The following is a 72,089-nucleotide window of genomic DNA, read 5'->3' on the forward strand; positions in this document are numbered from 1 at the left end:
TTCCTCGAATAAACGTTGGTGGCAACTCCGCGTGTTTTCCTTCCTTGGAAGATGCACCCGTGAGTCTCGCGTCGCCCTCCCGCTGAAGGGTAGGTTGCGACATTGAGTCTCCCCCAGTGTAACCCCGTTCATCCAGTGCTGCATTGATGGTAGCCCGTGTAATGTTGAGGCTTGGGTACAAGCCCAGAAGGGGTTTAGGTCGGAACGACGACGACATGGCAAGCTTGGTGGAGTTCAAAGAGAATCGTAGAAGGTTCGGGCTAGGATATAAGCCTACACGCACCGACATGAAGAGAAACACCCTAGAAAGGAGAGGCAGAAGCGTGGGCCAGCAACAAGGATTGCAAGTAAAAGGAACTCCCTTATGTCACATCAACAAGAGTTTTGTCAGCGCAGGCTGGATGTGTGAGGGGCGGGTTGCCATGATCCATGATGAAGTCCCTCAAGAGCAATCAAACTGGGTGCGGCCATGCCCTCCTATGTTCGAGTTGGGAAATTGGCAAATTATCAAACAACCCAAAATTTCTGTGGCAAACATAATGTAATTTGTTAATCCAAACCCTATAGCTGAGCCTCGGCTTGTCTTTTGCTATTAGATATATATAAAATATAATCTGTCTTCATTTTTTCTTGCACTTTCATCCCTATTTGGGCTTGTCTTTTGCTATTAGATATATATAAAATATAATCTTTCTTCATTTTTTCTTGCACTTTCATCCATTCTCATTTGTCTGCATGTTTATTTTTGTTGTGATTAAACAGTACAGATCCGACAATGAGTCCTGTGAAGGTACTAATACCAAGGACCCAGACGTCAATTTTGAGTAGCTAGTAAACCAAACTGGAGATGTAGAAGATGAAGATTGGGGGCTTCCCCCAGAGCTAAAAATAATGGTCGAACAAGAAGACCCAAAAATGAAGCCTCACCAAGAAGAGACGGAAATCGTAAAGTTAGGCGTTGGTGAGGAAAAGAAAGAGGTAAAGGTTGGCACGAGCATGACCATACCTATCCGAGATGGATTGGTGGCTCTGCTACGAGACTACCAAGACATCTTCGCATGAATCCTCCTATGCTTGTGCCACTAGTTCTTGGAAGGCACCTCATTCTATATATGACTATGTTGGATGAGTCGATGGGGTGTATGCTGGGGCAGCACGATGAGTGTCCGGAAAGAAGGAACGAGCCATTTATTACTTAAGTAAGAAGTTCACGGCCTGTGAGATGAACTACTCTTTGCTTCAAAGGACATGCTGTACCTTGGTGTGGGTAGCCCATCATCTAAGGCAGTACATGCTGAGCTACACCACTTGGTTGGTATCCAAGATGGACCCAGTCAAGTACATATTTGAAAAGTCCGCTCTCACCGGACGGATCGCACGGTGGCATGTTCTACTATCAAAGTTCAACATTGTTTGTCACTCAAAAGGCGATAAAGGGAAGCGCCTTCACAAATTATCTAGCTTAGGAGCCCATCAATGATTACCAACCTATGCATCCAAAGTTCCCGAACGAGGACATCATGACCTTGTTCAAAGAGGAGGTGGAGGATGAAGATAAGGACAGATGGATAGTGTGGTTCGACGGCGCATCCAACACACTAGGCCATGGAGTAGGGGCGGTTTAGCTTACCCCCGATGATCAATGCATACTCTTCACAACTAGGTTGGGTTTTGACTGCATGAACAACATGGCCGAGTATGAGGCGTGCACCCTTAGGATCCAAGCAACAATCGACTTCAAAGTCAAATTGCTCAAAGTATATGGAGACTCAGCCTTGGTAATCTACCAGTTGAGAGGTGAATGGGAGACTAGGGATCATAAGCTGATACCCTACCAGGCCAGCATCAAGAAGCTGACAGAGTTCTTCGATGACATATCCTTCCACCACATTCCCAGAGAGGAGAATCAAATAGTCGATGCGCTTGCCACTCTGGCATCCATGTTTCAGCTGACCCCGCATGGGAACTTTCTGTACATTGAGTTCAAATGTCGCAGAAAGCCCGCATATTGCGGTGTGATAGAAGAAGAGCAAGATGGAAAACCTTGGTACTTCAACATCAAGCGATACATCGAAGACAAGGAGTACCCACAGGGGGCTTCTGACAATGACTAGAGAACATTGAGGAGGTTAGCAGCCGGTTTCTTCCTGAGTGGAAGCATTCTGTACAAGAGGAACCATGACATGGTTTTGCTCCGATGTGTGGATGCCAGGGAGGCTGAGTAGATGCTGATAGAAGTTCACGAGGGTTCCTTTGGAACACACGCCAATGGGCATGCTATAGCCCGAAAGATCCTGAGGGTATGGTATTATTGGCTCACCATGGAAAACGATTATTGTATCCATGTGAGAAAATGCCACAAGTTCAAGGCATTCGCGGATAATGTCAATGCTCCACCTGTGCCTTTGAACATCTTGGCAGCGCCTTGGCCATTCTCTATGTGGGGAATAAATGTGATTGGGGCTATTGAGCCCAAGGCTTCGAACAGACATCGCTTCATTTTGGTTACGATTGACTGCTTCACTAAATGGGTTAAAGCTACTTCATACACCTGTGTGACAAGGAGTGTGGTGGTCAGGTTCATCAAGAAAGAGATAATCTGCCGGTATAGGTTGCCTTGGAAGATTATCACGGATAATGCCACCAACTGAACAACAAAATGATGGAGGAAATGTGTGTGGATTTCAAGATCCAACACCATAATTCCACGCCTTACAGGCCCAAAATGAATGGGGCAGTTGAGGTTGCTAATAATAACATCAAGAAGATAGTTTAGAAAATGACCGTGTCATACAAGGATTGGCATGAGATGCTCCCTTCCGCACTACATGGTTATCGAACCTTGGTGCACACATCAACTGGGGCAACTCTGTTCTCCTTGGTATATGGGATGGAGGTTGTGTTGCCATTTGAAGTAGAGGTCCTCTCTTTGAGAATTCTAGTCGAGTCAGGGTTGAAAGAGTTGGAATGGGCCTAAGCACGCTTTGATCAACTGAATCTTATAAAGGGTAGGAGATTGGCCGCCATGAGCCATGGACAGTTATATCAAAGCCGAGTGAAGAATGCTTTCGACAAGAAGGTATGCCCACGCAAGTTCAAGGAAGGGGATCTCGTCTTGAATAAGGTATCCCAAGCCCAAAAGGACTATATGGGAAAATGGGCTCTGAATTACGAAGGACCTTTCATCGTGAAGAAAGCATTCTTAGGAGGAGCATTGGTTCTTGCCAGCATGGATGATGAAGAATTGCCTTCGCCCGTGAATTCCGACATCGTCAAACGATATTATGCTTAGTACTTGAGGCAGCTAAAGGAGTCAATACATGATTGTTCTCCAAAGGCTCGTTGGAATCTCCAAAGTCTTCCAATCCTTTGTAAACCATGATCGCAGCATTAATAAACATTGGATTGATGATTTGCATTTCAACTTCTTGTGTTGTGTCTTTTATTTCTTTAGAGTACACACTCTCAATCTTGAATCCGGAGCCATTTGGCTCAATCTATAGGGTTCCGTAAAGCGTTTAAGTAAAATTGAACATAATAAACACTTGTTTAATTGTTGCACTTAAACTGCCTAATCATGAGCATGCATGCATTTGCATCTTGTCATCCTGTGAGTCAGAGGATAAATGAAGATTCATTTTGAGTAGTGATCAATATCACACCAAAATCAAGACAAAGGTAAGCGAAAGGTGATATCGGTAGTTTGTGGTGTTGTTTCACATTTTACTGCGTGATGTCATTTCCTTTATTCAAAAGGCTTAGGGGCAGTTACGAGCAGGTGCTAGCCCCATGATCAGTCAACCATCATCCCACGTCCAGCTCAAGACGTTAAAGAAGCGCTACTAGGAGGCAGCCTAGTACCTTTTAAAATTCATGCTTTTATTTATTGGTCTATTATATTTGAATACACCTATTTTTTATTTGCGACCATAGGAGTTTAAAATATATAAACATGACGAAGGGGGGGGGGGGGTAATCAAATTTTTGCAAAGAAATTTTGCAAAAGAAAAAAGAAAAAAAAGGGGGGGTTAGCTCGCCTAGGCGAGCGTGTCTAGTGCAGAAATGTTAAAAGGGGGAGGGGTGAAGCTTTCTTCACCCCATTTTCTTCCCCCCACATTCTAAAAACACCAAGGCTCACAGGATTTACGAAACCAGCAGCCCTAGGCCTCCATTTTTGCATTTTTTGTTTCCATTTGTTGCGTTTTGTGCTTCCCTACAAGTAAGTATTGCTATTCTTCAAACTTTTGCTTCCCATTGTGGTACGTTAGTGCTTTAGTTGCTTGTTTTTGCAAAAATTTGTGAAGCAATTCATGTGTGGATTTATGCTTGTTTGTTTGAATTGGGGGGTTGTAGGGGATGGCCGTAGGCCTATTGTGAATTCTGAAATGGATGGGCATGCCACGTTGCCCCCGTTCCTTACTTTTTCATGCCTAAACATGCGCCCACCAAGTGTTCGGTGAAATGCCTCAATGGAATTTGCACATGATTGTGTGAAACTTAGCTTGTGGAATGAATTGTCCACATATGGCTGCCATTGTGAGTGTGTGGACAGTTTGTAGAAGCTAGAATAAAGTGCCAAAAATATGACTTGGGCCTAGGAATTCAATCTTTTTGGTCTTGAGTGTAAAAAAATGCATAAAAATGAGAACATGTTGGTAAGGTTTTCGTTAGACTAGCACTTGGTTTGGGCTGCATCATGGTGGATACTTCACACCTAGGTAGGAAAAATGCCTTTCAAGAATACATAATATATGTGAATGAAATGTGGACATTTACCATAAAAAAATGCCATTCAAAATGTGGTAGCATAGAAAAAACACCTTTCAAACAAAATATGTATATGTGTTGGGTAGGTAGCAAAAAGGCCTTGCAAAATGTATATATATGGAAATATGAAAATGCCTTGCAAAATATATACATATGGGGTCATGAAAACGCCTTGCAAAATGTATATATATGGAATCATGAAAATGCCTTGCAAAATGCATATATATGTGAATCATGAAAATGCCTTGCAAAATGTATATATATGGAATCATGAAAATGCCTTGCAAAATGCATATATATGTGAATCATGAAAATGCCTTGCAAGATGTATATGTATGTGAACATGTATCATGAACATGCCAAATAATGTGCGCTTATGTATGTGGATATGTAGCATAAAAATTCTTTTAAAAAATGTAGGTATATGTTGTAAAATACCTTTCACCAAGATATATGTATGTGCATGTATATAGATATGTATCATAAAATGACCCACGCATCGATGTGTAAGTTTTTTTCTAATTACACGTTGACGTTTGCGTTGCTAGAAAGAAGTGTGCAAGTGTGCATCATTTTAGTTTGATTGGCCTTTATTGTGATAAATTGATATTTCTTGTAAACTAACTTTACAAATGTGTCCTCGCAGGAAATGGCTCCAAAGAAGCTCCCAGCCAAGAGGTCCAGGAAGGAAGCCACTTGCAAGGGTTCTAGTGCGGCCCCACAGGCAAATATGGACTTTGATAGACACAGGTTCCGGAGTGTGGAACACCAACAACGATTTGAGGCCATTAAAGGATGGTCGTTCCTAAAAAAGAGGTGAGTCCAACTGAGGGACGAGGAGTATGTGGAGTTCCAAGAGGAAATAGCCCGGAGGCAATGGGCTCAGCTCGTATCACCCATGGCTAAGTTCGATCCGGAGATAGTCGTGGAGTTTTATGCTAACGCCTGGCTTATAGAAAAAGGAGTCAGAGATAAGCGCTCCTGGGTAAGGGGCCAGTGGATTCCCTTTGATGAGGATGCCATCAATCAATTTTTGGGGCATCCACTAGTCTTGGAAGAAGGCTAGCATTGCGAGTTTAGCCAGAGGAGGAGTCAGGCCTTCGGCTTCGATGAGGAGGTTATCAGCCATTTGTTGTGCGTTCCAGGGCAGGACTTTGCCCGGAGGGTAGTAGGGGGATGGGTGCAGATCATGTGCACCAGCATGACCACCCTCACGCAGATCTGGATGATGTTGCTGCTTAGCAACATTCTCCCCAGCGACCATAATTCAGACCTCCCCTTGCCGAAGTGTCAGTTGGTCTACCCCATTATGACTCAGGTGAGTGTCCACATCGCCCAGCTGATTTCAGATGCTATCTATCAGTTTGCAGGGATTATGCCTCCGAGACACCCAGTGGACCCGGAGAAGTCCAATAAGGCCCTAGGATTTCTTGCTTTGATCACAGGCCTTTTCCAGTTCTATGGAGTGTCGGTCACCCCCACCAAACTAATTTGGCCCCCCATCAGTAGAGCCTTCATTGAGAAGTACTGCATGCCCAGGTAGGTGCAGGGTCAGGCACCCCAGCAGCCAGATGAGGACCAGCAGCAGCCAGCTGCAGATGCGCCACCGCCGCCTGTAGAGGAGGTACCATCGCTGAGGTCCATCTCCGATCACCTGTGGAGGATAGAACTCCTGATGCAGAAGTACATGCAGCATGTGACTAGCCAGCAGGCGGTTAATCATAGGTCTCAGGTGCAGTTGAACAAGACATGCTACCATTACAACATGCACCAGCAGAGTCAGGACCCCAATCCTTTCCCTTGGACTACCCCCGAACAGTTCAAGGCCACGATGGCCTGGCCTGGAGACGAGACCGATTTTGAGACGCAGACAGGACCAGCAGGGTGATGTAAGCTCCATTGGAGCTTGTAGGCCTAGGATCTTCTTCATCAATGGATTCCTTTGCTTCTTGGAAGATGAATGGCAGCGGAATGGAGAAGGAAGAGAGAGAGGAAATGCCACTTCAAGGAGAAGATGAGTCTAGAAGAAGCTCACCACCATAGGAGGCCATGGATAAGAGCTTGGAGGAAGAAGGAGATGAATGAAGGGAGAGGAAGAGAAGAGCATGAAATTTTGTGCTCTAAAAGAGCTCTGAAATCTGAAGTTTAATATTCAAATGATCAAAGTTAAATAAAATGCACACACATGACCTCTATTTATAGCCTAAGTGTCACACAAAATTGGAGGGAAATTTGAATTTCAATTCAAATTTCACTTGAATTTCAAATTGAATTTGTGGAGCCAAACTATGGAGCCAAAATTTCACTAATTATGATTAGTGAATTTTAGTTATGGTTCAACCCACTAATCCAAGATCAATTTCAAGATTCTCCACTAAGTGTGCTTAGGTGTCATGAGGCATGTAAAGCATGAAGGACATGCACAAAGTGTAACTATATGATGTGGCAATGGGGTGTGGTAAGCGAATGCTCACCTTCCCCTCTAAAATTTAATTGGATTGGGCTTCTACCAATTGAATTAAATTTATTTCCAACCACACACATCAAATATTCACTTAGTGCATGTGAAATTACAAAACTACCCCTAATACAAAAACTAGTCTATGTGCCCTAAAATACAAGGGCTGAAAAATCCTATATTTCTTGGTACCCTACCTACATTATGGAGCCCTAAATATAAGAATCAAATATAATGACATCCTAGTCTAATATGTACAAAGATAATTGGACCCAACCTTGGCCCATGGGCTCAGAAATCTACCCTAAGGTTCATGAGAACCCTAGGGCCTTCTTCAGCAGCTTTAGCCCAATCCTCTTGGAGCCTCTTGCTCATGGCTCTAGTGACTGGTCCCTTCCTAGGGAGGATTGCATCATCCCCTTCCCCTTGAAGAGGATTTGACCTCAAATCTGTTAGTTCCTCCTCCTCAATATTAGCTCCACCTGCAAAAGGAATTAAATCAGAAATGTTAAAAGTGGTGCTGACTCCATACTCTTCTGGGAGGTCCAACCTATAGGCATTGTTATTGATCCTCTCCAAAACCTGAAAAGGTCCATCCCCTCTAGGGCTAAGCTTGGATTTCCTTTTACTAGGGAATCTATCCTTCCTAAGATGGATCCAAACCCAGTCACCGTCATTAAGAACTAGCTTTTTTCTTCCTCTATTGCCTTTAGTTGAATACACCTTTGTTTGGTTCTCTATTTGGTTCTTAACCCTCTCATGCAAATTCTTTACAACCTATGACCTAGATTCCCCTTCTTTATGTATAAAAGAAGGGTCCAGTGGGAGGGGAATGAGGTCTAACGGTGTTAGGGGATTGAACCCATAGACAACCTCAAAAGGGGATTGCTTGGTGGTTCTATGAACCCCCCTGTTGTAGGCAAATTCTACATGAGGAAGATACTCATCCCAAGACTTATGGTTACCTTTCAGAAGAGCCCTTAAAAGGGTGGATAAAGACCTATTCACTACCTCTGTTTGCCCATCAGTTTGTGGATGACAAGTGGTAGAGAAAAGAAGTTTAGTTACTAGCTTAGCCCATAAGGTTTTCCAGAAGTGGCTAAGGAACTTAGCATCTCTATCTGACACAATGGCCCTAGGCAAACCATGGAGTCTCACAACTTCCCTAAAAAAGAGTTTTGAGATGTGGGAAGCATTATCCACCTTGTGGCATGGTATAAAGTGTGTCATCTTGCTAAACCTATCCACCACCACAAAGATAGAGTCTACACCTCTTTGGGTTCTAGGAAGCCCAAGGACAAAGTCCATACTAATGTCTACCCAAGGTGCAGAGGGGATGGGTAAGGGTGTGTATAGCCCATAAGGCATCACCCTAGACTTGGCTTGTAAACAAGCCACACACCTAGTGCAATGCTTATGGACATCTTTTTTCATATGGAGCCAATAAAACTTTTCTTTGAGTAAGACAAGGGTCTTGTCTATCCCAAAGTGGCCCATGAGCCCACCCTCATGCCTCTCTTTCACAAGTAATTTCCTAATGGATCCTTGGGGTATGCAAAGCTTTCCCTCTTTGAACAAATACCCCTCAGCCAAATAGAATCCATCTTGGGCCTTTTTCCCACAACTCTCGTAAATGGGAGAGAAATGTTCATCTAAAGCATACAAGTCCCTAATATTATCAAATCCTAAAATTTGGGCTCCTAGGGAGCAAAACAATGTGTGCCTCCTAGAGAGGGCATTAACTACCACATTTGTTGTTCACAAATTACAAAGAAAAAAAAATAGGATAGGATAGGATAGAACCTGTATCAAGAGCCGAAGCTCTGATACCAGATGATGTCTAATGTACTTAAGGGATTGATGATCTGATGTGAACCTGAGTAGGAGCGGATCGTTTGATACAGGCTACGAAGGTTTTGGAAGACGCCACTTCCAGTGAAGGAAGATAAGTCTGGGTAGACGCCACTTCCGGTTAAGGAAGATAAGTCTGGGTAGACGCCACTTCCGGTTAAGGAAGATAAGTCTGGGTAGACGCCACTTCCAATGAAGGAAGATAAGTCTGGGTAGACGCCACAAGGATTACCTTGATAAGTCTGATAATTGGTTCAACAAGGAACCCGGAGAGAAACTCTCACCCAATTTTATGAAAATGCCAAAAGTTTTTTTATTCAAAACAAAAACCCATACTTATAGTGTAGCTGAACAAAAAGATAAAAATAGACATGGGCCTTTTAAACAGTTTGGGCCAAAATTACAATAAAAATAAATTATAACTAAAAACTTATTTAACTTGGGCCTTCAAATTAGTTTGGGCCTTCAGCAACAATTAATAGTCTTGATAGTGTCTCTGCCTCTGGGCCTTCATCCTTCTCCACTTGGGCCTTCATCCGTCTCCACTCGGGGGCTTTATCCTTCTCCACTTGGGCCTTTGCCCTTCTCCACTTGGGCCTTTAGCCTGTATTTGGCCAATTTCAGGCATAAAGCTCTTTATCATAGGTGGGGTAGTTGAGGGTGGCACTATGAAGTTTTTCACTAAAATAAGCAATAGGGTGCCCACCTTGTAACAATACAGCTCCAACTCCCACTCCAAAGGCGTCACATTCTAGCTCAAAAGTTTTAGAAAAGTCAGGAAGAGCTAGAACAGGTGCCTTAGTAAGCTTTTCTTTGAGCAAAGCAAAGGCTTGCTCTTGTTTTTCACCCCAGGTAAATGCCACATTCTTCTTCACTAGCTCATTGAGAGGTAATGCAATTGTAGAGAAATTAGGAACGAACCTTCTATAGAAGCTTGCTAACCCATGGAAGCTCCTAATATCTCCCACACTTTTTGGGGTGGGCCATTCTTGGATGGCCTTGATTTTCTCAGGGTCCATTTGGACCCCATTTCTACCAACTACAAACCCAAAGAAAACTATATTATCTACACAAAAAGTACACTTCTCTATATTTGCATAGAGGGTGTTTTTCCTAAGGACTGAAAGAACTTGTGTGAGATGTCCTAAGTGATCATCTAGGCTCCTACTATACACTAAAATATCATTAAAATAAACAACTACAAATCTACCTATGAAATCCCTTAAAACATGATGCATAAGCCTCATAAAGGTGCTTGGTGCATTAGTGAGCCCAAAAGGCATCACTAGCCTTTCATACAAACCAAACTTGGAATTGAAAGCGGTTTTCCACTCATCACCCTTTTTCATCCTGATTTGGTGATACCCACTTTTAAGATCAATTTTTGAAAAGATATTGGCACCATACAACTCATCAAGCAAATCATCAAGTCTAGGAATGGGGTGCTTATACTTTACAGTGATGTTGTTGATGGCCCTGCAATCTGTACACATTCTCCACGTACCATCCTTTTTGGGCACCAACAACAGTGGCACAACACATGGGCTTAGGCTCTCTTGGACCCAACCCTTCTCCAACAATTCTTTAACCTGAGACTCTATCTCCTTAGTCTCCTGAGGGTTAGTCCTATAGGCTGGCCTATTGGGAAGGCTTGCTCCTGGGACTAAATCTATTTGGTGTTCTATTCCCCTTAAAGGAGGTAGCCCAGGGGGTATCTCTTTGGGAAATATATCACTAAATTCATGTAAGAGTTCTTGGACCTTTGGGGGTAAGGTCTCAAATGTAGGAATTGTGGCAGTGCTAAGGGATGTTTCCCTTGATAGGAGAAGGTAGAAAGATTGTTTAAGAAGGAGTGCTATTTTAATATCACCTTTTGTTGCAAAATGATTTCCCTTCTTAACAATCTTCTTGGAGGAATCCTTTTCCTCTTTTTCCTTCCCCTTGGCCTTTGAAGACAAGGCCTTACTATCCTTCTTTTTCTTTTGTTTTTCTAGTTTTTCTTCCTCATCCCTTTTATCTTTTATAGTTAGTTGATCTTTGGCCACCTGTGAAGGTGTTTGAGGATGCAACACAAATTTAGTGCCAAGATGGGTGAGGGTAATCTCATTAGTTAGGCCATTGTAAATGATCTTCCTATCAAATTGTAACGGCCTTCCTAAAAGAATATGTCCTGCCTCCATGCAAACTATATCACAATTAACTTCATCCATATATGTCCCAATGGAGAAAGGTACCTTCACTTGTTGGTTAACTATCATTTCCCCTTGCTCATTGAGCAATTGAAGTTTATAAGGTTTTGGGTGGGGAATGATAGTGAGGTTCAACTTGGAAACTAATCTTGTGCTACAACAATTGCAACAAAATCCACTATCCACAATGAGAGAACAAGTTTTATCTAAAATTTTGCATCTTGTATGAAAGATGTTCTCTCTTTGGGATTGAGATAGATCACAAGATTGACCTCCAAGGAGCCTTCTAACCATTAAGAGGTCACCTTCTTCATGGGGTTAAACTTCCTCACTAGACTCTTCACCCCTTACTTCATCTTCACTTCCACTAGAGGAAGGGCAAGAAGTAGTCTCCTCTTGACTACTATAAATGTCTTGACCCATCATGATCATGGTTTTCTTTGTGGGGCATTGAGAGGCAATGTGACATCTCCCAAGACATTTAAAGCATTTAATGTTGCTAGTCCTTTCTTGGGAACTAGTCTTAGAGGTGTATTTCACTATGGTCTTACCCTTATCTTCCTTGGGTTTTGAAGGTGCAGCCCCTAAAATTCCATGGGCTTGGTCCTTCCTTGGATAAGAGTGAGAGCCATAAGATTTTGAAGAAGGCTTTCTTTTAAGTTGTTGCTCCACTCTTATACAAAGTTGGACTAGCTCATCTAGGTCCTTATATGGAAGGAGTTCAACCTTGTCGCTCACTTCCATATTAAGCCTACCAAGGAACCTAGCTATGCTTGTTCTTTCCTCCTCCCTAAGTCCAGCTCTTAAAAGGAGTAGTTCCATTTGTTGTCTATATTCTTCAACACTCATACTCCCTTGTCTAAGCCTTTGGAGCTTGTCCATAAGCTCCCTTTCATAGTAGGAGGGAATGTGCCTCTTCCTAAGGGCACTCTTAAGATCATTCCAATACTCTACTGGAGGATCCCCATGAATCCTTCGTTCCCTAACAAGGGAAGTCCACCAATAGAGGGCATACCCTTGAAAGCTAAGGGTAGCCAATGGAACTTTTCTCTCTTCGCTAATATGATGGCAAGCAAAGAGTTATTCAACCTTCATTTCCCAATCTAAGTAGGCCTCAACATTATCTTTTCCATGGAAATATGGGAGGCTAATGTTAACCTCTTGAGGCCTTCTATCCTTTTCTCTTCTTTGGGAGTGATGTTTAGTATGTGAACTATGGCGCCCTCTATAATAGTTGCTAAGTTCTTCACTTAAACTCTTGCAAGAGTCATGACTACTATAGGAGACATGTTTTTCTCTTTTCATTTATTTCATTATTTTTCTTCTTTCTTCCTCTCTTATTTTCTCTCTTTCATCTTGACTTATTTCTTCCACTCTTTTTTTACCTTTTTCTTTTCTCTCTTGTTTTTCTTTCCACAACTTAAGGGATCTCAACTCATCTAATATCTCATACAAGGGGTCCTTAGGAGTAGAACCCTCACCATTAACACTAGATGAAGAATGAAGACTCATGTTGGTTCCTAAGTTATGGTCCTTTCTTGTTGGGGGCTTGAAAAAAAGGTAAAAGAAACTATGGTTGAAACTAGCCAAAATAAGCACTAAAAGAGGTGTGAAAGATAAGGTAAAAACTAATTGGTAAAAGGCAAGCTATCTAGGCGGTTTGACAATGGAGGGTAAAGGAAATAAGCTATGGAAGTAAGCAAGAAATTAAAGTGCAAGAAATACAAACAAGGCGGATCCTAAGAGTGTTTGGATGACCTCATTTAAGGTTCCCAACAAAACACTCACTATCCTAAGGGAAAATTGCCTAAAATTATTACACACAAATGGAATTAGGGTGACCTATTGGAGGCTCCCAACTTACTTCCAATGAAAGGCCTTTTTGTTACAAAGTTTGAAAGCAAAGAAAATTGCCAATTACAAATTACAAAAAAAAAAAAAGTCCTCAATTTTGGTGGCTATTCTCTCTTTTGTGTTTCACTCAATTTGGAGTGCTTCTTATTCCAATAGCTCTTAAGGTGGTTGGCCCCTTGCTTCTTGACTGAAATTCATCAAGGGATGACACCAATCCTCCTTTACAATTCCCTATATGGCAACTCACAAACAAGGAAACAAAGAGACAAGCAATAACCAAAGACCAAAAAATGAGATGAAAGCTAAACCAAAAGATTTTTGACAAGACAAATTTCCAAGGATGATTCAACAATTAAAGCAACGAAAAGCACATAAAAGCAAGGTAGGACTCAAAGAGAAACTTAGAATGGCTCTAGAGTAGAGTAAAAAAAAAAAATAAAGAAAAGACTCAAGAAACCTCTAGTTTTGGCACTTGTTTTCACAATAATTTTCAATTTAAATTTCATAACTAGGATTGGTATAAAATAGGCACCAATTATAGAACAAATTTTGAGCCAAAACAACAAGCACACTTTCCTTTCACTTTTTTTTCCTGGACACTGACTCTTCTGCCAACTTGTGTTATTTTTCTTATTTTTTTCCTTTATTCCAAATCACTTGGTTCTTTTTTTATAATTTTGGTCCAGATGTCTAGAAACTTCAGTAAAAATTTCAGCTCAAAACACGTAGTGACCAATTCCCAATAATTTACACAAGTTCATATGTTCAAGCTGCTAGCACCAGCTATTTCAACCTAGAAATCAAGAGTAGTGTTTATGTTGCTTAAGGCTTGGATAGTTACAATTTGTGTTTGCTTATGCTCAATTATCTTGAATAACACAATTCAAGAGAGCTTAAGACTTATTTTGATTCACAAATCCAGCCACAACTCAGCACCACAACTCAACTTCATCATAGGCATCATGTAGGAAACTTAGAAAACAGAAAAGAGTTCAACAACAAGACTACTTCTAGGAATTGATTTAGAACATGTTATGAACTAAATAACATGCATGAGTTAGACTCAAAATTCAAAAGATAGGCTAATAATGACAAGAATACATGAACAAATGTATCTAGAATTCAATCAACAAAATAAAAATTCAACACAAACTTAGAACATAATGTGACAATTACTATGACTAAACAAGACAACATGGATTAAGTGATTTACACTTAGATTTTTGTTTTTTTTTTCCAATCAATATTTTGGAAGAAAATTTAGATCTAAGGTTCAGCACCAGAATATTATGAATGAAAAATGATAGAACCTAAAATCAACACAAAAACATGATTCAAGAGTAGATCTACAAAATTTGAACCATAGAAATGCAAGAACAAGTGTAGATCTAAGATTTAATCAGTTTCTTTTTTTGAATCTACTCTAAACAGAACCAACCACAAGACAATGGAGGATATACATGGAGAATAAGATGAAATACAAGGAATTAAAGAGAATTCACCGAACAAAAAGATAGAGGAAGCAAAAGAACATCACCTAGATGAAGATGCTCTTGATAACACATGATGTAAGCTCCACTGGAGCTTGTAGGCCTAGGATCTTTTCATCAATGGATTCCTTTGCTTCTTGGAAGATGAATGGCAGCGGAATGGAGAAGGAAGAGAGAGAGGAAATGCCACTTCAAGGAGAAGATGAGTCTAGAAGAAGCTCACCACCATAGGAGGCCATGGATAAGAGCTTGGAGGAAGAAGGAGATGAATGAAGGGAGAGGAAGAGAAGAGCACGAAATTTTGTGCTCTAAAAGAGCTCTGAAATCTGAAGTTTAATATTCAAATGATCAAAGTTAAAAAAAATGCACACACATGACCTCTATTTATAGCCTAAGTGTCACACAAAATTGGAGGGAAATTTGAATTTCAATTCAAATTTCACTTGAATTTGAAATTGAATTTGTGGAGCCAAACTATGGAGCCAAAATTTCACTAATTATGATTAGTGAATTTTAGTTATGGTTCAGCCCACTAATCCAAGATCAATTTCAAGATTCTCCACTAAGTGTGCTTAGGTGTCATGAGGCATGTAAAGCATGAAGGACATGCACAAAGTGTGACTATATGATGTGGCAATGGGGTGTGGTAAGCAAATGCTCACCTCCCCCTTTAAAATTTAATTGGATTGGGCTTCTACCAATTTGATCGAGGCCATACCCAAATCAAATAAACATTAAAATGCAGTAACTAGGAAGTGATCCTAGGTCATTTCCCAACGAGCAATGATACACCAAATGTTCATAACATATAGTAGGAAAATAGTAACGAATGGGGGGGGGGGGTTGTTTGCTTTTGTAAATTAAACAGCGAATAGATGTGAATTAGAAAATATCAGAATTAAAACCCGTTGCTTCCCCTTGATTCACAAGCAAGTCTCTTATCCTAGGTTACGAGAGTTTATCCTTATTCAGTTCAATCACTTAATCCAACCCTAAATTAAATTACTAAGCGAAATTTAACATAAGGCATTCATTATGTGATTAAGCAACACATACACCAATTACTCATAAACGATCATTAAGCATGAACGTAAATTAAGCACAGAGACAATTAATCAAGCACTAAGCATGCATGAATTAATAGCAACAAATTCAGAGTAATTAGTGAAGAGGAAAAACTGAACAGAATTTAACAGTAATAATAGAACCTCAAAGAGAACTGTGCTTGATCCTCAAGAGAAAACAACGCTGGGGACTTAGCCTTCCATTAATCAATAGAGTACGAAATTATAGATTGAAGAACAAAATTTTATTGCTAAAATGAAAAGTCAAAACTAGAATTGCAAAAGGAAAAAATGTCTAGAAGAAGAAGAGAAGCCTAACACTCCAAAAACAAAGAAAAGGAGAAAGAGAAGAGAGGGGCCTAAACTAGAACCTTGGTGCTGTTATATAGTTTTCCAGTCCCAAAGCTTACAAATCTGTTTTAAATCCAAGCCCATAAAATAAATAAAATCAAATCAAATCTATATAAGATAAGATATAGATGAAATAATATCTAGATAAGATCAAATCTAAATAATATCTAGATAAGATAAAGTCTAGATAAGATAAAATTTTGTATAATAAAATAGTTTGCCCTCTTCAAGCCCAATGCTTCATTAATAAATGCCCAATTCTGGATTCAAGCCCAATGCTTCATTAATTCCTGAAATTAGATTAAAAACATCAAATTAGCTGAATGGGCCCAAATAATAAAATTGCCTAATTAATTTGACAATTAAGATTAATCAGTACTTAAAATGGTGCCAAAAAGGGTTAAGAAATAGGAGAAAATGATGGCACATCAAAACCCCCCATACTTAGCCTTTTGCACTCCTGACAAAATGAAATAAAGAACAAAATCCAAGGATATCAAAGAGAGACAAACAAAAACATTTACATATTTCTCAATGAACATCAAGGAATGAAAGGAATGGGTAACATCTAATATGAAGAGATCCAAAGAGTCAAGACATTCATGAAAATCATCCAAGCAACCCAATCATGGCAAAATAGTTAATCAGCTCAAGAATGAAAAGTGATAAAGCCTCACAAGCTATACACTCTATCTCTCAAGTGTCTAGGCTACTGTTTACTCTCGAAGCACCCATGAAAACAAACACCACATAGACTTGGCAAAATTCTAAAATTGACAAACACATGCACATGAGGATCAAAAGGTCTTTAAAGGTTGTAATGGGTCCAAGGACAAGGTAGGGGAAAAAATATGGAATAAGTAGCTAAATCCCAAAGGAATAGAGGAGCAATGGGGAATAAGTAGAAATTAAGCACAAGTAGTAAACCCAAACCCTCTAATATCAACAAAATCAACCAAGGCTCTCGAATCAAGTCCTCATAACAAGACCTCATTTATTCAACTTCACTTCTTTTCTTCTTCTCTTTCTTTTTTTTTCATTTTTTTAAACAGTACGAATTTGAAGATTAAAGCAAGAACTAGGCAATATATAAATAGATCAAGCATGGCCAAAATAAAACATTAAGAATGGCCAAAAATCATATCTTCCAATGAAACATACCCCCCCACACTTATTCCCAAAACAATTCCAAAGCTCCAAAATTCCTTAAGGGTAAGGTGATATCATGGTTTTTCACTTAAGGCTTGTAATGAGCTTCAAAACAAAGAAAGGAGAACATAGGCTCAAAGGGGCTATCGAAGGAATTAATTCAAGGTAAGTCCATTTGGCTAGAAGCTTATAAGAACAAAATTGCCTAAATCATTTCCAAATATGCATGTGAATTAGGAAGCATCAACAAGAATCAAGCCAAGGCTATTGTGCAAGCAATCAATGGGGAAAAACACACCAAAAGATTATGATGATGGATGGCTCAAATTCTCACAAAGGTAAACTTATCACTTTCAAAATTATCATGACATGTAGAGGAAAAATTGGGATTTCAAATCACAAAATGTCAAGAGACTTTTATTTTCAGAACAATTACCCATTTCTTGAACATATCCTATAATTCAAAGAAAAATATGCGAAGTTGTACATGAAAACAGAATTGACCTAAAATATTAAACTAGAAACCCAATAAAACTAACAAAACTAGCAAAACCAAAACCAAAGAACACTCCCCCCCCCCCCCCCCCCATACTTAAACAACACATTGTCCTCAATGTAACACAATTAAATGAATAAATGCAATTAAACTATCAAATAGAATCGGACAAATGTAATAAAAGTAAAGAAGGAGATAGGAAAAGAAAAACTCCCTAAGTCATGGTGGAGGAAGAGTAGGGTGGAGTAAGGAAGTCTCTTCCACCACTACGTCCACTAAAGAAGGGTTTGTGAGGAATGGCTTAAGTCGGTGTCCATTGACCTTGAAGCTCTTGTTTGTGGAGTCACTTTTGATCTCAACTATACCATAAGGAAAAACATTAGTAACAACAAAAGGACCAATCCACTTAGAGCTCAACTTACCACTCATGAGTCCAAGCTTAGAATTATACAATAACACTTTTTGCCCAACCATGAAGTCCTTCTTAATTATCATGCTATCATGGAACTTCTTGGTCTTTTCTTTGTAGAACTTGGCATTCTCATACGCTTCTAGGCGGATCTCATCTAACTCACTCAGTTTCAAATTTCTTTCCTCACCAGCTTGATCCATAGAGAAGTTGCAGGTCTTCACTGCCCAGCATGCTTTGTGCTCAATCTCAACTGGAAGATGACATGCCTTTCCAAAGACAACTCGATAAGGAGACATTCCTATGGGTGCTTTGTAGGCAGTCCTATGTGCCCAAAGAGCATCATCTAGCCTGGTACTCCAATCTTTCCTGCTTGGCTGCACAATCTTCTCTAAAATTCTCTTGATCTCCCTGTTAGAAATTTCTGCCTATCCATTGGTTTGGGGGTGGTCTGGTGTGGATACTCTGTGTACAACCCCATACTTTTTAAGCAAGGCATGCATTGATTTGTTGCAAAAATGGGTTCCTTGATCACTAAGGATTGCTTTAGGTACTCCAAACCTGCAAAACATATTAGATCTGACAAAATCTACAACAACCTTAGCATCATTAGTTCTAGTGGGCTTGGCTTCCACCCATTTTGAAACATAATCAACTGCAAGGAGAATGTAAACATAACCAAAAGATACAGGAAAAGGGCCCATGAAATCTATACCCCAGACATCAAACACCTCACAAAATAGCATAGGTTGCTGAGGCATTTGTTGTTGCCTTGTAAGTGCACTTCCTGCTCTCTGACACTGCTCACAAGTGCTACAAATCTTCCACGCATCTTTAAAGATGGTGGGCCAATAAAAGCCACAGTCAAGCACTTTGCGGGCTGTCCTTTGAACACCTAGATGACCTCCCGGTGCAGAAGAATGACATAACTGCAGGACTGAGTCAGTCTCATGATCTGGAATGCACCGTCTAATGACCTAATCACTGCATAATTTCCACAAGTAGGGGTCATCCCAAATAAAATGCTTAGCATCACTTTTAATTTTATCTTTTTGAGCCTTAGATGCTAAGGGAGGAAAAACAGAAGCAACTAAATAATTGACAATGTTAGCAAACCGTGGAGTAGAAAGAGAATCAGAAATACTATACAATATATACAAATGATCATCCGGGAAACCATCCCGAATGGGTGAATCCTCATCAGACACACGCTCGATTCGACTCAAATGATCAACAACTAAATTTTGTGCTCCGCTCCTATCACGGATCTCCAAGTCAAACTCTTGGAGCCAGAGCATCCATTGGATCAACCTAGGCTTTGAATTAGCCTTCTTCAACAAGTACTTTAGAGCTGCATGGTCAGTATAAACAATAATGCGAGTGCCAAGCAAATAAGAACAAAATTTTTCAAGAGCAAAAACTATGGCTAGTAGCTCTTTCTCAGTAGTAGTATAATTTGCTTGGGCAACATCTAAAGTCCTAGAAGCATAATATATCCCCCTAGGCAATTTATCAATTTTCTGAACAAGGACAACCCCCAATGCATAATTTGATGCATCACACATAAGCTCAAAAGGGGTTGTCCAGTCGGGTGCCTGGATAATGGGGGTGGTAGTCAGTGCTCTTTTGAGGCAATCAAAAGCCTCTTTGCATTTATCATTGAAGTCAAACTCCACCTCCTTTTGCAACAAGTTGGATAGTGGAAGGGATACTTTGCTAAAATCTCTTATAAATCGCCTGTAGAATCCTGCATGACAAAGAAAAGATCGCACCTCTCTCACGCAAGAGGGGTAAGGCAATTGTGAAATAACAGAAATTTTTGCAGGATCTACTTCAATGCCCTTATTGGAAATAATGTGGCCTAAAACTATACCTTGCTCAACCATAAAATGACATTTTTAAAAATTTAGAATAAGGTTAGTTTCAGTGCATCTATTCAAAACCTTTTCCAAACTATCCAAACAAACATCAAAAGAGGATCCATATACAGTGAAATCATCCATAAACACCTCTATGCAATTTTCTAAAAAATCACTAAAAATACTAATCATGCACCACTGGAAGGTACCAGGGGCATCGCACAGGCCGAAAGGCATCCTCCTATAGGCAAAAGTGCCGAAGGGGCAGGTGAATGTGGTATTTTCCTGATCCTCAGGAGCAATAGTGATTTACATATAACCAGAAAAACCATCAAGGAAACAGTAGTGAGATTTACCTGCCAGGCGTTCAAGCATCTGGTCAATGAATGGCAGTGGAAAATGGTCCTTTTTGGTAACCTAGTTCAGCCTCCTATAGTCGATGCAGACTCTCCAACTGTTCTGCACCCGAGTAGGAATCAACTCCTCATTCTCATTTTTTATCACGGTGAGGCCGGTTTTCTTCAGGATTACCTGGACAGGACTCACTCATTGGCTATCGGAGATAGGATAAATGATTCCAGCTTGTAGAAGCTTGGTTATCTACTTCTTCACTACATCAAGAATCACCGGGTTGAGTCTTCTCTGTGGTTGTCTTATTGGTTTAGCTCCATCCTCTAAATTTATCCAATGCATACATGTGGATGGGCTAATACCAGGGTCCAGCCTATAGCCTTCTTATGCTTCTTGAGAATTGATAACAGCTTCTCCTCTTGCTCATCAGCAAGGGAGGCAGATATAATTACTGGAAAACTTTTGTTATCATCCAAGTAAGCATATTTTAAATTTGATGGCAGAGGCTTCAATTCTGGTGTGGGCGGTTGGATAATGGTTGAAAGAGATGGTTTCTCAGCCTGAACCTCATAAAGAAAGTCAGAGGAATGTGTACTTCCTGAAACATGGTTAGTTCTATCTGACTCTAGAAAATCAATAGCAAGAGGTAAAACATCACCAGACATGTAATCAATATCAATTTCAGATTCACTCTCAGCATCAAATTCAGACGTATGATCAAGTACAAATTCAGATTCAATGCATGAAGAGTGACAGGCATGTAGATTAGAATGAAGATCAGTCATGTATTCATCAACAATATGGTCAATTATTTCAGCACGAAATACAGAAAGATCTTTAGATGGGTGTTTCATAGCATCAAGAATATTAAAATGAACAGTTATATCACCAAACTCCATAGATAGTGTGCCTGCATATACATCTATCTTAGTTCTAGCAGTTTTCATAAAAGGTTTGCCTAGGATGATGGGAATTGATCCTTTAGTAAATCCCTCCTCCATATTCAAAATAGAAAAATCAACAGGGAAAATTAGTTCACCAACTCTAACTAAGACATCCTCTATGAAACCAGTAGGATAGGCAACACTTTTATTAGCTAAATGAATTACCACATCAGTTGACTGCAAAAGACCAAGAGATAGAGAATTAAAAATAGACAGAGGCATCACACTAACAGAAGCTCCTAATTCTAGCATGGCATTGTCAAACTTACTGTTCCCTATAATACAAGGTATGCTAAATGTACCTGGATCTTTACATTTTTTAGGGATTTGGGGAACAGATTTACCAATCAATGCGGAGACATTTCTACCCATGCTAATTCGTTCACTTCCTTTAAGCTTCCGCTTATTAGTGCACAGCTCTTTCAAGAATTTAGCATATCTTGGAATTTGCTTTATTGCATCCAGCTGAGGTATGTTTACCTCTACTTTTCTAAATGTTTCCAAGATCTCTTTCTCTGCCTCTTCCATTTTTTTTGTTGGAAATTGCTCTTGGAGGGAATGGAAGAGGGATATGCTGCTTTTGTAAATCAGAATTACCAGTGGAAGATTCACCTGCATAGAAATTGTTAGGTAACTTACTCTTTAAATTTTTCTCATCATCTTTTTCTGGAGTAGAGTGAAGTTGGGCAGGTTCATTCACGGATACTGGTATAGGTCCTTAACACTGCTTTCCCGACCTCAATGCAATGGCACTCACATTTTTAGGATTCTAGATAGAATGAGAAGGTAATCTGTCAGAATTCTGGGACTGTTGTTGATTTAATTGTGTAGCCAATTGTCCCATCTGATTAGTTAAGCTCTGAATTGAGGCTCTGGTCTCTTGTAGAAACTGCATGTTTTGCATATCTATTGTCATACCCTAATTTCGTGCGGGGATTATTATTTGATGATATACAACCTTTGATTGGCCGCTTCGAGATACTTGGCACCCTTTGTTGCACAATATGTGAAGTCCCGAGACGTGCCGAAAATCAAAAGGAAGCAGGCTTACGCGATCCGTGAAAATTCCGTAATGTGACGGAAATCGAAAGGAGGTGTTTTTTGCAATCCGTGAGTTTTCGTAACTTCTTCGAAAGCTAAAAAAAAAAAGAGTAAATACATAATTCGTAAGGATTCGTAACCTTGCGGAAGGAAAATAAGTATCGTTATGAAATTCGTAAAGTTTCGTAACGTTACGGAAAAAGAATTACCAAAAAAGGTAAAGGGGGTGCATTCAGTAAAAAGGGGGTACAAATAGCAATCAGGCCCACTTGGGCCTTCCAGATTCTTCCTCCAGAAGGCTGTTGCTTGTGGAGGAAGCAACCTTGCTCGCCTGGGCGAGCTGGGTGGCAAGCTCCACCCCTATTTTGCTATAAATAGGGGGAGGAGTGAAGAGGGAAGGGGTTCAGCCTTCTTGGCACTTCTTATTCTCTCGAAATTGCTGAGGAAAATTGTTTCCGTGAAGAAAATCCAAGCCGAGGCGCTTCCGTAACGTTTTCGTAACATTTCCGTGAGTAATTATGCGAAGATTTTCAGCCGTTCTTCGACATTCATCGTTCGTTCTTCGTTTTCTTCAGTCTTCAACTGGTAAGTACCCCAAACCGAGCTTTTCAATTCATTCTATGTACCCATGGTGGTCCATATTTTGTTTCATGTATTTTTATTCTCGTTTTCATTCGCTTTCTATACCCCCTTTTGACGTGCTTCAATCATTTATTTAAGTCATTTCTCGCCTAATAAAAAAATAAAATAAATTTCCACCGATCATTTGAATTGTATCATCCGTTAATTTCGGTTAAAATGAATTCCGACCGTTCGATCGTGCCGTAACCACGTTGGAAATCAAAAAAGAGGTAAAATAATAATATAATAATAAAAAATATCTTTTAGTAAAATGAAGCGAAAAAATCAATCGGACGTTTTCTCTTTGGGATTTCTCATTCTTAATTGGATTGACTAATAACTAAAGTGAAACTAAGGCTAAAACCAACTCGCCTAGTCAAGCTCGTCCACAAAAAGGTCTCTAAAAAGAGTTTGAAAGTTTATCATTTCAGTTTTTCCTTACCACGTAAATGGATCATTTTTAAGGTCCAACGCCTTAAAATGATCACCTTTCAAGTCAAAAGAATCGCTTGATTCACTCTTAAGAAAGAACTACGTAGGTCTGATTTCCTCTTTGACAGAGGGTACGTAGGAGCAAAAGCCCCGCTTTTGTCGACCTCAAAAAATAAAAAGAAATAAAAGTTAAGGTAATACAATTTCCACAATTCTAAAAAATAGGTTGTTGTCCTTCGAGACAAACGTAAGAGGTGCTAATACCTTCCTCAAACGTAAATACAACTCCCGAACTTAGAATTTTCATTTTGACTGGTTTCCTTCGGTTTTTCTGACGTTTTCCACAAATAAACGTTGGTGGCGACTCCGCGCTCTTTCCTCCTTTGGAAAGCGCACCCGTGAGCCTCGCCTCGCACGCCCGCAAAAGGGCACGTTGCAACAGTTGGAGACTCCACTGGGGACTATTTTTGTGAGTTAGGCCTATTTTAAGGAATTGTGGATTTGTGAAACTTCGTGTGTGCATTTGTTGAACTGTGTAAAATGTAAATAATTGTTGTCTATTTCGCATTCTTTACACTGCATTCTAAGCACCCACGGGTTTGAGTAAAAAAGGGGGCCCTACACCCGGGTTCATGGAATTTAAGGAGTGGAGGTGAATCTATAATCATGCTAGGTCTCCGACTTGCTTGATAATAGTGAAACCTCGTCTAGAGCTTTCTCTCTTTATAATGTGTTGTCGCTGGTATTCCATACCGCAACAATATTATTATCTTGAGTGATGATACCTCTAGAAAACAGTCGTGTGAGTTATGAATTGTTGGGGAGTAGTTATTAGGGACCCCTAGATATTGTCCTATAGGTTCCCAAAATAGGGGCAAAGAGCAAACACGCTCCGTGCCATTTGTTCTCATGCATCTTTTGATAAATAGCACTAGTTTATAGTTTTGCTAGTGATGTTTGGTTTCTTCAGAGTAATGCGTAACCTTTTTAATACTACGTTGAGGCGCCATCATGCCCTAAACGTAGCATTAAAATTGGATCTCTGCGGTCTCGTATGTGTGAATTACCCATTTGTGTTGTTTTCTTTCCGTTTCATGCATACGCATTGCATCATTCATGTCGGAGTCTTGATCCACCCCTTTTTTAGGTAAAAGATGGGGACAAATCAAAACGGCAAAAGGTTTTATCAAGTCAAGGTTAAAAGTCTAGATGTCACTAGCCTCAAGGAATTGGGACGATTGATGGGACCTCTCCAAAGGCAAGCCTTCCGCAAAGTGTACGGGAAGATTCTAGATTTGACCGCAGCGGAGGTATTTACGGAAGCTGTCATATCCCTCGCCCAATACTATGACCAGCCGTTGAGGTGTTTCACGTTTGGGGACTTCCAAATGGTACCGACTATTGAAGAGTTTGAGGAAATATTAGGATGCCCTCTTGGGGGGAGAAAACCGTATCTTTTCTCCGGGTTTCTTCCCTCCTTGAGCAAGATTGCGACTGTGGTTGGAGATTCGGCAAAAGAGATGGATCGCATGAAGCAAACTCGGAACGGCGTAGTGGGCCTGCCTCGGAAATACTTGGAAGGCAAGGCAAGGGATATGGCGAGCCAAGAGAAGTGGGGCCCGTTTGCGGATATATTAGCTTTGTTGATTTTTGGGGTTGTCCTCTTTCCGAACGTTGACGGTTTGGTGGACTTAGATGCCATTGATGCTTTCCTCGCATATCACCATAGCAAGGAGAGTCCAGTGGTGGCTATCTTGGCAGATTTGTTTGACACCTTTGATCGGAGGTGTGAGAAAAACAGTGCACAAATTGTCTGTTGTTTACCCGCTCTCTGTGTGTGGTTGGTTTCACACCTATTCCAATAAGACACAAGACACCCGTGTCCGCTTCAAAGTTATCGCTCATGCGCCGAAAAAGGAAGAGTCGATTGGGACCAACATTTGGCTGGGATAGGAGGCAACGCAATCAATTGGTTTCCTCGTTGGAAGGAAGGCAAGGAAGGAGTTCTTTTCTCATGTGGGGACTACCCTAATGTTCCATTGATAGGGACTAGGGGTTGTATTAATTATAATCCCGCACTCGCCATAAGACAGCTAGGGTACCCCATGAGGGGAGCGCCAACAGAAGAAAGTCTCTCGCCTTTCCTTGTGAGGGATCTAGGCGCGCAAAGTCTCAAGGTGATACAAAGAGTCCACAAGGTGTGGAGAAGTCCGTTGAGGAAAGACAAGGAGCTTAGAGGCATCCAAAATGGCGTCATCAATGGTTATCAGGGATGGCTAAGAGTTCACACGTGAGGGTTAGATTGGCTCTCCAAATTGAAAGTTATCAATGAAGAGAACTTCGAAGCTCCGGAGGAAGATGAAGAAGTCCAAGCTCTAAAATTAGAGCTAGGGAAGGCAAGACTCGCCAAGGAGAAGTTCAAATCAGCCGCTACACACATCCGAAAAGAGTATACCGAGTTACAAGAGGAAAACACGGCCACTGCAAGAGCCCTTGAACAAGAAACCAAAAGGGCCCGCAAGAAGGAATATGGCCGAGAGAAATTCTGAGGAGCATTGTGGGGTAGCAACAATGAGCTCAAGCTCCAAAGAGAGGAAAGAGACCGGTCACGGGTGCATGGCATGATTTTAAAATAAGAGTTAGCTGCTTGCGCAAGGTCCAAAAGGAGTTTGGCCCAACACTTGGAAGCCACGGAACAAAGCATGCTAGCTATCATAGGGCAGTACAAGGAAGAATTGAACCAGTCTGTGACCCATGAACAAAAGCTAGCGGAGGATTTTGCACAAGTGTACGCCGAAAAAGAAGCAAGAGGGAGGGTGATTGATGCATTGCATCAAGAAGCGACTATGTGGATGGATAGGTTCGCCTTGACCTTGAATGGAAGTCAAGACCTCCCGCGTCTATTAGCCAAAGCAAAAGCCATGGCCGAAGTGCGTACGGCCCCCGAGGAGATTCATGGGCTAATCAATTACTGTCAACACATGATAGATTTGATGGCCCATATAATTAGAAACCGTTAGGTTCTCTTGTAACACCTTTGTATAATCTTGGCTAGATGAAAGCTTTGTTCTTTTTATAAAATGAGAAGTTCTGAACTTATCACGTTATCTAAAAAACCTTGGGGTGGATCCAAATGCTCCGATCATTCATTTGCATATTCATGTTTTGGTGGCATACTCACCGTTGTTTATTTCTTTAGGAATTTCATCATAACTAAGAAAGCACCAAGGCACCCCTATAACACTCGATCCAGAAAAATGGATAATGAAGAGGGCGTGAAGGAACAGATGAAGGTCGATCTATCGGCCTTAAAAGATCAAATGGCTTCCATCTCGGAGGTCATGTTAAAACTCCAGAAAACTATAGAGGATAAAGCCACGGCAACCGCCTCCAGTACAGTTAGGGAAGCGGAGCCGGTGCTGCAGCCCGCCTTAAATCCGGGCCGAGACAGAAACACGGCAGTATTTGGTCGGAGGTATAGTCCGCAAGCTTACCCCTATGGCTTGCCTCCGGACTTCACTCCCCGTGCCACCCCGGAAGATTTAAGCCAAGCCCCTACTTTCGAGGGGCAACTCCCACCTTATGACGACTATCCCGAGCAAGACGATGAGGAAGGAGATACCCATCTCAGTCCCCTGCTCCACCTCAAAGATCCGTCCCCCCATGAACTACCCCAACCAAACATAGTCTGCCATATCCTGGCTTCACCCACACCCGTAAAAGAATCTGTTCCCTTCGTGGAAGATAAGGGAAAGATTGAGGCGCTTGAAGAGAGGTTGAGAGCAGTCGAGGGCCTCGGCAATTACCCATTCTCGGATCTAGCGGACTTATGTCTCGTACCCAATATCGTCATTCCTCCCAAGTTCAAAGTACCGGACTTTGATAAGTACAAAGGGACAACATGTCCGAAAGGGCATCTTCGGATGTATTGCCGAAAAATGGGGGCGTATTCTGCGGAAGAAAAGTTGTTGGTCCATTTCTTTCAAGACAGCTTGGCTGGAGCAGCTGTAGCATGGTATACCAATCTGTAAGCTTCCCAGATCCGATCATGGAAGGACTTGGCAACTGCCTTCATTAGGCAGTACCAGTACAATACGGATATGGCTCCCGATCGGAACCAGCTTCAGAGTATGACTAAGCGAGAGCATGAGTACATTAAGGAATATGCCCAAAGATGGAGAGATCTCGCAGCCCAAGTCGTACCGCCCATGATGGAGAGGGAGATGATCACAATTATGGTAGATACGTTACCCACGTTCTACTATGAAAAGCTGATAGGCTACATGCCAGCTAACTTTGCGGATCTCGTCTTCGCCGGAGAAAGGATTAAATCCGGACTATGAAAGGGCAAGTTCGAATATGCTTCCAATGTGGCCCCCAACAACAACAGAAGAGCCCCAGTAGTAGGCGCGAGGAAAAAGGAAGGAGACGCCCACGCGGTCACCACCGCCCCGATGTGGATGAAAGCACCACAAAATATCCAAAGCTCATACCAGCCCAATCCCCCAAATTTTTCAATCCGAGCCGGGAGTTCCCCCCCGACTCAAGTAAAAGGACCGCCCGCGGCAGAGAGAACGCCGGCCCAACACACAGCTCCAGCCACGCCCCGGCCAGTCAACAATACGGCCCCTGGCACGAGCTATAATAATGCACAGAGCCCACTCCCGAAAGATAACTTCTCTCCTATTCACATGGCATACTCCGAATTATGGCCTTCATTATTGGAGAATCATTTGGTGGTAGCCATACCCGAAAGGGTCTTCTAGCCACCCTACCCCAAGTGGCATGACTCGGGTGCCAAATGTGAGTACCATAGTGGAGCTCCCGGACACAACATTGACTCCTGCCGCCCGTTCAAGTATAAAGTGCAGCACCTAATCAGTGTCAGCTGGCTATCGTTTCAAGAGGAAGGCCCAAATGTTAAAACTAACTCGCTAGCTAGTCATGGAAAGGCTAGCGTAAACGCCATCCAAGAGGGTGGGCCATCGCGGGCAAGGAGATTAGGAGAGGTGGCTACTTCCAGACGTTTTATCTACCAATCGCTGCAAGCGGCATGAATGGTCTCCCGTGGCGGAGGCGAAAGTGACGAATGTTTGTTTCACCTCGGGGAGTCGCACGACATGGAAACCTGTCTCGCGGTAGAAGAATTGCTTCAGCGGCTCATGGATTGCGGGCAGCTTCAAGTGTCCATAGGAGGGAGGGAAGAACCACAAATTTGCATGCAGTCGGAAGAGAAGAAGGTTCCTCTAACCCCCAAGGCCCTAGTGATATGTTTTACTAGGAAAGGGACCGGCTCCACACCCATATACCCCCACACAGCGCCCAAGCCAACGCCATTTGCATATCAAAGTAATAAGGCCGTTCTGTGGAAGTATACCCCTCCCGCGTTCAGCGAAAGAGTTGCAACCGAAGTTGACTCCCTGTCAGCTAAGGTGACCAACATCATCGGCCTCAGTGGCGTAACCCGCAGTGGTCAAGTGTTCGCTTCCCCTCACCCGGCGGAGTTTCCCTCCAAGGGGAAAGCGCCCATGGTCCAAGAGCCCACAGACGTAGCCACCCCCTCGAAAGAAGTAGATCCTCCAGTGGTAAGAGGGGCTGAAAAGAAAGAAGGTCTTCAAGGAAAGACAGTGACTTTGGAAGAGGCCCATGAGTTCCTTCGCCTCATCCAACAAAGCGAGTTTAAGGTAGTCGAGCAACTGAATAAAACTCCAGCAAGGATCCTGTTGCTTGAACTACTCATAAACTCCGAGCCTCATCGTACGCTGTTGATAAAAGTCCTCAATGATGCCCATGTAGCCCACGATATCTCAGTGGAGGGTTTTGAAGGCATCGTTAATCATATAACCACCAACAATTATATCGCGTTCGCAGAAGAAGAGATTCCCATAGAGGGGAGAGGACACAACAAGGCTCTTCATGTGTCGGTAAAGTGTATGGACCATGTTGTCGCAAAGGTGGTTATCGACAATGGATCGAGTTTAAATGTAATGCCGAAGACCACTTTGGAAAAGCTTCCTTTTAGTGCTTCACGTTTAAAACCGAGCTCGATGGTTGTGCGAGCCTTTGATGGTACTTGGCGGGAAGTGATGGGGAAATCGACATTCCCATTCAGATAGGCCCCCACACTTGCAATGTGGTGTTTCAAGTAATGGATATAAATCCCGCCTATAGCTGCCTCTTGGGAAGACCTTGGATTCATGCCTTGGGAGTGGTCCCTTCAACGCTTCACCAGAAATTGAAGTTCGCAGTGGGTGGACTTTTAGTGATAGTGTCGGGTGAAGAGGATATGTTAGTGAGCTGCCCCTCCTCCGCCCCATACGTAGAAGCGGCGGAAGAATCATTGGAAACAACTTTCCAATCCTTCGAGGTGGTGAGCTGCGCCTCTGTGGAACCAAGTCCATTGCTACCTTCTCTCTCCAATGCGGCCATAATGGTGGCGTGTGTTATGCTCAGGAACGGATTTGAGCCCGGAATGGGTCTAGGCAAGGATGGCCTCGAAAATGCCAACGTGGTCGATATCAAGGGAAATCCATACAAATATGGTTTAGAGTATGAACCCGGGATGCCGGGGAGGAGGAATGTGCCGTCAAGACTTCGGGCGGATAGGGTATGGCCCGGCCGTATTAGCCAGTGTTTCACCAGTGCCGGAACGGTGTCCGAGGAGGAGGTGGCCGCAGTAGAAGAGGAGTTCCCTCAAGACCCGCCAAGTTTTGTGCAACCATGCCATCCCGATTCTCAAGTGGGGAACTGGCGCGTGATAAGCCAGTCGGAAGTCTATACCGCTGATTCAATGTAATTAGAGCCTATAGATTTCCTTTCTCTTTTGTTTTGTGAAACCTACCTTATTAAATAAAACAAAGAGATCTTGTTTCATCTGTTCTTGCAATTCCACCTTTTCTCATATCATTTTGCATGTTTTGTCTTGTTTGGTATAGATATGAGGGTCGATTCTTTGAGGATCCTAACAACGAGGGTTTGACAATCGATTTCGATCGAGATATAAGCCAAACGATAAACGAGGAAGAGGAAGAGGACGTCCTTTCACCAGAGTTGGGGAGGTTGGTCGCTCAGGAAGAACGTGAAATGAAGCCTCACCAAGAAGAAACCGAATTGGTAAACTTGGGGACCACGGAGGAAAAGAAAGAAGTAAAGGTAGGAACCGGTATGACCGCGCCTATCCGCCAAGGCTTGATAACCCTTCTTGAAGAGTATCAAGATGTCTTTGCGTGGTCATATCAAGACATGCCCGGTCTGGATTCTGACATTGTGCAGCATAAGTTGCCTTTGAATCCTGGGTCTTCCCCGGTTAAGCAAAAGTTACGAAGAATGAGACCCGAGATGTCTTTAAAAATTAAAGAAGAAGTAAGGAAGCAATTTGATGCAGGGTTCTTAGCTGTAGCTCGGTACCCAGAGTGGGTGGCCAACATTGTCCCAGTCCCGAAAAAGGACGGCAAGGTTCGAATGTGTGTAGACTACCGGGACTTGAACCGAGCCAGTCCTAAAGACAATTTTCCCCTGCCACACATTGATATATTGGTAGATAATACAGTCAAGTTCGCCCTTTTCTCATTTATGGATGGTTTCTCGGGGTATAATCAAATAAAGATGGCACCCGAAGATGTAGAGAAGACCACTTTCGTCACCCTATGGGGGACGTTCTGCTATAAAGTGATGGCCTTCGGGCTGAAAAATGCTGGGGCAACCTATCAGCATGCCATGGTGGCGTTGTTCCATGATATGATGCATAAGGAAATAGAGGTCTACGTAGATGACATGATTGCCAAGTCTCGAACTGAGGACGAATACCTTGTCAATCTGCGTAAGCTGTTTGGAAGGTTACAGAAATACCAACTAAAACTGAACCCAACCAAATGCACCTTCGGGGTAAAGTCGGGGAAGTTGCTAGGATTTATCGTAAGTCAGAAAGGGATAGAGATAGATCCTGAGAAAGTGAAGGCCATCCTTGAAATGCCGGAACCACGCATGGAGAAGCAGGTTCGGGGGTTCTTGGGCAGGTTGAATTATATCGCGAGATTTATCTCGCAACTCACCCCTACCTGTGAGCCCATTTTCAAGCTATTACGTAAGAACCAGGCGGTCCTGTGGAACAGTGACTGCCAAGAGGCCTTCGAGAAGATCAAACAGAGTCTCGCGAACCCCCCGGTGCTCATGCCACCTGTAACAGGAAGACCTCTTTTCCTGTACAAGACCGTGTTGGACGAGTCTATGGGGTGCGTGTTGGGTCAGCACGATGATTCTGGGAAAAAGGAGCAAGCCATCTACTATCTAAGCAAGAAGTTTACCGCATGTGAGATGAATTACTCAATGCTGGAAAGGACGTGTTGTGCTCTAGTATGGGCATCACATCGGCTTAGGCAGTACATGCTCAGCCATACCACGTGGCTTATCTCCAAAATGGATCCCGTGAAATACGCTTTGAGAAACTGGCCCTCACAGGATGAATCGCTAGGTGGCAGGTACTATTATCTGAATTCGATATCGTTTACGTCACCCAAAAGGCGGTAAAGGGAAGTGCCTTAGCGGATTGTTTGGCCCAGCAACCCCTCCAGGATTATCGGCCGATGCACCTCGAGTTCCCAAATGAAGATATCATGGCCCTGTTTGAAGAGAAGCGGACGCACGAGGACATAGACAAGTGGATTCTTTGCTTCGATGGGGCATCTAACACTTTGGGCCACGGAGTAGGGGCAGTCCTTGTATCCTCGGATGATCAGTGTATTCCTTTCACGGCTAGGCTAGGTTTTGATTGTACCAACAATATGGCCGAGTATGAAGCATGCGCCCTCGGGGTTCAGGCGACCATTGATTTTGATGTAAAACTACTCAAGGTGTATGGAGACTCAGCTTTGGTGATACGCCAGTTGAAAGGAGAATGGGAAACTAAGGATCCGAAGTTGATACCCAATCAAACTCACATCTTGAGGTTAGCCAAGTACTTTGACGACATTTCTTTCCACCACATACCTCGGGAAGAGAATCAAATGGCTGATGCATTAGCCACCCTGGCATCCATGTTTCAACTTGCCCCACACGGGGATCTGCCGTACATCGAATTCAAATCTCAGGGCAGGCCGGCATATTGTTATGCAATAGAGGAAGAGCGGGATGGGAAACCGTGGTATTTCAACATCAAACAATATGTCGAGAACAAAGAATACCCACCAGGGATTTCTGACAATGACAAAAGGACGTTGAGGAGATTGGCTACTGGTTTCTTTGTAAGTGGTACCATCCTGTACAAACGGAACCACGACATGACCCTCCTACGATGCGTAGATGCCAAAGAGGTGAACTTCATGATTGAGGAGATCCACGAGGGTTCCTTTGGGACACATGCCAATGGGCATGCTATGGCCAGAAAAATCCTTAGGGCCGGTTATTACTGGCTCACTATGGAAAGCGATTGCTGCGCTCATGTAAGGAAGTGTCATAAATGTCAAGTATACGTGGACAATGTCAATGTTCCGCCACATCCTCTGAATGTTATGTCCGCTCCTTGGCCTTTTTCCATGTGGGGAATAAATGTCATTGGGGCCATCGAACCCAAAGCGTCGAATGGTCACTGCTTCATTCTTGTGGCGATAGATTACTTCACCAAATGGGTCGAAGCGGCTTCTTATACTAATGTCACGAGGAGTGTGGTAGTCAGATTCATCAAGAGGGAGCTGATTTGTCGATATGGACTCCCTAGGAAAATCATTACTAACAATGGCACCAATTTGAACAACAAGATGATGCAGGAAATGTGCGAGGATTTCAAGATCCAGCATCATAACTCCACCCCTTATCGGCCGAAGATGAATAGGGCTGTAGAGGCTGCGAATAAAAATATTAAGAAGATTGTTCAGAAGATGACAGTGTCATACAAAGATTGGCATGAGATGTTGCCTTTCGCCCTGCACGGATATAGAACCTCGGTACGAACTTCTACTGGGGCAACGCCGTATTCTTTGGTTTATGGGATGGAAGCAGTACTCCCATTTGAGGTGGAGGTTCCTTCTCAGAGGATAATAGCGGAATCAGGCCTAGAAGAGTCAGAATGGGCTCAAGCACGCTACGACCAACTTAACCTTATTGAAGGTAAGCGTTTGGCAGCCATGAGCCATGGGCGTCTGTATCAATGAAGGATAAAGAACGCATTCGACAAGAAGGTACGCCCGCGCAAGTTCAACGAGGGGGACCTCGTGCTGAAGAAGATGTCCCACGCTGTTAAGGATAATCGAGGCAAGTGGGCCCCGAATTATGAAGGACCTTTCGTGGTGAAAAGAGCTTTTTCTGGGGGTGCTCTGATACTCACCCACATGGATGGCGAGGAGCTGCCCTCGCCCGTGAACTCCGATGTAGTTAAACGATATTACGCTTGAAGTCTGGGGTAATCGAGAGGACCGTTGCATGTTTTTATTTCTGAGTTTTTCTCGTTCTTCTTGGGTTCCTCTAGGGATTCCCATTCACTGTATTTGTCTCATTTCTTTGAAAAGAAAAGATGGGCGAGGTTTCAGTCCTCCCTTTGGTTTCAAACCTTGTGTTTTAGTTTGTTATAACCTGAGCCCTCTTCGCTCGGTTCATGGGGTGCCCCAAACGTTTATTTAAAATTGAATTTAACTAGCCTTCACTAAGAAAATCATCGCATTAGAAACATTCATACATGCACATGCACATGCATATCTTGTGGTAGCATGGAGTAGAATTGTCTCAGGCCACGGTCAGAAGTCAAGACAAGTCAATGGCAGAAATCAACCAAGGTAAGACGATGGCCGGTCACGATTGGCCGCGTATTGTTTGTCTCCTACTTGCAGGTACTTAGGGATGGAGGCAAATGGAGGATAGGGTCACGGCCGATCGTTGTCCCTTCCCGGCGCTAGACAAGCAGAGAACGTCGCTGCATGGCAGCCCAGTATCCTTTGAATTCACAGTATTTTATTACTATTGTTTGTTTTAAATAAAGTAATCGACGCCTGATTCTAACTTAAGTAGGTTCGAGTAGGCAAATGCTAACCCGTAAGGGGGGGAGGCATGGTTAATGTTTCGCAAAAAAAAAAAGTACAGGTTAGCTCGCCTGGGCGAGCAACCCCTGTACGAAAATATAAAAGGGGTGGAGGGGGAACATTTTCTTCACCCAAAACTCTTCCCCCTCACTTCAAAAACCCCCAAGCTCACGGGAACTACGAGAACAACAGCCCCCAAGCTTCCATTGTCGAGTTTTTGCTTCCCTTTTCACGCTTTAATTCACTCCTCACAAGTAAGTGCAATTTCCCTTGGTTATTTGGCTCTCCATTGATGTGTTTTGGTGCTTTAGTTGCTCATTTTTTACAAAATTCGTGAAGCAATTCGCATCTGAATCCATGCTTGTTTTGTTGAGTTGAGGGTTTGTGTGAGAAGGCATTAGGCCTATGTTGTATTCTGAAGCAATGGGGCATGCCACATTGTCCCCATTCTCTTGCAATTTGTGTCCAAACGTGCGCCCCCCAAGTGCTCGGTGAAATGCCCCAATGATATATGAATATGATTTTGCGAAATTGGGATGGTAGGACTGTTTTATATATGTAGAGACAGCATAGGAGATTCAAAATAGGTGCCCGAATGCAATTTCAAGCTTAGGAACCCAAACTTTTTAGCTTCAATGCAAGAAGACATACTCATGGCTAGGAATCCAAATTTTGGTTTTAGAATTAGAAAAACATGAAAATTAGGACTTGCTTGTGAGAGTTTTTGCTCGAATTTGGGCTGCCCCATGTTTGATACTTTGCACCTAAGTAATATGAAAAACACCTTGCAATAGTATGTATATATAGGTAAATAAAAGGGGCATGAAATTCTTTGCAAAGGGTGAATGAATATTGAGGTTGCTTCCTAAATGAATGTATGATAGCACGAAATTCCCTTTTGAATGCAAGTGTGTGCATAATGTAAATAGCTTGCCAATATGAATAAATGTGAGTGAAACAATAAAAATTTGTATGATATATATTTCAAATATATGTAGGTAGTTTGTAATAGCAAATGTTTAGGATATAAATTAGGTGCGAATTTTGACGCAATGCCTTGAGCGTAAGAATGTATGTTCTTTTCAAATGCATATATGTGTGTGACAATTAGAATGTGTTGGATGGCCTCTATGTTGATATAAATGGTAGGATATTCCACACGTACGCGTGTGCATAAATAGATTACATGAGTTCGTTCTAAAATCAGAGGGATTAGCATGACATTTTTTGCGTTAAGATAAGCATTATCTTGTAAAACTAACTTCCAAATGTTGGCTTTCGCAGGAAATGGCCCCAAGGAAGCTTGCCTCAAAGAGATCCAGGAAGGATAAAGCGGCTAAAGGAACCAGTTCCGCTCCCGAATATGACAGCCGCCGTTTTAGGAGCGCTGAGCACCAGCAGCGCTTCGAGGCCATCAAGGGATGGTCATTTCTCCGGGAGCGACGCGTCCAGCTTAGGGACGACGAGTATACTGACTTCCATGATGAGATAGTTCACCGGTGGTGGGCATCACTGGTTACCCCCATGGCCAAGTTCGACCCAGACATAGTTGTCGAATTTTATGCCAATGCTTGGCCTACAGAGGAGGGCGTGCGAGATATGCGATCCTGGGTGAGGGGTCAATGGATCCCGTTCGATGCGGATGCTCTCAGCCAGCTCCTGGGATACCCTTTAGTGCTGGAGGAGGGCCAGGAATGCGAGTATGGCCAGAGGAGGAATCGGTCCGACGGGTTTGATGAGGAGGCCATCGCCCAGTTGCTATGTATACCGGGGCAGGATTTTGCCCGGACTGCTGCTGGAAGACGGGTGCGGATCATGCGCACAACATGACCACCCTGACTCAGATCTGGATGACTTTGTTGCTCAGCATCATCCAGCCCAGCGATCATAATTCCGACCTCCCCTTGCCGAAGTGTCAGCTGGTGTACACCATCTTGACATGGATGAGCATTCACGTGGCTCAGTTAATCGCTGATGCCATCTATCTATTTGCAGGTATGGCGCCTACCATGCACCCTCTGGACCCGGATAAGTCCAACAGGGCCCTGGGATTTCCTGCTTTGATCACAGGACTCTACCAGTCGTTCGGAGTCCCCGTCGCACCTAGCAAGGTGATTCGGCCGCCCATCACCCGAGCTTTTATTGAGAAGTATTGCACGCAGAGACAGGCCCAGGGGGATGCTCCGCAGGCCGCAGACGCGCCGCCACCTCATCAGGCTAGCCCAACTGGATCATTTGATATGGAGCAGTATTTACGGCATTTGGTTCGCCAGTAGGCGGCCAACCACCGGGCGCATGTACAGACCCATGATTGTCTTTACCATTTGAGCCTCAGCCTGCAGAGCCAGGGTTTTACTTCTTTTCCGTGCCCTACTCTGGATCAGTTCAGGGCAGAGGTCGCATGGCCCGGAGATTGGCCTGAGGCCCTGGCAGGAGAGGCACCAGCAGAGGCACTAGCAGAGGCTCCCGACGAGGCAGATGAGGTCCACGAGGACGAGGAGATGACCGATTTACTTGATTTCTTAGGAGGGAGCGGAGCCACGTGATTGGGAGATCCCTTGATCTGTATTTCTTTGTTGTTTCCATTTTTTCCTGCTACATATCATCTTATTTTTGTTTGACTAAGGGACTAATGTTTGTTTCATGTTGATTGACTTTTGTTTTGTACATACATATCGTTTGAGTTGTTACGTCAATACTTGTTTCGTTGTTGTCAATAGTGTTTGTAGAAATTCTGGAATCGTGTAGAATTTTTTCATTTAGGAACGTCGTCCTAAAAATAAAATGAACCAAAATTATGATAAAAAAGGAGAGAAGTGTAGTGAATAAAATGTCTATGTATATAAAGAAAAAGGAAAATGTGCATAGAAGGGTTTTTATAAAAAATACGTGTAGAGGGATTCTTGTGTGTGTGAACGAGTATATATAAAGAAACTTTTGTATGAACCATAAGTGTGCGTTGGAGAAAAACGAAAAGGATCTTTAAATGTAAATAGGGTTTGACCATGTGACGTGAAGAGAGAGAGTTCCAATGCATATACAGAAAGAGTTTGTTATGTACAAGTGTGTAGATATACAAAGAAAATTTCTTCATAGAGGACCATAGGTGTATAATTTTGTGAATATATAAAAATGAAACAAAAAGGAAAAAGAAAGAAAGACCGCGAAGGTCGACATGTTATAGTTAAGAAGTATAAATCATTCGTAAAGAGCAAACGTATCTTCTGGGAACAAGGGACTGATGCTAAGAGTTTAGTTTCTGGAATAACCGAGATAAGAATGGATGAATTCATTGAACTGACGGGAGAACATAATTTGGAAACATTGGGTCTATTTGTGTAAATTCCCAACCATAGTATCACAATGCCATAAATAGGATGCTTGAGTGCCCACCTGGCTGTAGCCATGACTAATTTTGCACGTTGTTTTCAAATCATCATTGTCACGCGTGCCTTATGGAATAATATGGAAGTTTGACCCGAAATCGACACCTTGACACCCAAATTTGTTTCGCCCCAGATATATAGATTGGGTTCCCACGATAAAAGACCCCATTGAAACACAACCTTAGACCTTTTTGAACCTTGGCCTATAAAAAAGAATCCTCATTCCTTCCCCGAAGCAAAGGACAGCGGAATCTCCTCAAGGGAGAGCGAATAGAATGCTAAAACCCGATTTCCCAAAGAAAGGGATGGGGAAGGAGAAGTGAAAAGAAAGAAAAGGAAGAAATGGAAAGAAAGAAAAAGAAAAAGATGAAAATAAAGAAAAGAACAAAAGAAAGAAAAGGAAGGATTCCCGATCAAAGATCGAAAGGAAGTGAAAATGGAAAAGATCGAAGGAAAACAGAGTAATTCTCGATCAATGAAAGAAAGGGAATGGAAAATCTTCAGACCAGATAAATTCTCGGCAAGATAAGTGACTGTCGGCAAAGGAAAACCCATTTTTGGTGTCTCTTCCTTTCGAATTGCCATTCAAATTCATTCTCGACTGGCGATATCCCACCCCACATGTACAAAGAGGAAAAGACCGAAACACCCAGCGTCCTCTCCAAAAACACTACCCTCGAGAAAATCCTATTGATCCGTGATCGTACGTGTGATCTCTGATTCGATAGGAAATCGTGCGCAAAAAAGTCATGGTGCAGTTATGGTTTGGGAATAGGGTGAAACACTTGCCTGTGTGAGTTTTATACACTATGAGTGATTTATTTTCAGCTTAACCTGATGTTTCCCCTGCATGTTCATTTAAAAGCTAAATGTTGACATCCTGCCCTTCATTCTCGGTTACAAGGAAGATTATCCTTGGCACAAGTATATTGTTTCTCTAAGATATGGTGCTCTCGCGAATGATTTATTTTTCTTTGCAAAAAGCATGTTTGCCTTTTAGGTGGAAAAAACCGGTGGACCGTTTGGTCCTGCCAACAAACTTTTTTCGGAGCCCCATGAATTTATTGCCTAGCGCTGTTCATGTCTCCTCCACCATCGAGTCTGGAGCCCCGCAAAGTTATTGCGTAGCACTGTTCGCCAATTCTCCATTCTCCACTTGTTTTAGAGCCCCATGAATTTATTGCCTAGCGCTGTTCATTCATCCTCCACCAACGAGTCTGGAGCCCCACGAAGTTATTGCGTAGCGCTGTTCGCCAATTCTCCATTCTCCACTTTTTTCGGAGCCCCATGAATTTATTGCCTAGCGCTGTTCATGTGTTCTCCACCTTGGAGTCTGGAGCCCCGCGAAGTTATTGCGTAGCGCTGTTCGCCAATTCTCCATTCTCCACTTTTTTACGGAGCCCCATGAATTCATTGCCTAGCACTGTTCATGCATCCTCCACCATCGAGTCTGGAGCCTCGCGAAGTTATTGCATAGCGCTGTTCGCCAATTCTCCATTCTCCATCTTATTCGGAGGCCCATGAATTCATTGCCTAGCGTTGTTCATGTGTCCTCCGTTATCAAGCGCGGAGCCTCTGGTGACTGGGAAATATGTTTTTCTGTTATTTTCCGGATCGGTTCCTTCGCCAAACATGTGTATATGTGTATATGTATATTATATTCGTTGTGCATAAAAAAAAGAAGGAGTAGAGACGATAGTCGTCATCACGGAAAGGGCAGGACGGGCGAAATCAGTGTCTTATCTTTGCTTTCCTCTTATCTCCGATGAGAGGTAAGTAAAGAGGAGCAACTGTCATACCCTAATTTCGTCCGGGGATTATTATTAGATGATATACAACCTTTGATTGGCCACTTCGAGATACTTGGCACCCTTTGTTGCACAATATGTGAAGTCCCGAGACGTGCCGAAAATAAAAAGGAAGCAGGCTTACGCAATCCGTGAAAATTCCGTAATGTGACGGAAATCGAAAGGAGGTGTTTTTCGCAATCTGTGAGTTTTCGTAACTTCTTCGAAAGCTAAAAAAGAGTAAATACATAATCCGTAAGGATTCGTAACCTTGCGGAAGGAAAATAAGTATCGTTACGAAATTCATAAAGTTTCGTAACGTTACGGAAAAAGAATTACCAAAAAAGGTAAAGGGAGTGCATTTAGTAAAAAGGGGGGTACAGCAAATAGCAATCAGGCCCACTTGGGCCTTCCAGATTCTTCCTCCAGAAGGCTGTTGCTTCTGGAGGAAGCAACCTTGCTCGCCTGGGTGAGCTGGGTGGCAAGCTTCTCCCCTATTTTGCTATAAATAGGGGGAGGAGTGAAGAGGGAAGGGGTTTAGCCTTCTTTGCACTTCTTATTCTCTCGAAATTGCTGAGGAAAATTGTTTCCGTGAAGAAAATCTAAGCCGAGGCGCTTCCGTAACGTTTCCGTGAGTAATTACGCGAAGATTTTCAACCGTTCTTCAACATTCATCGTTCGTTCTTCGTTTTCTTTAGTCTTCAACTGGTAAGTACCCCAAACCGAGCTTTTCAATTCATTCTATGTACCCGTGGTGGTCCACATTTTGTTTCATGTATTTTTATTCTCGTTTTCATTCGCTTTCTATACCTCCTTTTGACGTGCTTCAGTCATTTATTTAAGTCATTTCTCGCCTAATCAAAACATAAAATAAATTTCCACCGATCATTTGAATTGTATCATCCGTTAATTTCGGTTAAAATGAATTCCGACCGTTCGGTCGTTCCGTAACCACGTTGGAAATCAAAAAAGAGGTAAAATAATAATATAATAATAAAAAATATCTTTTAGTAAAATGAAGCGAAAAAATCAATCAGACGTTTTCTCTTTGGGATTTCTCATTCTTAATTGGATTGACTAATAACTAAAGTGAAACTAAGGCTAAAACCAACTCGCCTAGTCAAGCTCGTCCACAAAAAGGTCACTAAAAAGAGTTTGAAAGTTTATCATTTCAGTTTTTCCTTACCACGTAAATGGATCATTTTTAAGGTCCAACGCCTTAAAATGATCACCTTTCAAGTCAAAAGAATCGCTTGATTCACTCTTAAGAAAGAACTACGTAGTTCTGATTTCCTCTTCGACGGAGGGTACGTAGGAGCAAAAGCCCCGCTTTTGTCGACCTCAAAAAATAAAAAGAAATAAAAGTTAAGGTAATACAATTTCCACAATTCTAAAAAATAGGCTGTTGTCCTTCGAGACAAACGTAAGAGGTGCTAATACCTCCCTCAAACGTAAATACAACTCCCGAACTTAGAATTTTCATTTTGACCGGTTTCCTTTGGTTTTTCTGACGTTTTCTACAAATAAACGTTGGTGGCGACTCCGCGCATCTTTCCTCCTTTGGAAAGTGCACCCGTGAGCCTCGCCTCGCACGCCCGCAAAAGGGCACATTGCAACATCTATTTGCCTAACATGTTCTTCAAGGGAAGGTTGCGGAGGAGCCTCAACTGTTTGCTATTTCTGGGGCTGTTGCTGTTGTTGTTGCTGAATTGGTGGAGGAATGTATGGTCTTCTTGGGCTAGCAGCATTTTGAAAATAGGGTTGTTGTTGCTGCTGTTGTGAAGGATTCGACCATCTAAGGTTGGGATGATTCCTCCACCCGGGATTGTACCTATTGCTGGAGTAATTGTTCTATTGTGGCTGATTTTGCTGCTGAGGTTGAGGAGGTCTGTTGTAGATGTTTGCAGCATAAGCTTCAGACTGTTCCATTGCTTCAGATTGTTGCACAAAAGGGCAAAGGTCTGTGTGGTGGTCGGTAGAGGAGCATAAACCACAGAGTCTGGCGACAGGTGCAGATTTTTTATTCATGGCCAGTTGGGTTACCAGGTTAAGTAAGGCATCTAGTTTACCTTCAAGCTTCTTAGTCTTGGCTGATGAAGATGAATTCGTGGCTACTTCATGTACTCCTCTAATGACAATAGCATCACTTCTGGCACTAAATTGCTAGGAGTTTGAAGCCATCTTCTCAATTAAATTTCTGGCTTCAGCAGGGGTCATGTCTCCAAGGGCTCCACCACTGGCAGCATCTATCACACTTCTCTCCATGTTACTGAGTCCTTCATAAAAATATTGGAGAAGAAGCTGCTCAAAAATCTGGTGGTGAGGGCAACTGGCACATAGTTTCTTAAATCTCTCCCAGTATTCATATAAGCTCTCTCCACCAAGTTGCCTGATGCCTGAAATGTCTTTTCTGATGGCAGTGGTCCTAGATGCAGGGAAGAATTTCTCCAAGAACACCCTCTTAAGATCATCCCAGCTGAAAATAGACCTGGGAGCAAGGTAGTATAGCCAATCTTTTGCCACTCCCTCCAGAGAATGAGGAAAAGCCTTTAGAAAGATATGATCTTCTTGGACATCAGGGGGCTTCATGGTGAAACAAACAATATGGAACTCCTTAAGATGCTTATAAGGATCTTCACTTGCAAGACCATGAAACTTGGGCAGCAAATGTATTAGTCCAATCTTGAGAACATATGGAACACCCTCATCAGGATATTGAATGCACAAGCTTTCATAAGTGAAATCAGGTGCAGCTATCTCCCTAAGAGTCCTCTCACGAGGTGGAGGTTGAGCCATGTTCTCAGTATAAAAATTAGTAGTGGAATGCTCAAAATCAGAATATTCAGAATCACTAGCAACCGAATACTCAGAATGCTCAAAATGCACAGAATGATCAGGATGCACACTATGCCTAACTAATCTATGAAAGGTTCTATCTATTTCAGGATCAAAGGGTTATAAATCGCCTGGATTGCCCCTAGTCATGCATTATATGCAGCAAATAATGTGTTTCTCAACAAGCACCTAACAAGGGGGTAAAACTACAACTATACTCAAATGATATCAAAATGAGCTGAGATTTTGTGAGGAACACCCTAAAATCATGAAAAGATGGCACAAAAATTTTCAGACAAAAATTCAAAGTCTAACTATGAAAACTACCTAAGCAAAGTTTAGAAAAATACGACAATAATACTTAAAAAATAAAATAAAAACTTAGTAAACGGCTGATTTTTGGAGTTTGGGAGTCCCCAAAAAGCTTTAGCAGGTTTCCACAATACAGGAAATTTTTTTCTACCATAATTGCATATATAATAATAGTTATTCTGATACCTGGAGCAAAAGTTATGGCTACACAAGTTCTCAATTTTTTTTTTGAATCTCTCAAATCCAACCACACCAAGTGTTCCTGGTATTTTTCACACAAAATAGGAATCAAAAGAACCTACCACACAAAAATTCAGCCAAAAATAACAACCCTAACCATCAAAACAAAAATCGTGAATTAAATTGTAAACAATCGTCGCTAATTCAGTCGCTAATGTAATGTTGCAAGAACAGTAACACAGAATCAGTCTCTAATTTCGTCGATAAGCACTATTCACAGCAAAACATAAAATTGAAATAGGGGAAACATTGAACAAGGGGTACTACTAAATTGTAAAACAGGACATCAAATAAAACAGAACAACACACTAACACAACATACTAATACCACACTAACACGACACAAACACACTAAACAAAGGAAGTAAATGTAAAACAACTAAACATAAAACATGAATCACTAGCGATTATGAACCTTTGGACCACTGCTCCCCAGCAACGGCGCCAAATTTGATCGAGGCCATACCTGAATCAAATAAACATTAAAATTCAGTAACTAGGAAGTGATCCTAGGTCGTTTCTCAACGAGCAATGATACACCAAATGTTCATAACAGATAGTAGGAAAATAGTAACGAATGGGGGGGGGGGGGTTGTTTGCTTTTGTAAATTAAACAGCGAATAGATGTGAATTAGAAAATATCAGAATTAAAACATGTTGCTTCCCCTTGATTCACAAGCAAGTCTCTTATCCTAGGTTACGAGAGTTTATCCTTATTCAGTTCAACCACTTAATCCAACCCTAAATTAAATTACTAAGCAAAATTTAACATAAGGCATTCATTATGTGATTAAGCAACACATACACCAATTACTCATAAATGATCATTAAGTATGAACGTAAATTAAGCATAGAGACAATTAATCAAGCACTAAGCATGCATGAATTAATAGCAACAAATTTAGAGTAATTAGTGAAGAGAAAAAACTAAACAAAATTTAACAGTAATAATAGAACCTCAAAGAGAACTGTGCTTGATCCTCAAGAGAAAACAATGCTGGGGACATAGCCTTCCATTAATCAATAGAGTACGAAATTGTAGATTGAAGAACAAAATTTTATTGCTAAAACGGTGTCATACCCTAATTTCGTCCGGGGACCTTTGCTTGATGACATGCGACTTTTCTTTGGTCCTTGTGAGGTGCTTGGCACCCATCATTATGCAATTTGTGAAATTCCGGGACATGCCAAAAAAGAAAAGAAAATATTGATGCACAATCCGTAAGGTTCCGTGACACACCGGAAATCAAATGGAAGCATCGTTGCGTAGTTAGTGAGGTTCCGTAACATTCCGTAAGTCAAAAAGGGGATGATTATGTAATCCGCAAGGTTCCGTAACATTACGGAAAGAAAACAAGTATCGTTACGAAATTCGTAAGTTTCCGTAACTTTACGAAAAAAGAATCACAAAAAAAGCCAAAGGGGGGTGTATTTAGTAAAATTGGGGGGTGCAAACAGTAATTTTCGAATCTGGGCCCTTCTAGAGGTTTCTGGGCAGTTTCTTGCTTAAAGTTGAAGTAACCTAGCTCGCCTGGGCGAGCTGAGCTCGCCTGGGCGAGCTAGATGGCCACCACACCCCCCGTTTTGTTGAAAAATGGGATTCCGGGGCTTCCGGGACACCCGTAATGCTTCCGTAAAATTCCCATAACTCTAAATAAGCATAATTAACTTAATACGGGTGAGACGGAAGAGAAAAAAAGAAGAAAATCAAGTCCTATATGCTTCCGTAAGGCTTCCGTAACTTTTCCGTAAATTATGAAAGAAGGGGGGTGAACTTATCAAAATTGGGGGGGTGCAAATAGCAATTTCGAAATTTTGAATTGGGCCTTCCAGAACGTTTTTTGGAGCTGGGTTGCTTCTGGGCGAGCTAACGTCGCCTGGGCGAGCTGGGCGGCAACCTCCTCCCCCTTTTTCCTATAAAAAGGCTGAAGGGGGCTGTTCTAAGGACCCCTCAGCCCCCTGGCTATGTATTTCAGCTGTTTTGGGTGAAAAAAATTGTTTCCGTGAAGAAAATCCAAGCCGAGGTGCTTCCGTAACGCTTCTGAGATGTTTCCGTAAGCAAATCCGTGAAGGTTTTCGTCCGTTCTTCATCCGTTCTTCATTCTTCAACGGGTAAGTTTTCGAATCCGAGACTTTCAATTCATTTCTTGTTTTTTTAAGCTTTCATCTTTATTTTCGATTTCTTTTCTTCCGTCTTTAACGCGCTTTTACCGTTTATTTAAGCCGTTTTCTCATCTAATAAAATGATAAAATGAATTTGAACCGATCATTTGTGTTGTAATCTCATTTAATCACTTTTAAAATGAAATCTAACCGATCGTTCACGCTATAACCTCGGTTAAACCAAAAAAAGTAAAATAATAATAAAATAATCAAAATATCTTGAAAAATAATAATAAAATAATCAAAATATCTTTGAATAAAATAAATTAAAAAAATCAATCGGACGTTTTTCTTTGGAAGTTTCCTTGAATGAATTGATTAATAACCAAAGTGAAACTAAGACTAAAATAGACTCACAAATCAAGTTTTGTCCGAAAATCACTAAAAACTGTTTTAAGGTCCAACGCCTTAAACGGCCCTCTTTGCTTTTATCGGTTAACATGGACCGTTCAAAAGCATAAAATCAACATGTAACTTTACCGCTTTTGCAAGAACTACGTAGGTCTGATTTCCTCCTCGCAATTGAGGATACGTAGGAGCAAAAGCCCCGCTTTTGTCAACCACCCCAAGAGATCGTTAATGGTCCAATGCCTTAACGTTTCTCTCCTTTCAAAAATAAGAGATCGTTAATGGTCCAACGCCTTAACGTTTCTCTCCTTTCAAAATCAAAAGACCGTTTAATGGTCCAACACCTTAAATGACCTTTTGTTCAATAAAAACATATTTTGCAAAAAAGACAAAAACAACTTAACCAAACACTTTGTTCCGAAAGAACTACGTAGGTCTGATTTCCTCATCGCAAATTGAGGAATACGTAGGAGCAAAGGGAAACACCCTTGTCGACCACAAAAAGAGAAAAATATAAAAAGGATATAAGGACATAAAAGGGAACATAAAAATCAAAGTCATGTTTGCACATTCGATTAAAGGCTGCCGTCCCTTGGGACGGACGTGTGGGGTGCTAATACCTTCCCCGTGCGTAAATACAACTCCCGAACCTTTCAACTTAAAAGTTCGTAGATCGCGCCTTTTCCGGTTTTTCCGACGTTTTCCTCAAATAAACGTTGGTGGCGACTCCGCGCGTATTCCTTTCGTGGAACACGCATCCCGCGAGTCTCGCGTCGCCCTGCCGCCGAAGGGTAGGTTGCGACAGTTGGCGACTCCACTGGGGAACTATTTTTAGAGAGTTAGGCCATTTAATCTTGTGCAAATTTTGCCATGACTTACTCCTTTGTTGGCTTCCCCTTATTATGTTCTTGTATATATAACTCTTTGATGCTTTTAGTGCATTTTTTTTTTGTATGCATGAGGTAAATATTTATTCATTTGATGCACACAAACACTAACACTATTTGCACACACGGTGAGTTGAAAAAGGGCCCTATACCCGGGTTCGTGGGAACATAAGGAGTGGAGGTGAATCCGTGATCATGCTAGGTCTCCGACTTGCTTGATTACAAGTGAACCCTCATCTAGAGTTTTTCTCTTTGAAAACATATTGTTGCTAGTAGTCCCTACTGCTGCAGTATGTTCTTCGAAGGGGATGATACCTCTAGAAACCATCAAGAGAGATATGACTACCTTGGGGGTTATCACTAAAAGCCTAGTTAGCTCTCTCCCTTATAGGTCCCTTAAATAGGGGCACAGAGCAAACACGCTGCGTGCCATTTTTCACACTGCCATGCATAAGTATCATATACCCTTTTGCTTATATTTGTTTGTGAATATTGTCGTACTATGTACATCCCCGTGTTGTGCCTTTCGCATATGCATCATGCGTGGGTTTCGTCTTTGATCCCCTCACTTTAGCAAACCGACGGAGGGTCCGTATCGCCTTCTTAAAAAACATATGTTGGGTGCCATGCTGCCCAAACATTGTATCCAAGAAGGAAACAATTTCTCGGGCTCCCGTATTCGTAAATTGCATCTGTGTCATATGCATTTCTTCATGCATTCATCCATTCCACCCATGATAGATGTCGGAGTTTTGATTCGCACTGGATTTTATTTCACTTTAGTAAAACATGGGATCGAGTCAAAAGCCTTCGCTTAAAAAGAGGTTCTATCAAGTCAAAATCAAGAGCTTAGAGGTCACTAGTTTACGAGAGTTGGGGCAATTAATGGGTCAACTTCAACAACAAGCCTTCCGCAAAGCCTATGGTAAGCATTTGGGACCTAGCTAGGGTAGAAGTCTCCATGGAACCAATTGCATCCCTTTCCCAGTATTATGACCAGCCCCTAAGGTGCTTCACATTCGAGGACTTCCAGCTAGTGCCGACTGTGAAAGAGTTTGAAGAAATCCTGGGATGCCCACTGGGAGGAAGGAAGCCATATCTTTTCTCTGGGTTCTATCCCTCCACGACAAGAGTTGCCAAGGTAGTGAAAATCTCAACACAAGAGTTGGACCGTGTAAAGCAAAACAAAAATGGAGTAGTCGGAGTACCAAGAAAGTGTTTGGAGGAAAGGGCAAAGGCCTTGGCAAAATCAAGGCGAATGGGCTTCTTTTATTGACATCTTGGCGCTTTTGATCTTTGGAGGTGTCCTCTTTCCAAATATGTAAGGGTTAGTGGACCTAGCAGCGATTGACGCTTTCCTCGCCTTTCATCATGGCAAGGAAAGCCCGGTCGTCGCCATTTTGGCCATGCATGACACGTTCGACCAGAGATGTGAAAAGAGCGGCGCAAGAATTGTTTGTTGTACACTGGCTCTCTATGTGTGGCTGGTTTCGCACCTTTTTCTCCAAGAAAGTAGGCCCGTCTATCCGCTACAAGGTCACCGCTCGTGCGTCGAAAAAGGGAAAGGGTAATTGATTCATTGCACCAAGAGGCAACAATGAGGATGGGCCGATTCGCTCTTACTTTGAACAGGAGTCAAGAACTTCCCCGATTGCTAGCCAAGGCCAAAGCAATGGCGGACACCTACTCCGCCCCCAAGGAGATCCACGGACTTCTCAGCTATTGTCAGCATATGATAGACTTAATGGACCATATGATTAGAAACCGCTAGGAAGTTTGTATTGTCGCTCAGATCTTGACTAGTTATAACTTTTTGAAAAAAATGAGTTTATCCCACGTTTTTACTCCAAAAATCAGTGCGAATCAAGTCACTCCCACATTTTATCTCTAGCATGCATTGTATGTTGGTCTTGTCCTTTGTCACGGGAAGCCGGAAGGTCCATATCACCTTCTTAATTGTACACATGGGGCATTGCGCCTCCAAATGCGCAAGTAAGAAGAGATAATTTTCCGGGCTCTCGTGTCCGTAAAATGCGTTCATATCATGCATCACATAAGCATCTCTTCATAACATCATAATGAACATATCGTTCCTGCATTTGTCCGTTATCATATTCCAGCCTCACGTTTTGCATGAGTCATGGCATCATCATGCATATGCGTTCAACAAACTTTTTGATCTGCAAAATTGCATACCATTTGTTTTCATGTTTGCTCATCCTTGCGTTTTCCTCTACAAAACAAAAACAAAAAAAGGGAAGCGTGAAACTTCACACTACCTTCTTAGTTGCATGTGTTAGGCACCATGAGCCAACCATGTTGGGATCATAAACCCATTTCTAAAAAAAAAAAAAAAAAACACACACACAACAACAAAACAAAATAATTGAACATGGTACCTAATGCATGGTTAACTAGGAAATGGTGTTTCTTCGGGCATCTCAATTTCATAATTACATTTTCCGTGCATAAGCTTAAAGTATGCCCGAGTCATTCATCCCTATGAGATGTTGTTGAAGTATTGGCGACCAGAATTGCCATTCCTTGGATTATAGGGTTGAACCAAGCTCATGCTTTTACAAAAAGGTTCATCAAGTCAAGTTGAAATATGGAAGTAACCGTCCTGCAAAATTGGGGCAAAAGATGAATTGAGTCACATCACTGCTTCGTCTACTGCCAAACATATTTAGGATTGTTGATGTCCTTATTACTTCCAGTTTCACCTTGACAAAGATGTCATGGACCATGTTGAAAATCTAAATTGATTCAACCCCATATCCTGCGTAAAAATTCGCAATACTTCGACTGTACATCATTCGCATGCATCCATGCTTTTCATTGGTTGCATTGCTCATTGCATTCTTTCCTTGAAAAATAAAATAAAATAAAATAAAATGAACTTATCAAAAAGAAAAGGACACGCTTTACGGCGCCCTTACCGAACTCGTGCTAGAGCTAGAGTAATGGGTGAAGCAAAGGAGGTGCAAGAGAAGATGAAGGCCGAAAATGGAGGCCATAAAAGAGCAAATGGCCACAATGATGAAGGCCATGATGAGCATGAAGAAGATAATGGAAGCCAATGCGGTTATAGTTGCCGCTATTAGCGCTGTCGCTAAGGTGAACCCGATGCTCCCATCTGGCCTCAAGCAAATGAATCATCCAACCTCAAATATGGTAGGCAAAGATTTGGGAAGTACGGATGACCCCATGATGTGCAAATTCAAAACGAGTACGCCTTCCCATCATATGGCTTGCCTCCCAACTATACACCACCCAATGTGGCATACACTCTCAATGAAAATCTCAATAACTCCACTCCGATACTCATTGAGAACCAATAACCTCATCAGGCACATATCTCTCAAACCATGGGGGAGACACATGAAATTCCCCACCACAATCTAGCTGACTTCGAGCCTTGGCTCGGATATGCCACTGAAGGGCAAGCAGTTGGTGGTATACCCTTTGAAAACACTTTGGAGGGCCCTCAGTTTCGCCCACAACCACAACCATTGCATTTTGCGGTGGGAAGAGCCCCTCCTGCTATGGCCGAAAAGGGAAAGGCGGATCATCTAAAGGAAAGGCTCAGGGCCATTGAAGGAGGTGAAGATTATGCCTTTGCTAACCTAGAAAAGTTGTTCCTAATACCCAAACATGGTCATTCCCAAGTTCAAGGTGCTGGACTTTGACAAGTACAAGGGGACTACTTGTCTCAAGAACCATCTAAAGATGTATTGTCAGAAGATGGGGGAATACGCAAAAGATGAGGAATTGCTGATACATTCCTTCCAAGAAAGTCTTACTGGGGTAGTTGTTACCTGGTACACTAACTTGGAACCTTCCCGAGTCCATTCTTGGAAGGACCTAATGGTTGCCTTTGTTAGGCAGTATCGGTACAATTTTGATATGGTTCCGGATAGGATGCAACTACAGAACATGTGCAAAAAGGGGGACGGATCATTCAAAGAACACGCCCAAAAGGTGGAGGGATCTGGCGGCCCAGGTGGTACCCCCAATAATGGAAAGGGAGACGATAATCGTGATGGTAGACACATTATCGGTACTCTACTATGAAAAGATGGTGGGCTGCGCACCCTCAAAGCTTTGCAGATTTGGTCTTCGCCAGTGAAAGGATCAATGTGGGTCCAAAAAGAGGCAAATTTGATCATCCTACTAGGACGACTGAGAAAACTGGGGCAAATAAAGAGGGTGAGGATGAGGGAGAAACCCATGCTGTAACTGCCATTCCTGTGCGGCCAAGTTTCCCACCAACCCAACAATATCTTTACTCAGCCAATAACAAACTTCCTCCTTACCCACCGCCCAGTTATCCACAAAGGCCATCCCTAAATCAACCACAAAGTCTGTCTACCGCACTTCCAATGACGAACACCACCTTTAGCACAAACCAAAAACACCAACCAAGAAGTGAATTTTGCAGCGAGAAAGCCTGTAGAATTCACCCCAATTCCAGTGTCCTATGCTGACTTGCTCCCATATCTACTTGATAATTCAATGGTAGCCATAACCCCAACCAAGGTTCCTCAACCTCCATTTTTCTGAGGATACGACTCGAACACAACGTGTGCTTATCATGGAGGAGCCCCGGGGCATTCCATTGAGCATTGTATGACCCCGAAGCATAAAGTGTGAAGTCTAATTGATACGGGCTGGCTGAAATTTGAGGAGAATCGCTTGTTGAATCCTAACATTGACAAGCAACACCATACATGGGGAAATTCTGGAAGCTGTTGTTATGACTCATCAGGATTTTCAAGTTTATGCCATAAACCACAGTTACAATGCTAAATGATATGGATAAAATGGACATCCTCTCACGAACACATCTTTGCTTATTCAACTTCCACCGGAATGTGAGTGTAAGCCATTGGTCTGTTTGCTCAAGCAACCTGCGCTCCTGAGTGTTGACTTCCAAGACCGTTCAATCAGAGATTACTCATCTTGCACGTTGGTGGGGGTGTCGTAAAACGACGAGTAAAGTAAAAGTAAAACAAAAAAAAACAAAAAAACAAGAGAGGGCATTTGATTGACTGTGTTTTCAAGTAAAAATATAGACGTTCATGTGACCTCATTTTATCATGCCGGAAAGTTTGTCTTCTTAGAGAAGCGAGTGGTCAAGAATAGGATGTTGGACAAATGGCCTCAGTTATCTTAAGAAAGGGGGGGTTGAATTAAGATGCAAAGACTATTCCCCAATTGAACTATCACTCTTTCTTTTTGGATTAACAATGCACCCTTAACATGAATTACTCAAAAGACAAATCAAAATAAACTTCTTTAAAGCAAAAGATAAATAGCAATAAAAGAAATTTAAAGGAAGAGAGGAATGCAAACTTGATTTATACTGGTTCGACCACTTCCCGCGCCTACGTCCAGTCCTCAAGAAACCCACTTGAGATTTTCCACTCTCTTTGTAAAACTCCTTTTACAAAGTCTGAACCACACAGGGACAACCCTTCCCTTGTGTTCAAGAATCCTCTACAATAAGAGACTCTCAGTCTCTTAATCCCTTTTCAGAAGTAAGAAGAAGAGAAGAAGAAATCTCTCTTAAAAGGGATAGATTGTACAATGAAGACCAATCAAAATTCCTTATTGAATATGCAAGTGGTTGACCAAGGAATCTTTCTGAGAGGATAAGACAGTTCAGTTCAGAAAGACTCTTAATCTTTTGAGAGGATAAACTTTGTGGGCAATGAAAACTCTCTTTAAAACATTTGAATGGCCGTTCATAAAACATTTGAATAGATGTCTCTTGGAAATTATTTTCTGAAAATCCCCTCTGGTAATCAATTACAAGACTTACGTAATCGATTACAGGTTTTAAAAATTTGAATAAAAACATTTTTAACTACTGGTAATCGATTACCAGAGAGCAAATCTCAAATTGAAATGATAGAATTCTTTGGTCAAACCTTTGTTTGTTTCAATTTGGAAACTTCTTCCTAAAGATTCTAAAGAGATCAAACTTGATAATATATCTTGATTTTCATGGATAAAACTTAGAAGCACTTGATCCTTTAGCATCATCAAGACATCAAAACATCTTGCTTCTACATAGGAGTCATTTGACTTAATCCATCAACTGAAAAAAATCCTTCAACTATTTCTCGTCCTTGGAAAATTCTTTTTTGCAAGAATCAACTGCTTCTTTCATTCTTCCTCACTACGAGGTCGTGAAAACAAGACAACAATTGGTATGTCTAAGCCCTACACTGGGGCAACGAAAGGCACCATGCAAAAACTTCAAGCGAACCTAGGGGAAGATTAGAAGTTCTCACCCAATAGGTTCCCTCCTACAAGGTCATGACGAAAGGCAACGATTGATACCTCAAAGCCTTACACTGGGGCAATGAGGGGCACCGTGCATGAGCCTCAAGTGAACATAGGGGCCGATCAAAAGTTCTCACCCATCGATGTTTTTAACAAAAAAAAAGGGGGACAAACCCTAGGATTTCAATGGATTGATCAAACATCAAACGACTCCATTGCCGTCACTCCAAAATGGTCAAGTGACTAAATCAAACAGAACACACACTCTGAGGGAGTTCCCGGAGAGATTTGCAAAAAAGATAGGATGAGGTTGCATGAATTATCACCTCTTTCAAAAGGACAGTCAATCTGTGTTTTCCAAAAAAAATTAAATCAAAATCAAAATCACAAAATAGGGAAAGAATGTCATGAACATTGTACAACTTTCCATTACATTGCATTGTTTCAAATGAAGTCCGCATTTACCAAATTTCACGACAAAGGTTGCATGCATCTGCATCCCTAAAAATCATGTTAACTGCATAGATTTCCTACATCTAATGTCCAAATCTTGTGGATTTGGGATGACCGACCCTCTCGATGAGTCGATCTCTTGCTTTCTCATAAGGGTGGACCTTGGGTACTAGTTACCCTCACCGTTGAGAGGACTACACATCCTCGCCTTGAGAGGACTACGCGTCCTCACCATCAGAGGGCTGCACGCCCTCACCATCAGAGGACTACACGTCCTCGCCTTGAGAGGGCTACACGCCCTCATCTTGGGTACTAGTTACCCTCACCGTTGAGAGGACTACACGTCCTCGCCTTGAGAGGACTACACGTCCTCACCATCAGAGGGCTGCACGCCCTCACCTCTAGAGGACTACATGTCCTCGCCTTGAGAGGGCTACACGTCCTCACCTTGGGTACTAGTTACCCTCACCGTCAGAGGGCTACACGCCCTCACCTTGAAAGGACTACACATCCTCGCTAGCAGAGGGCTGCACGCCCTCACCTCCAGAGGACTACACCTCCTCGCCTTGAGAGGGCTGCACGCCCTCACCTTTAGAGGGCTACGTGTCCTCATTTTCAGTGTGCTCGACATCCACACCTTAAAAGAATTTAAGGTCCTCTGCCCTTAAATGCTTAACCGAGACTTGCACTTCCGGTTAAGGGGCCAGTAGTTTCCTTTTAACGGTTCCTGGGCCACCCCCTGATATTGGAGGAGGGCCAACTGCGCGAGCACAACCAGAGAGGGAGGCTATCACACAGCTACTATGCATACTGGGGCAAGATTTCACCCGTGCCACTGCAAAGAGACGAGTGCGGATCATGCGCACCAACATGACCACTCTTACACAGATATAGATGACATTGCTACTTAGCAACATTCTGCCCAGCGACCGCAATGCCAATCTCACCCTGCAAAAGTATCAGTTGGTCTGTGTCGTCCCGACATGGGTAAGTATGCATATAGTTCAACTGATTTCTGATACCATCTATTGTTTGCAGGGATCGCACCCAAGAGACACCCAGTGGACCCGGAAAAGTCCAACAGGGCCCTGGGGTTTCCAGCTCTGGTTACGGGCCTCTATCAGTCCTACACGGTGCTCGTACCCCCCCGACAAGGTCACATCATCATAGGTAAGTATGCACATCGCTCAACTGATTTCTGATTTCATCTATTGTTTGCAGGGATCGCGCCTGCAAGACACCCAGTGGACCCGAAGAAGTCCAACAGGGTCTTGGAGTTGTCAAGCTCTAATTACGGGTCTCTGTCAGTTCTACGGAGTACCTGTCACCTCCAGCAAGGGCATCAGGCCCCCTACTAATCGAGCTTTCATCAAGAAGTACTGCGTCTCCAGGCAGGCGCAGGGCGAAACACCACAGCAGCCTGGGGATGGTCGGTAGCGGGCAATAGACGCACCGCCACCACCTTTAGAGTTCACCTCTGCTCATCCACAAAAAGGTTTGAGTATTGCCTACGACACATGGCCAACCAATAGGCAACCAAGTCCAAAGCCAAAGGTAAGCAAAGTACTAGGTCAGTGACCGACGAGTCATAAGGCGTCCAGCTAAAGACGTTAAAGAAGCGCTACTAGGAGGCAACCTAGTACCTTTTGAATCTATGCTTGTTATTTGATCACTTTTCATAGTAGGACACACCTAGTTGCTCATGATCCTAGGAATTTAAATAAAACAAGCGCAAGCTCGGAGGTAGTCATACCTCACAAAATATATATATGTATGTTTAGGTAGTGAAAATACCTTAGATATGCATGTATGTAAACAAAAAAATACTTCACAAAATATATATTTGTATGTTTAGGTAGAGAGATACCTTAGATGTGCGTGTATGTAGCAAAAAAATACCTCACAAAACATATATATGTATGTTTAGGTGGCAAGATACCTTGGATATGCATGTATATAGCAAAAATACCTCACAAAAATATGCACATGTTTAGGTAGCAAAATACCTCATGAAAAAAAAAGAAGAAAAAAAAAACAAACAAACAAGAAAAAGAAATAAACAAATGATAATGATAAAAAAAAAAGAAGGAGAAAAAAGAAAAAATAAGTTGTCAAGCTGAAAAAACCAACATGCTTTTGAAAAGAGATGACTTCCAACTTTTCTTTGGAAAAATTCACTGATCATAACTAGTTTTTGAAAAAATGTGTATATACCTGAAGGGTGAATGCTGTGAAGATTTTCCCAGACGCCCAAAATGGACTCGGATGAATGCACAAATTGATAAAAGAACATATTTTGGAAACGTTGGGTTGACTAAAATATAGGAAATGAATCCTGAGCCCTAGCATCACATGACCATAAAAATTTGACACTTGAGTGTCCGCATAGGTGCATGCATAACCAGTTTTGCATAAAATTTCCAAATCATCATTTTTGCATTTGTGTCATGGAAATAATGTGGGCCATCCCTTTTTATCCTTGAACCAAACCAAACCCTGACATGTATCATGTCTAGCCATTCTACAAGCCTTGAGCCAAAATCCTGACTCACCATAAACCTTACCCTCGGAAGCAAAAAAAAAAAAAGAAGGAAAGGAAATTTCCAATCAAAGAGAAAGAAAAAAAGAAGGAAAGGAAATTTCCAATCAAAGAGAAAGAAAAAAAGAGGAAAGGAAATTCCCAATCAAAGAGTGGGAGAAAGAAAAAAGAAAAGAAAGAAAATTCCCAACCAAAGAATGGGAGAAAGTAAAAAAGGAAGGAAAGAAAGTTCCTGATCAAAGAAACTAGAAGAAATGTGCAGAAAGGTCTTTTTGACCAGACAATATCAGAACAATACAGAATTGTCACCAAATGAACAAAAGGAAGGAAAGGAAACCATGACCAAAAGTGGTCTTCTCCCTTTGATTACCAACCAAAATCCTGTGCGTCGGTGACTTGTTCGCCTCGCGTCAAACAAGAACAGAAAAGGAAAAAGCCAAAAAAACTCAAAAGCCAGAAAACCCACCAAAAGAACCCATTTCCAAGGGAAGTCCTATTGATCCATGATCACACGTGTAATCTTTGATTTGATAGGAAATAATTCGCAAAGTCAAGTCGTGACATATCTATGGTTCGGAATTAGGATAAAACACTTACCTGTGCGAGATTGATACACTTTGAGTGGATTTCTTCTATTTTTGTCGAACCCAGTGTTTCCTCTAAATGGTCATTTAGAAACGAAATGCTAACATCCAAAATCTCATTTATGGTTATGGGGGGTTTCATCAGCAGACTCTCCTTCCCCGGTAGACGCATTGTTTTTCACTCAAAAAAGCATATGCTGCTCTAATCAGTTGGAATATTTGTCTCTTTACTAAAGCATGTTTGCATTTTAGTGGAGAAAACACCAAGACTTTTTTAAGTCTCACAAGTTATCTAGAACTACGTAGGTCTGAGTTCCTCATTGGAGGATACGTAGGAGCAAGAGCCTTGCTTTTGTCGGCCGCCCCATAATCTTTGTCATACTGACCCTGAGGTCATGTGACATGCACCCTTGTGTCATCCAGAGGCGGCGGGCCCGATGACACGCGGAGATACCTTACGGTTATCCGCACCCTTGTGTCATCCAGAGGCGGCGGGCCCGATGAAACGCAGAGACAAAATTTGGTCATTCTCGTCCACAAAAAATAGGGTTTGAAAGTTTATCATTTCAGTTTCTTACCAAGTAAAAAGGATCATTTTTAAGGTCCAACGCCTTTGAAATGATCACAAATTCAAGTAAAAAGAATCGCTTGATTCACTCTTAAGAAAGAACTACGTAGGTCTAATTTCCTCTCCGATGGAGGGTACGTAGGAGCAAGAGCCCCGCTTTTGTCGACCTCAAAAAATAAAAAGAAATAAAAGGTAAGATAACACGAATTCACAATTCTAAAAAATAGGCTGTTGTCCTTCTGGACAAACGTAAGAGGTGCTAATACCTTCCTCAAGCGTAAATACAACTCCCGAACTTAGAATTTTCATTTTGACTGGTTTCCTTCGGTTTTCCCGACGTTTTCCACAAATAAACGTTGGTGGCGACTCCATGCATCTTTCCTCCTTTGGAAAGCGCACCCATGAGCCTCGCCTCGCTCGCCCGCAAAAGGGCACGTTGCGACAGTTGGCGACTCCACTGGGGACTTTTTTGTGAGTTAGGCCTATTTTAAGGAATTGTGGAATTTTGAAACTTTGTGTGTGCATTTGTTGAACTGTTTAAAATGTAATAACTGCTGTCTTTTCACATTTTAACACTGCATTTTAAGCACCCACGGGTTTGAGTAAAAAAAAGGGCCCTATACCCGGGTTCATGGGAATCTAAGGAGTGGAGGTGAATCTATCATCATCCTAGGTCTCCGATTTGCTTGATAATAGTGAAACCCCGTCTAGAGCTTTCTTTCTTTATAATATGTTGTCGTTGGTATTCCATACCGCCACAATATTATTATCTTGAGTGATGATACCTCTAGAAAACGGCCGTGTGAGTTATGAATCATTGGGAGTAGTTATTAGAGACCCTAGATACTATCCTGTAGGTCCCTAAAATAGGGGCACGGAGCAAACACCCTGCGTGCCATTTTAAACACTGTCATGCATATAACCTAAAGGTCATGTACGCCTTTGTTGTATGATTATTTGAGGATATTGCCATGCTGTGTAAATCCCCCTGTTGCGCTTTTGCGCATCTGCATCATGCCGTCACACATGCGTTGTATGTGGGTCTCATCTTTTGTCGTGGGAAGTCGGAAGATCCATATCGTCTTCTTAACTGCACACATGGGGCACTGCACCCCCAAGTGTGCAAGTAAGAGGAGATAACTTTCCGGGCTCTCGTGTCTGTAAAATGCATTCATATCATGCCTCGCATAAGCATCTCTTCATGGCATCATAATGAACATATCGTTCCTGCATTTGTCCGTTATCATATTCCAGCCTCACATTTTGCATGAGTCATTGCATCATCATGCATATGCGTTCACTGTCTTTTTGATCTACAAATTGCATACCTTTTTGTTCTACATGTTTGCTCATACATGATCCTTGTGCCTTCCTCTACAAAACAAAAACAAAAAAAAAGGGAAGCATGAAAATTCATGATGCATTCTTAGTTGCATGTGTTAGGTACCATGAGCCAACCATGTTGGGATCATAAACCCATTTCTAAAATTAAAAAAAAAAAAAACACAAACAACAAAAAAAAATGATTGAGCATGGTACCTAATGTGTGGTTAATTAAGAAAGGATGTCTCTTCGGGCATCTCAATCTCATAATTACATTTTCCATACATAGCATGCGTATTCCCGAATCTTTCATCCCTATGAAATGTTGTTGAAGTATTGGCGATCAAAATTGCCATTCCCTGGGTTATGGGGTTGAACCAATCTCGTGCTTTTACAAAAAGATTCATCGAGTCAAGTTGAAGTATGGAAGTAACCATCTTGCAAAAGTTGGGGCAAAAGATGGATTGTGTTACATCATTGCTTCGTCTACTGCCAAACACATTTAGGACTGTTAATGTCCTTGTTACTTCCAGTTTCACCTTGACGAAGATGTCATGGACCATGTTGAAAATCTAAATTGATTCAACCCCATATCCTGCGTAAAGATTCGCAATACTTCAACTGTGCATCATTCGCATACATCCATGTTGTTCATTGCATTCTTTCCTTGAAAAAAAAAATTTAATCATTGTTATAAAAAAGGAAAAGAACACGCTTTACGGTGCCCTTACCAAACCCGTGCTAGAAGTAGAGTAATGGGTGTAGTAGAGGAGGTGCAAGAGCAGATGAAGGCCCAACATGGAGGCCATAAAAGAGCAAATGGCCACAATGATGGAGGCCATGATGAGCGTGAAGAAGATAATGGAAGCCAATGCGGTTGCAACTGCCGCTACCAGCACTGTTGCTAAGGTGAACCCGATGCCCCCATCAGGCCTCAACCAAATGAATCATCCAACCTCAGCTATGGTAGGCAAAGATTTGGGAAGTACGGGTGGCCCCCATTATGTGCAAAGTCAAAACAAGCACGCCTTCCCGCCACATGGCTTTCCTCCCAACTGTACACCACCCAATGTAGCGTACACTCCCGGTGAGAATGTCAATAACTCCACTCCCATACTCATTGAGAGCCGACAACCCGGACTGATCATGCACATGTCTCTCAACCCATGGGTGAGACACATGAAATGCCCCACCACAATCTAGCCGACTTCGAGCCTTGCCTCGGATATGCCACTGAAGGGCAGGAAATTAGTGGTATACCCCTACAAAACCCTTTGGAGGGCCCTCAGTATCACCCCCAGCTACACCTCTTGCATTCCACAACAAGTAAAAACCCTCATGCTATGGCAGAAATGGGAAAGTTGGATCATCTAGAGAAAAGGCTCAGGGCCATTAAAGGAGGTGAAGATTATGCCTTTGCTAACCTAGAAGTGTTGTTCCTAGTACCCAATATCATCACCCCTCCCAAGTTCAAGGTGTTGGACTTTGACAAGTACAAGGGGACTACTTGCCCCGAGAACCATCTAAAGATGTATTGTCGAAAGATGGGGGCATACGCAAAAGATGAGAAATTGCTGATACATTCCTTCCAAGGAAGTCTTACTGGGGGTAGCTGTTACCTGGTACACTAACTTGGAACCTTCCTGAGCCCATGCTTGGAAGGACCTAATGGTTGCCTTCGTTAGGCAGTGTCAGTATAATGGCTTTGGATAAGATGCAATTACTGAACATATGCAAAAAGGGGGCACGGATCTTTCAAAGAATACGCCCAAAGGTGGAGGGATCTGGCAGCCCAAGTGGCACCCCCAATGATGGAAAGGGAGATCATAATCATAATGGTAGACACATTACCAGTATTCTACTATGAAAATGGTGGGTTACACACCTTCCAGCTTTGCGGATATGGTCTTCGCCGGCAAAAGGATCGAAGTGGGTCTGAAAAGAGGCAAATTTGATCATCCTGCTTTGATAAAAACTGGGGCAAATGAAAAGGATGAGAATGAGGGAGAAACCCATGCTGTGGCTGCCATTCCTATATGGCCAAGTTTCCCACCAACCCAACAATGTCATTACTCAACCAATAACAACCCATCTCCTTACCCACCACCCAGTTATCCATAAAGGCCATCCCTAAATCAAACCACAAAACCCACCTACCAATGCTAAACACCACCTTTAGCACAAACCAAAACACCCGCCAAGAAATGAGTTTTGCAGCGAAAAAAAACCTGTAGGATTCACCCAAATTCCGGTGTCCTATGCTGACTTGCTCCCATATCCACTCGATAATGCAATGGTAGCCATAACCCCTACTAGGTTTCCTCAATCTCCATTTTTTCGAGGATACGACTCGAACGCAACGTGTGCTTGTCATGGAGAAGCCCCGGGGCATTCCATTGAGCATTGTAGGGCCCTGAAGCGTAAGGTGCAAGGCCTAATTGATGCAAGCTGGCTGAAATTTGAGGAGAATCGCTTGTTGAATCCAAACATTGACGAGCAACACCACACATGGGGCAATTTTGAAAGCTGTTGTTAGATGTCTCTAATGACTCATCAGGATTTTCAAGTTTATGCCATTATTGTAAACCACAATTACAATGCTAAATAAAATGGATAAATTTGACATCCTTGTCTCTCTCATCCCCTCATAATTACATCTTTGCTTCCCCTGGAATGTGAGTGCAAGCTATTGGTCTGTTTGCTCAAGCGACCTACGCTCCTGAGTGTTGACTTCCAAGACCGTTCAACCGGAGATTACTCGTCTTGCACGTTGGTGGGGGTGCCGTAAAACAATGAGTAAAGTTCAAAACAAATAAGTTCCAAAATAAAAAAAAGGGGTTCAAAAAGAAAAAGAAAAAAAAAAGAGCATTCCGGAAAGTTTGTCTTTTTAGAGAGAAGTGAGTTATCAAGAATAGGATGTTGGACAAAAGGCCTCAGTTATCTTAAGAAGGGGGGGGGGTTGATTAAGATACGAAGACTATTCCCCAATTAAACTTTCACTCACTCTTTTCGGATTAATAGCAAAAGATAAATAGCAATAAATAAAAGAAGTTTAAGGGAAGAGAGGAATGCAAACTTGATTTATACTGGTTCGGCCACTTCCCGTGCCTACGTCCAGTCCTCAAGCAACCCACTTGAGATTTTCCACTCTCTTTGTAAAACTCCTTTTACAAAGTCTGAACCACACAGGAACAACCCTTCCCTTGTGTTCAGGAATCCTCTACAACAAGAGACCCACGGTCTCTTAATCCCTTTTCAGAAATAAGAAGAAGAGAAGAAGAGATCTCTCTTAAAAGAGATAGATTGTACAATGAAGATCAATCAAAATTCCTTATTGAATATGCAAGTGGTTGACCAAGGAATCTTTTTGAGAAGATAAGACAGTTCAGTTCAAAAAAACTCTTAATCTTTTGAAAGGATAAAACTTTTTGGGCAATGAAAACTCCCTTTAAATTCGTGTTTCCAAGTCACATATAAATAGACCTTTGATGGCCATTCATAAACCATTTGAATAGATGTGACTCTTGGGAATTATATTCTGAAAATCCCCTCTGGTAATCAATTACAAGACTTGTGTAATCGATTACAGGTTTTAAAAATTTGAATTAAAACTTTTTCAACTGCTGGTAATCGATTACCAGAGAGCAAATCTCAATTTGAAATGATAGAATTCTTTGGTCAAACCTTTTGTTTGTTTTCAATTTGGAAACTTCTTCCTAAAGATTCTAGAGATCAACTTGATCATATATCTTGATTTTCTTGGATTCTTGTCTTGAATAAAACTTAGAAGCACTTGATCCTTTAGCATCATCAAAACATCTTGCTTCTACATAGGAGTCATTTGACTTAATCCATCAACTGAAAAATCCTTTAACTATTTCTCGTCCTTGGAAAATTCTTTTCAACTGAATCAGCTGCTTCTTCCTCACTACGAGGTTGTGAAGACAAGACAACAATTGGTACCTCAAAGCCTTACACTGGGGCAATGAAAGGTACCATGCAAAAACCTCAAGCGAGCCTAGGGGCAGATTAGAAGTTCTCACCCGATAGGTTCCCAGCTACAAAGTCATGACGAAAGATAACAATTGGTACCTCAAAGCCTTACACTGGGGCAATGAGGGGCATCGTGCATGAGCCTCAAGTGAATATAGGGGCAGATCAAAAGTCCTCACCCGTCGATGTTTTTAAATAAAAAAATGGGGGGAGACAAACCCTGGAATTTCAAATAGATTGATTAAACGTCAAACGGCTCCATTGTCGTCACTCCAAAATGGTCAAGTGACTAAATCAAACATAATATACACTCTGAGGGAGTTCCCAGAGAGATTTGCAAAAGATAGGATAAGGTTGCATGAATTATCACCTTTTTCAAAAGGACAGTCAATTTGTGTTTTCCAAAAAAATTAAATCAAAATCAAAATCACAAAATAGGGAAAGAATGTCATGAACATTGTACAACTTTCCATTGCATTGCATTGTTTCATATGAGGTCAGCATTACCAAATTTCACGACAAAGGTTGCATGCGTCCGCATCCCTAAAAATCATGTTAATTGCATAGATTTCCTACATCTCGTGTCCAATCTTGTTGGATGACCGGCCCTCTCGATGAGTCGATCTCTTGCTTTCTCATAAAGGTGGACCCTTGGGTACTAGTTGATGCAATCCTACCCCGCAAGGGCATTGGTTAGAAGACTCCAAGTAGATTGGGCTAGAGATCCAAGGAAAGGCCCTAGGGTTTTCATGAGCCTTAGGGTAGATTTCGAGCCCATGGGCTAAGTATGAGCCCGCTTATCTGTGTAAATATTAGAATAGGTTTTTCCTTTGTCAAGGCCTTGTATTTTGGCCATTCTAGTAGTATAGGGTTTTAGCCTTGTATTTCGGGGCATTTTGAGTTGTCTTTGTAATAAGGACTTTTTTTTTATTTTCATGTTTTTTGTCATGGGGGTGAGCTTAGCTATTATAGGGGGTGTGTAGCTAAGCTCTAGCTTCTCATCTCAAGGAGGTGAGCTTAGCTATTAGAGAGGTATGTGTAGCTAAGCTCTAGCTTCTTTACGAATCTTCTTAAGGAAGCTTCTCAAGGAGGTGAGCTTAGTTATTGATGTGAACCTTACGGGGCGGATCGCTTGATACAGGCTACGGATATTTGGATGACGCCACTTCCGGTGAAGGAAGATAAGTCAGGGTAGACGCCACTTCCGGTGAAGGAAGATAAGTCCGGGTAGACGCCACTTCCGGTTAAGGAAGATAAGTCTGGGTAGACGCCACTTCCAATGAAGGAAGATAAGTCTGGGTAGACGCCACAAGGATTACCTTGATAAGTCTGATAATTGGTTCAACAAGGAACCCAGAGAGAAACTCTCACCAAATTTTTTCAAATGCCAAAAGTTTTTTTTATTCAAAACAAAAACCAATACTTATAGTGTATCTGAACTAAAAGATAAAAATAGACATGGGCCTTCTAAATAGTTTGGGCCAAAATTACAATAAATAAAAATTATAACTAAAAAACATATTTAACTTGGGCCTTCAGCAATAATTAATAGTCTTGATAGTGTCTCTGCCTCTGGGCCTTCATCCTTCTCCACTTGGGCCTTCATCCTTCTCCACTCGGGGGCTTTGTCCTTCTCCACTTGGGCCTTCGTTCTTCTCCACTTGGGCCTTTAGCCTGTATTTGGCCAGTTTCATGATTCTCATCAGTTATGAGAGGGGTGTGTGTAGCTAAGCTCTAGCTTCTCAAGGAAGTTTTCTCAAAGAAGCTTCTCAAGGAAGTTTTCTCAAGAAAGCTTCTCAAGGAAGCTACCTAGTCTATAAATAGAAGCATGTGTAACACTTGTTGTAACTTTGATGAATGAGAGTCTTGTGAGACACAACTCAAAGTTCAACTTCTCTCCCTTTTTTTCTTCCTTCAATTTCGTGCTCCCCCCTCTCTCTTTCTCTCCCTCTTTCTTTTCCTCCATTGAAGCATCCTTCCAAGCTTCTTATCCAAGGCTCATCTTGGTGGTGAAGCTCCTTCTTCCATGGCTTATTCCCTAGTGGATGGCGCCTCCTCTCCCCTCTTCTCCTTTGTCTTCCGCTGCATCTCCATGGTGGAAAACCACCATTAAAGGACCTCATTGAAGCTCAAAGATCCAGCCTTCATAGAAGCTCCACAAGCAAGCTTCCATCAAGTGGTAATCAGAGCACAAGAGCTTCAAGTAGGTGCTCCTTAAACCTCCATTAATTTTTTGCTTTACCTTCTCTTCCATTGTTTTTTCTTCATTTTTCTCCATGTATCTCCTCACATGTCTTGTTCTAAATGTTGTTAACATGATTCTTTAGAGTTTGCACCGATTAAACTTGCTATAGAAGTTAGATTTGATTTTCTATGGTTCAAATTTCTTGTTCTTGTTCTTGAACCATGAATTGTGTTGAGTTTAGGATCCTTTGAGTTTTGTCTTGTTATTTTTTGTGGCTGAAACCTAAACCATAAAATTCTTACAAAAATATTAAAGTAGAAGAAAACCTCAAAAATCTAGAGTGACTTGTTCACCTATTGTAGTTTTGTCATAGAAGTCATGTCTAGTCATGAAACTTGTCACATAAGATTTCTTATGTTGTGCTGAATTTTATTTTCTTGTTTCTTTGTCTAACTCATTTGTTCATGAGTGTATGAAATTCTTTTAGCCTATTATTTGATTTGAGTCAAATCTTTCATGTTAATTAGTCCTTAACATGTTCATGCAAAATTCTTAGAGAGTCTTTGATTGTGAACCTGGTACGAAAATTGACCAAGAGGAGTTGAAAATCAACACAAGTGACATTCAAAGGGAAGTTAATGGCGTGGGGGCTGTTTGGAATCCTCATCAAGGGCTGAGTTTAATTACTTGGCTATTTTAAGCATTTTCATCAGTTAAGACAAATAAAATTCAGCCATTCAAAACCTTTCCAAGATGGTTACAAAAGAAGCATAAATGGGACATTCAAGGCCTTAAATAGGCGTGTGGCTAATTATGGAAAAGGAATATCATGAGCTGATTGCATTAAGTCATTAATTGCATTTTATTACTAGTTTTATTGTGTTTAATTAGGCCTTAATTGCATTTTATTACTAGTTTTATTGTGTTTAATTAGGCCTTACTGTTTTTCGGCCATATATGGATGTAATTTGATCATTTGCAGATCAGTCAAAAAACAAGAACAATTCAGTCCAATTAGAAATTGTGTTTACATTTTCGCCCGATTATTTACAAGCGTCGTCTTGAAAATAGTCCGATTAGCTCAATTGGTGTTGAGTGCTAATCTCGTATTAAGCTATTGGTGTAGTTTAATATTGCTTATTTTTCCTTGCTGATTTTCGTAAAAACCCAAACACACAAATACCAAAAATACTTAAAGGAATTCGACTAATAAGGGTGGTACCTAGTACCTTCGTTATTGGTTGTTTGCTTCCGTTACCACACTCTGATTTCGTATCATTAGTGGCATCAGAGCACGGTTCTGATTCCGTGTTACGTGACAACAATGGATTTCAACAGTGATGATTTCATGGACAAATTGCGTGAAGCCTTAAGGAACGTTGACTTGAGAGATGAACGATGGAGGCCTAGAAGGGGTGAACCACGTCCAAACGTGGATGAGTTCAAAATCACCGAACTACCTGAATTTAATGGTAGTGCAGACCCGGAGGTTTATCTAGAATGGGAGCGCAAGATTGATAGAATGTTTGACTTCAAGGATCTTGATGATGAGAAACGTTGCAAATATGCTATCCTGAAACTTAGCAAAAGTGCATCGTTGTGGTATGAGGGATTGAAGGCTAGAAGGACACGAGATGGAAAGGAGAAAATCCACTCTTGGGAGTCCTTGAAGAAGAAGTTGCGCAAGAGATATGTACCATCAAATCACCGACTGAATTTGTATAAAAAGATTGCAGATTTGGTGCAAGGCAAAATGAGTGTTACTGAATACATTGATGAGTTTGAGAACCTATGCCTAATGGGTGAAGTGGAGGAAAATGAAGAGCAAAAAATGAGCCGTTTCCTTCGTGGGCTGAATAAGAACATAGCTTTTGCTGTTGAGCTATGTAACTACACAGATTTCACCACTTTGTGCACCTTGTGTTTGAAGATTGAAAATCAAAACAAGAGTAGATATAATGCTGGGAGTTCTAGTGGTTGGTCCAAGGGAGGTGTGTCGGGTAGTGCAAATCCAGCCCCTAGCACTAAACCAATGGAGAATCAACCGAAACAAAGTGAGGCCGCTCCTAAACAACCCATTGCCACGGCCAAGGAGACTAATCTGTCAAAGGTTAGGTGTTTCAAGTGTCAAGGCTTTGGACACTTTGCTAGGGCTTGTCCTAATCAACGAGTTGTGACCCTCCGAGAAGCAATTAGCATGCGTGATGAGTTGAGGAAGGAAGAAGAAGAATCTGGTGGCAATATTGAAGGTGATGGAGTTGAAATTGTTGAAGATGATGATGATGAGGTAGAAGTATATGGACCTCCCATGTATGATACCTTGATGCTAAGAACTTTGCAAGTCAAGGCTGTACCCGTGGAAGGAGATCAAAGAAATCAAATCTTCTACACTAAGGGTCAAGTGAAAGATAAGTGGTGTAGTATCATTGTGGATGGAGGTAGTTGTACCAATGCGGCTTCAACTGAAATGGTGTCTAAATTAGGATTGCTCACAACAAAACATCCTAAGCCTTATGCGCTACATTGGTTGGACAATGGAAGTAGCATAAATGTTACAAGGCAGACGCGTGTGGGATTAACCATGGGATCTTATGTTGATGAAATCTTGTGTGATGTGGTACCTATGGATGCAAGTCACATACTCTTGGGACGCCCTTGGCAATTTGATAGGGATGTGACGCATAGAGGAAGGTCCAATGAGCATGAATTGAACTTCAATGGCAAGAGGATTGTGTTGAAACCAATGGCATCAAATGAAGTCCGTTCCATGATTACAAAAAGAGGTAAAAAGCCTAGTCTCACTATGTTTGCTACTGAAAATGAAGTGAAGGATGCTATTGATAATGGTGAATTAGTCTACGTGTTGGTTGCAAAGAATGCTAGACAAGACGATGTAGAGACTCCTTTTAAACAACAATTGGAGGCTGTTTTGGGTGAGTATGAAGATGTGTTTCCAAGTGAACTACCAAAGGGTTTGCCACCTATCCGTGGGATTGAGCATCAAATTGATCTAATTCCGGGAGTTCCATTACCAAACAAGGCTGCATATAGGTGTAATCCGGAGGAGACAAAGGAGTTGCAACGGCAAATTGAAGAATTGATAAGCATGGGTTATGTGCGTGAATCAATGAGTCCATGTGCTGTTCCGACATTGTTGGTTCCTAAGAAGGATGGTTCATGGAGAATGTGTATTGATAGTAGGGCAGTGAACAACATAACCATCAAATATCGTTTTCCCATTCCAAGACTAGATGATATGCTTGATGAGTTACATGGATCGGTTATCTTCTCAAAAATTGATCTAAGGAGTGGATATCACCAAATCAGAATGCGTGAAGGTGATGAATGGAAGACGGCATTCAAGACTAAGCATGGTCTATATGAATGGCTAGTTATGCCATTTGGGCTCACAAATGCACCTAGCACCTTTATGAGGCTCATGAACGAAGTACTCAAGCCTTTTTTGGGTAAGTTTGTTGTTGTTTATCTTGATGACATATTGGTGTATAGCAAATCTATAGAGGAGCATTTCACTCATTTGAAACAAATATTTGAGACCCTAAGAGCACAAAAACTCTATGGGAAGAGGGAAAAGTGTGATTTCTTGGTTGAAAGTGTGGTGTTTCTTGGATATGTGGTGTCTAAAGATGGAGTATCCGTTGATCAAACAAAAGTGGATGCTATCAAGACTTGGCCGAGCCCTACAACAGTTTCGGAGGTGAGATCTTTCCTTGGTCTTGCATCATTTTATCGACGCTTTATCCAGAATTTTAGCACTATAGCAAGTCCTATGACCGAATGTTTGAAGAAGGGTGCGTTTGGGTGGAATGAACAAGCACAAAAGGCTTTTGAATTGATTAAGTTAAAGCTTTGTGAAGCTCCTGTTTTAGCTTTACCCGATTTTACTCAACCATTTGAAGTTGAATGTGATGCTAGTGGAGTTGGCATTGGGGCTGTTTTGATACAAAACAAAAGGCCTATAGCTTATTTCTCGGAGAAATTGGGAGGAGCCAGATTGAACTATTGCACCTATGACAAAGAGTTCTATGCCATTGTGAGAGCTCTTGATCATTGGAATCATTATTTGCGTTCTAATCACTTTATATTGCATTCAGATCATGAGTCATTGAAGTATATCAATGGGCAGCAGAAGTTGAGTCCAAGGCATGCTAAATGGGTTGAATTTCTTCAATCTTTTAATTTCTCTTCAAAATACAAGGATGGTAAGAGTAATGTGGTTTCCAAGACTAGATGATATGCTTGATGAGTTACATGGATCGGTTATCTTCTCAAAAATTGATCTAAGGAGTGGATATCACCAAATCAGAATGCGTGAAGGTGATGAATGGAAGACGGCATTCAAGACTAAGCATGGTCTATATGAATGGCTAGTTATGCCATTTGGGCTCACAAATGCACCTAGCACCTTTATGAGGCTCATGAACGAAGTACTCAAGCCTTTTTTGGGTAAGTTTGTTGTTGTTTATCTTGATGACATATTGGTGTATAGCAAATCTATAGAGGAGCATTTCACTCATTTGAAACAAATATTTGAGACCCTAAGAGCACAAAAACTCTATGGGAAGAGGGAAAAGTGTGATTTCTTGGTTGAAAGTGTGGTGTTTCTTGGATATGTGGTGTCTAAAGATGGAGTATCCGTTGATCAAACAAAAGTGGATGCTATCAAGACTTGGCCGAGCCCTACAACAGTTTCGGAGGTGAGATCTTTCCTTGGTCTTGCATCATTTTATCGACGCTTTATCCAGAATTTTAGCACTATAGCAAGTCCTATGACCGAATGTTTGAAGAAGGGTGCGTTTGGGTGGAATGAACAAGCACAAAAGGCTTTTGAATTGATTAAGTTAAAGCTTTGTGAAGCTCCTGTTTTAGCTTTACCCGATTTTACTCAACCATTTGAAGTTGAATGTGATGCTAGTGGAGTTGGCATTGGGGCTGTTTTGATACAAAACAAAAGGCCTATAGCTTATTTCTCGGAGAAATTGGGAGGAGCCAGATTGAACTATTGCACCTATGACAAAGAGTTCTATGCCATTGTGAGAGCTCTTGATCATTGGAATCATTATTTGCGTTCTAATCACTTTATATTGCATTCAGATCATGAGTCATTGAAGTATATCAATGGGCAGCAGAAGTTGAGTCCAAGGCATGCTAAATGGGTTGAATTTCTTCAATCTTTTAATTTCTCTTCAAAATACAAGGATGGTAAGAGTAATGTGGTGGCTGATGCACTTTCAAGGAGGTATGCTTTAATTTCAATTCTTGAAACTCGTTTACTTGGTTTTGAGACTTTGAAAGATTATTATAAAGAAGATGTGGATTTTGGTGAAATATACTCTAATTGTGAGAATGGAGCATTTGGAAAGTATATCGTGCAAGATGGATTTTTATTCAAGGAGAATCGGCTTTGCATCCCAAGGCATTCAATTCGTGAGTTACTAGTTCGTGAAGCTCATGGTGGAGGTTTGGCTGGTCATTTTGGCATTACAAAGACCTTGGAGATTTTGAAGGAACACTTTCATTGGCCAAAGATGTTAGGAGATGTGCAAAAAGTCATTAGCAGGTGTGTTACTTGTCACATGGCAAAGAGTTCTTTCAAACCAGGGGCGTATACTCCCTTGCCAACGCCTAGTGGTCCTTGGATGGATGTGAGTATGGATTTCATTGTGGCTTTGCCCCGAACACAGCGAGGTAAAGATGCTATTATGGTGGTTGTGGATAGGTTTTCAAAGATGGCACACTTTGTAGCTTGTCACAAAACCGATGATGCTAGTAATGTTGCTGATTTGTACTTTCGTGAGATTGTGCGTTTACATGGAGTTCCTAAAACTATTGTTTCCGATCGTGATTCAAAGTTTTTAAGTTATTTTTGGAACACATTATGGAGGAAAGTAGGTACTAAGTTGCTGTTTAGTACTTCCCATCACCCTCAAACCGATGGACAAACCGAGGTGACTAATAGAACTCTTGGTACTTTGCTGTGTGGTTTGGTTAGTAAGACTCAAAAGGATTGGGACTTGAAGCTAGCCCATGCTGAATTTGCTTACAACCGGTCCCCTACATATGCTACTAATCATTCTCCTTTTGAAGTTGTTTATGGTGTGAATCCTTACTTGCCATTGGATTTGATAGTTATGCCAAAAGAGGAGTTAGTTCATCCAGATGCAGAGGCCAAACTCAAAGCAATGATCAAGCTACATAATCAAGTGCAAGAAAGAATCAAGGCCGTGAATGAAGTTTATAAGCAAAGGTCCAAGAATAAGAAGCCTAAGTTATTCAATGAAGGTGATCTTGTGTGGGTCCATTTGAGAAAAGAAAGATTCCCAAGCAAGAGAAAGAATAAGCTCATGCCTAGAGCGGATGGTCCTTTCAAAGTTATATCAAAGATCAATGACAATGCATACAAGATTGATTTGCCCGAAGAATATGGAGTACATGCTACTTTCAATGTTGGAGATCTCTCACCGTATTTAGATGATGATGGTATTCAAGAATTGAGGGCAATTCCGTTCAAAGGGGGAGGGGATGGTACGAAAATTGACCAAGAGGAGTTGAAAATCAACACAAGTGACATTCAAAGGGAAGTTAATGGCGTGGGGGCTGTTTGGAATCCTCATCAAGGGCTGAGTTTAATTACTTGGCTATTTTAAGCATTTTCATCAGTTAAGACAAATAAAATTCAGCCATTCAAAACCTTTCCAAGATGGTTACAAAAGAAGCATAAATGGGACATTCAAGGCCTTAAATAGGCGTGTGGCTAATTATGGAAAAGGAATATCATGAGCTGATTGCATTAAGTCATTAATTGCATTTTATTACTAGTTTTATTGTGTTTAATTAGGCCTTAATTGCATTTTATTACTAGTTTTATTGTGTTTAATTAGGCCTTACTGTTTTTCGGCCATATATGGATGTAATTTGATCATTTGCAGATCATTCAATAAACAAGAACAATTCAGTCCAATTAGAAATTGTGTTTACATTTTCGCCCGATTATTTACAAGCGTCGTCTTGAAAATAGTCCGATTAGCTCAATTGGTGTTGAGTGCTAATCTCGTATTAAGCTATTGGTGTAGTTTAATATTGCTTATTTTTCCTTGCTGATTTTCGTAAAAACCCAAACACACAAATACCAAAAATACTTAAAGGAATTCGACTAATAAGGGTGGTACCTAGTACCTTCGTTATTGGTTGTTTGCTTCCGTTACCACACTCTGATTTCGTATCAGAACCTTTTCTTGAACTTTTAGGTTTCCTTATGATTGTGTCTATTGTGAATTTGAGTTTTGGTGATTGAATTGCTGGCTGAAATGTTGATCCTAAGTGAATATTGAACTCCTAAAACTGTGGTAAACAATCCTAGTGAGTTCAACATACATAGGAAGGTTGAAAGTAAGCCCAAGGCAATCAATATACCATGCTTAAAGAAACAAATCGCTGGTGCTGGCAGCTAGGACATACAAACTTGTAAAAATTACTGAGAATTGGTTACTTCGAATTTTGAGCTGAAATTTTTACTGAATTTTCTAGACATCTGGAAAAAAGTTATAAAAAAAGAAACAAGTGATTTGGATAAAAGGAAAAAATACTAAAAATCACACAAGTTGGCAGGAAAATCAGTATCCAGAAAAAAACGGGTGAAAGGGAAGTGTGCTTGTTGTTTTGGCTCAAAATTTATTCTATAATTGGAAATTTCAATTCAAAATTAGTGTGAAGACAAGTGCCAAAGCTAGAGTTTTGTTGAGTCTTTTTTTTTCAGTTTTTTTTACTCTACTCTAGAGCCATTCTAAGTTTCTCTTTGAGTCCTAGCTTGCTTCTATGTCCTTTTCATTGCTTTAATTGTTG

At 41.6% G+C, this 72,089-nt stretch overlaps 1 protein-coding gene and 1 non-coding gene across 2 annotated transcripts; both read left to right on the forward strand.

The window, feature by feature from the left end:
* The first annotated feature begins 1,688 nt into the window (after window positions 1-1,688).
* On the forward strand, window positions 1,689-2,114 carry LOC113000192 (uncharacterized). Its single transcript, XM_026126869.1, has one exon. The coding sequence runs from the start codon at window positions 1,689-1,691 to the stop codon at window positions 2,112-2,114; it is 426 nt and encodes a 141-aa protein (XP_025982654.1).
* A 39,702-nt stretch (window positions 2,115-41,816) lies between these two features.
* Window positions 41,817-41,923, forward strand: LOC113000239 (small nucleolar RNA R71). The gene has a single exon (XR_003265530.1). It is a non-coding gene; the product is annotated as a small nucleolar RNA R71 (small nucleolar RNA).
* The last annotated feature ends 30,166 nt before the right edge of the window (window positions 41,924-72,089 follow it).

This window comes from Glycine max, chromosome 18 (genome assembly GCF_000004515.6).
Source record: "Glycine max cultivar Williams 82 chromosome 18, Glycine_max_v4.0, whole genome shotgun sequence".
NCBI lineage: Eukaryota > Viridiplantae > Streptophyta > Magnoliopsida > Fabales > Fabaceae > Glycine > Glycine max.

What these genes read in the sequence shown, in the direction of transcription:
- LOC113000192 (XM_026126869.1), top strand. Translation starts at nt 1,689, where the DNA reads ATGGCCGAGTATGAGGCGTGCACCCTTAGGATCCAAGCAACAATCGAC.